Source organism: Strix aluco, chromosome 36, assembly GCF_031877795.1.
Source record: "Strix aluco isolate bStrAlu1 chromosome 36, bStrAlu1.hap1, whole genome shotgun sequence".
Classification (NCBI taxonomy): Eukaryota; Metazoa; Chordata; class Aves; order Strigiformes; family Strigidae; genus Strix; species Strix aluco.
This window is the reverse complement of record NC_133966.1, coordinates 842,109-913,222: the sequence shown is the minus strand read 5'-3', so window position 1 is coordinate 913,222 and position 71,114 is coordinate 842,109. Positions and strand designations below refer to the sequence as shown.

Sequence of the window (71,114 nt, the reverse complement as noted above, 5' to 3'; positions counted from 1 at the left end):
TTGCCAACTCCTGCGGATGGTGTTTTCCACTTCCTCTGGACCTCAGCTGTCTAGAATTGGAAGTGTTAGCAGAACACTTTGTAAATAATTGGTAAAATTGCTGATGTCTGAATTGTTTTCCCTTGGCTCCTTCCAGCCAAGGGAATCACAATTAATACAGCTGTAGGCTTAATGACAAGTCTTCAGTCAGACACGGCAAATTCCCCCCAAAATCCCAATGTGTGCTCACAAACATGAAAGAAAACATTTTTAGAAAACCCTCCACTGAGCATTCCTGCTGGGGTCCCTAAGTGGGAGATGCGTCCCGAAACCTGGGAGCGGCTGCGGGCAGTGCCCGTGCTGGGAAAAGGCCAAAGGGGAGAGCAAGGCTCCAGTGTCTCTTGAGAAGGCCTGACTCTGTCCCCTCGGGGGTGGGAGCTGGCCCGGGGGCAGGGAGAGTTGGGGGTGGGTGGCTCTGCCCACTGCAGGGATGGTTTTTGTCCGTGTCCCTTGAAGCAGCGACTGGCCAGGCAGCTGCGCTCCCCCCCGTGCTCTCCTCCTGGCCGCCGGAGTTTTGTTTGGAGGGACAACCTGTCCCAAAGGGTGGGAGGGTGCTGCAAGCTTACTGGTGGTGCGCCGGAGGAACTAACATCCCGAATTGCTCCACAGATGATGATGTCAGTGAGAATACACAGAGCGTTCCCCCTGTCCAGAGCAGCGGAAGTTTTTTATGCCCCCAGGACGTGCGGCAGCACTGCATGATCGCCACAGTGGCAGTGGTGGTTTCCGTGCCAATTGCGCTGCTGCTGTGCTGTATCGGGGTGAAGTGGTGGTGCAGGAGGGAACAGTGAGTTGATGATTCCCCTCCCTCCCCCCCCACTGCTCCTTGGATGGCTGCTCATGGGCCGCGCTGGGGAGGAGAGTCCCCTGTGCCACCCGCAGCCAAGGGCCTCAGCGACCTCCTCTCTCCACAGTCACGCCCCGGCAGTCTCCGGACAGCGGCTGGACACGGGCGGCCGCCCCTCGCACCTGCACAGCCAGACCACCTGCCCCGGCAGCCCCGAGAGCCGGGCCCAACGCCCGCAACGGCTGGAGATACCTGGACGCCCACCGCGCCCGCCCCCCCCGCAGTTCCCATCGCCCTCACGCCCCCCCCCCCCCTCCCCCACCTGCCATGACACGGAACAACCCCTGCACCACCCCTCTGACCCCTCCACCCCCACCGCCCCCTCCTCCCCCACCGCCCCCCCTGCCATAACGGTGCACACCCCTCCCAGCAGCCCCCGGCCCCTGCGCCCGCCGTCCCCGCTGGCCCGGCCCCCTGACAGGGACTGAAGGCGGCCCCGCCAGGTCAGGGCTTGGGCTGCGGTGACAGTGTTACGGAGGCTTCCAAATGAGCAACCGACCACCAATTTAGAAAAATAAATAAATTTAGTTTTTAATAAAACAACCAACCAGCTCTCCGTAAGTTACAGATTCGAATGTCCGCAAGAGGAGAACAGAACAACTTTCTGGGGTTTAACAGCAACCCAAAACACTTTACAAAGCCCCACTCCCTCGGGGTTTAACGGCATGTTTTGCTGATTAAGGATATCAATTAAACTCGGACACCAGAGTGAAAGAGCAGGCGCATTTTACTGGTGATAACCAAGTAATGTAACAGCGTAATACAGAGAACATGCAGTAAGAAGAAGCAGAATAGTGCACTTAAAGCAACAAACAGGAAAATACAGGGTAATGCATCAAATCATTACTGCACGAGAGAGAGAAGAGTGATTAAGAGAAATACATCACCACTTGCATATATAATCATCATCATCCAGATCCGCAGGCGCTGGGCAGCCCTGGTTACAGCGAGGATTTGCAGAGCCAGTCCCGGCAAGTGGGAAATCCTACGCGGTGTGCCCACCCATAGGTGAGGCATCCAAAGTCACTGTGAACGGGCCCAGCCTTATATACCAGAGATCGGCAAGCCAGAATGGCTGGCACCTCTGTTTTGAGCGGAAAATTTCTGGTTTCATTCTCCTGTTGGATTCCACACAAAGCCTGGCCAGGGCTCGGGGGGGGAACCAAGGGAGTTTCTAACAAGGCCAAACACTTGGGTTCTCAGCCTTGAACAAGGCTGCGAAAGGAAAGTGGGATACATTCTCTCCTCACTACTGATTATATTTTGTCTTTCACTAGCGAGTTTACATATTTTACTAATGACTACATGCTAAGTTAGCAGCTTCAGCTTGGGGCCTGTTGTTCAGGCTGCAGTATTTCAATGCTTTCGCACTTTTTACACCAGCATAAGTGGGTTGTTATAACTTAGTACAATACCTACTAGCACAATGATTATCAGTTATAAAATATACAGGATTCATCTATAGGTCAACTCTGGCTTGGGACTGTTGTCCAAGCCTTAGCACTTCACGGCAACCCCAAACGCAAAACAAAACTTCACTCCCTAGGGTTTAATGACAACGCAAAACGCTCTATCACTCACCTGATAAGTGAGGGCTCTCAACCTCGAGGACCTGCTCAGGGCAGCGTCCCGACCCAAGGCACCTCGAGGAGTTTCCTTGGGCAGCGTCCTGACCCAAGGGGAGAGTCCTCGACCGCAGCGTGTGGCTCCAGGGGACGAGCTCAGAATGGCTCCCCCAGGGGACTCCATTTATACCCAGGCCGAGTCTGACCTGTAGTCAACAGCGGCCACCATTGGCCAAAGGTCTCAACTACCGCAAGACCTTGAAAACAAAGACAGACAGAAGCTGCCACACCTCAGCAGCCATGAAGCTCTGCTTTCACTGGGCATATGCACCTGCCACAGACAGCTCAGCAGGATCCAAGAAGCTTCACACTCTTGTTCACATTACCTTGTTGGATTCTCTGAACAAGGGTTTAGGTTTTGGTGAATAAAATATTCCACCTGGCAGAAGAACTGATGCTCCGTTTCTTCGGGAGGCTGAAGTCCCATTGACTGTCATCACTGTCTGGCCAGCATAAGACCTGGAAAACCATTTAATAGAGACATTTAGTACTGAAAGTGGCCCGATACATGTATGAAAAGATCGTTTAAATGGCGGAGCCAATGAGAGCATCAAATTAGTCAACAGCAAATCTTCCTCCCTCCTCTCCGTGACTCACCAGTAGCATGTTTGACATAGTTCTTTTCATTGTGGAAAAAAAAGCAAATGTGTTGCATGTTATCATCAGAATGAGCTGCTTAATAAAAATATGTTAACAACTCTGACTGTGGAGTTATTTCTTCAGACTGCAACACTACCTAAAGGATTTCTGTAAGCAGTTATTAAACAGGCTACATCATCCCTTGAAAGAGTGCAAGCGCTGTCATCTTTAACCGCAGTTTGATGCCACACTACAGCCTGCAGACGTAACTCTGGAGGCAACCACAGCAATGTGAAAGCCTTAGTGACGAGGCCTAAGCCAATATCCGTGTCTGTCTCGCACCCGGCATAGGCTGCACCAAACCGTTTCATACCTGAGCGGAAAAGCAGCGTGTGGAGAAGCGCAGGCTGAGGCGGGGCTCTCACTGCAGACAGCCCCTCGTGCTCAGCACTGAGGCAATCATCCTGCACGAGCACTGTGCTTGGATGGAGACCCCAAATGGCATCTAGCAACATGAAAACAAGGCAACAGAGCTCCCCAGAGTCCCCCGCAGGCTGAGCGAGGAGGTGCCTCCCTGTGCGCAAACGGGTCGGGACCAGCCAGAACAGAGTCCACCTGGAGGGGCTGCCCAGACTGGAGCTCCCGCGAGCCCCCTGCGCTCAGAGCTGCTGTGGGCTGGAGCAAATCCGGAGCTCAAGCTTTCTTCTGAAACTGCAGCGGCCAACACAATAAAATAAAGCAAATACTGTTCAACTGCCGGAACACATCAATCCGAGCTAGCTTGTAGCCTTGCTGCTCTGGTCACTGTCCGGCTTAATCCCAGCTGCACCCTGCTGTGCTCTAAATTCAGAGTAAACTGCTCTTATTTTCTGCCAGATGTGTGAGGGTCACAGCACGGAAACCCTCACAAAGTGAATTAGTGTGAGCAGACAGCGGTAGCTCTGTGTTGCTCCACGGAACAAACACCGAGCCCTGTGCCTGGAAGACAGCCTTCAGATATGTTGAGAGTACAGACCTGCAGCCCTGAGCGGGGAAATAAAAGTCCATGGACACACTGTCTCTCATTTTATCAAAATACTTCAGATGGGGATGAGGAAGCCACATTCTTTATAGCTAAAGCTTCTCTGCCCTGCGAGGACAGGAGCTTTCTCTTTGTTCTTCGGACATTTGCTTTACGCTGGAAAAGACAAGAGGGATCAAATTCATCAGGTATCTTCAGTACCCGAGCTATGACCCAGCTACTACACCTCTAATTAACAGCAGTTTTCAGAAAACTCACCTTGGCTGTTTTCCTGCATCGCAGAGTATCAACGGTTGACAGCGTGTCCCCAGCCCCAGCCCAACACTTCACCCGGCCGCCATCCAGAATGAGAAACAACAAACACGTTACGGATACAAACGTGCAATTTCTGCTCTCGGGTCAAGAACACAGAACAAGGCTTGGACTCTGTGTGGGGCTGAAAATGAAGATGTGTAGTGCAAACATAAGAGACACACTGCCACTCAGGTTTTTGAAGGTCGCAGGGGTATGTTTAGTTACAGATTGCCCTCCACATATTTTTACACATGATCCTGGGTCTTTTCATTCTTACTAGTTCCTTTGATTTATTCTTCTCTTCCAAAAAGACAGAGCAATACAGGTTGAAGCCCTGGGATCACACTTGCAGAAGTTGTCGGGGGTACAGACAAATCTGTGTTACCTTCTCACCACCAACTCGCACGCACAGCTCCAGGTTAGCTTACCTGACCAAAAGAGGCTGGGTGCTTTAGGAAACTACGTTATTGCCAATAAATAGAGCTTTTTCTTTGTTTCTTAATAGGCTTTTAGCACTGCTAAAAGGGGAATTAATATTTTAAAAGTTAAAACCTTCCCTGATTGTCCCAGAGACTGGAAAACCTCCCCCTACGTGTACAAAACCAAAAGCGGAGAACTGCAAGTATCAAAAAACAACTGAAATGCCAAGATGGCAAGTATTTTCTGCAGAAAATACTACCCCTTCCTTGTTTACTCAAAGCTTAATGATTTCCTAACACCCACCAAATCAAAACACAGCCCCCCCCCCCCCGAACCTTCTCTTAGAGAAGTGTGGCCTGTTGCGTTCAGAGACCCTTCAGAGCATCCCCCAGCCTACGACCTCTCCCCGCTTTGCAGAGACTCCGACCCCTGACAGACTCGGGGTTCCTGCGCGAGTCACAAAAACCAAGAAAAAGTGCAACACTCCCTGGCATGAAAATGCCAGTGGCGTAGCGATAATTACTGAAGACGCTGGTCTAGGTGTCTGTGTGCTCTCAGCCTTACAGCCACTGCGCCCTTGGCTTCTCCTTCACGGCATCCTCGCTTTCTGAAAGCAGCCCAAGTCCTGCACTCAGCTCAGGTGTGTCAGAGAAGGAAATACAGCGAATGCCAGGTGGTGTGAACCGGGAAACGGAGGTCAGGTTTTTGGTACGGCATACCTCTGTCTTAAAATTCTTAGGTATTATTTTTGCTTAAAAACCCTTCGAAGTTTACATATTTTTCCACTTGGGTGTGAAAGAAGAAAACTCCATGTGATTCCTTTGATGGGAAAGGGAAAAGCCCCAACGTGACCGTGTTGTCCCTACAAAGAACTCAGTACGTGAAGTACCACAAGGTTTAGATTTCCTGACAGAGTCTCATATCATCTATCCAGATGAAGTCAAATTATTTCTTTAATAAAAATCACACCCAGGAACTCTGATAAAAACCCGGTTTTAGTTGTGACGAAGGTAAATGTAGACGTGGAACAGAAAACGGTGTTGGAGTTGGACTCGGCTTTACGGCCAAATCACCTGAAAGCAAATCCCCTGCAGTTATTGTGGGTCCTTAAAAACGTGTTTGTTAACTTTGAAAGGAATAATGAAAAATGTCTCTTTTCCTAAAAAGACAGGTCTATCGTTGTGTAATGAAGAACAGATGTCAAAAAGTATTTCAAACACTTGAAAAAAAGACTTAGAAAAATCGCACAAAGGCTACTCTCACTGGCTGTGCCTGAGCAGCTCCAGTCTCCCTCACAAACAGGGATGCTCCACGTGCGGTCACTTTGCTTTACGTTGGGAGCAGGTCCCTGGGAGCTCGGGCACCTGCCGGCTGCGCTCCTCCACCCCTCCTGCTGCACAGGCACGGCACCAGCGGGGAATCTCTCCCCAGCAGCAGGAAACTTCCCTTGGTGAACTGGCACGAAGACATGACCACTGCTGGCTCCATGAATGGAACGTTCAGCTGGGCCCAGGGATTTAGTCCGTACAGAGACAAGGCTTAATTTCTTGTCCCTAAATGCTTGTGATTTAGGTCAGGCCCAAGACAAAAGACTATGTAAATCTAAAGGCTCCACATCAGAACTGCCAGGCTTTGCTAACAGGAACTCAGTTGCTTTAATACAACCCAATACCTACTTTGTAATTCCAGCAACCCATCCACAGCAAATATTGGCCTCAATAACCGCTCTCCAGTTAAAGGGACAAGCCCTGAACCTGACATGATAGATGTATGTGCTTAACTTTACACACTGCAAGTAGTTCTGCTGAAGTGCAGCAGGACTCAAACAGCCCATGAGACCTTTTCAGAACCAGAGGCATCGAGGTCAGAGACAGAACATCTATTACATCCTGTAGTCCAGGTCCCCTCTCTGCTCTTCCCCGCCCCCACTTTTTTTATTTTTTTGCTGCACTTTGGTGATTTCTGAGCTGGCACAGACTGTCTTTGTCCTTTACCTTTGCCCAACACCTCGGCCCAGTGCCAGGACCCCAGCGCCAGATGGGGTCTGCTCATTGCTCTCTGCAGGGCAGCTGCTGCATACACCCCTGCAAAACACTGTAAGGAGCAACAGCACATGCAAGCTGCCAAAAAAAAAAAAAATTTGCACTTACCATTAACAAAATGTATAAAAATCTGATACTTATACAAGCTCTACATATTTAAAGGAACCTATATTTAAATGTACATACGCTCTATAGTTCAAATTCATCCTCTGAAAAATTCCACGGCTGTATCTGAAAGGCAAGAGACATTTATTTTCAAGATCTGTGATGAATGAGATGCAGACACAGGACTGCTTCACAAAGTATCATCCATGCCAGAACCTTCATCCACAGAAAAATTCCAAGAACAATTATGAGGATCTAAATATCAAAGACCTAGTTCTGCCGTATTCCAAGCAGAAGAGAAATTAATAAATGCACAGATAAATCACTTAAAAAGTTCATGTCAGAAGACATTAAAAGGCAGGCACCTAAAATAATTTCTAGAATATTACTAAATGAGTACTTTTTGGATTATCCTGTCAGTGTCTAATAGAACATCACTGTGATTTACTGCTGAAGGATCCCAAAGTGTTTACTCGTTTTAACATGGAATTTAATCATCAGAATTTAATTCCTCTAGACAATCTGACTCTGCAAAAGGGTGAAATTCAAAGGAGACATGCAAACCACAGCAAACACTGCAGAATGACACTGAAAAACTTTTTAAAACTCATCTAGGCTCTGTTCTCTCTCTATCCCCACCTACTTTGAACTACTCCAATACTCCCAACCAGACAGGACAAAAACTCTTGGCATCAGAGGTTATGTCACTGATAAAATTTGGCTCTAGGTATGAAGTTGTCCAGAACAACTTTTCTGACAGCTCTTGCCAAGAGACACCGTTCACAAGTCCTCTTCCTGGTCTGTCCACCTTCAAGTCTGAGCATTTCCAACAGGCAGTCCTACCACTGCTGGTCTCCAAAGGAACGGGACCTGAGAGCCGGGGGAAAGCTGAGCTCCACCAGACAATGTCTGAAAACACCAACAACAGCTGAACTGCTGAAATTTTAGGAACTTGGGCGACCTTCTGCCATCAATGGCATCTCCTCCACAGCAGGGCAAATGGAGCAGTGATGAACCCTGTTTACAGCCACTAATGAGAGAAGACTTTGGGCTTTTTGAACCCAAGACAAAACCTGACCATGCAGGGGGTGAACGAGCACGTGCGGTGTATCTGCTGCTTTCCAAGGCACAGAGCTGCTGCCGTGGGGTTTTCTGCCAGACACCTCGACCCCAACGCTGATCAGCCATCCCTCACCACAGCAAGGCAAGAGAAACACCCAGTGGAAAAGTCAGATAGCCCAGAGCCCTGGAGACCCTCCTCAATCTGGCTCTTGTACACAGGGGTCCCCGGAGGTACTGAGGGATAACTGAAACAACTCTCATCGGCGTCCTGAGCAGAATGGCCCAGCTCGTGGGTATTTCTGTGCTAAAAACCCACAACTGAACTTTGACATACCTATAACCATTTTTGTTAACAGTGATGAGAACAGATCTTGATTAGAAGACAGCAAAAATTACAGTGCTGAGGCCATCAGCCAGTGGCTCCACGATGGTGTCTGCTTCAAGGACAGAAACATATGGTAAGACCGAGGTGAACCACAGCACTCCTCTATCTACTCATTAAAGTGCTTTACAACAGGACTGTGCTTGAAGCACCATTCTACAGCTTCAGGAGTGAATGCATTTATAAAAAACACTGCTTGGAAACAACAAGATTATCGAGTTGCTGTGTCAGTTTTTGTCACACGTGGCACAGGGGGTTTCATTCCCGTGCTGCACCCACCCAGTCTGTTTGCCAGCAGCAGGGCATCCCCCGGGAAATGCAGGAGATGTAGGCCAGGACCATGGCCAAGAGAATTAATTACACATTGCCTTGACTCAAAGAGGGACCAAAACCACATTGGTTACTGTATCGGGTCTGGCTGAGCCAGAATTGGTTTTCCCCTGTAGCAGCCCCCATGGTGCTGTGTTTTATGTTGGGAGCTGGCAGGGTGTTGATAGCACATGGGTGTTGTGGCTACTGCTGAGTAGTGCTTACACAACACCAAGGCGCCTTCTGACATTTCCCCCCCCACAGTGGGACGGGGTGGGCAAGATCTTGGGAGGGGACACAACCAGGACAGCTGACCCGAACTGACCAAAGGGATATTCCATACCATATGACGTCTGCTCAGTATAAAGCTGGGAGAAAGGAGGAAGGGGTGGGGTCACCCTTGGTCCTCCGAGGCAACCACTACACGTATTGGAGCCCTGCTTCCTGAGAAGGCCCGACATCGCCTGTTAATGGGAAGTAGAGAATAAATCTGTTTTCTTTTTTTTTTGCTTCTGCGCGCGGACCTTTGCTTTGCTTTGCTTATATTAAAACTGCTGTTGTTTTACCCACAAGGGTTGTTTTGTTTTCCTATCTTATTTTCTTTCCCTTCTTTGCCCTATTGAGAAAAAAAAGGGGAAAGGGGGGGAAGTGATAGAGCGACTTGGTGGGTACCTGGCATTTAGCCAAGGTCAAACCACCACAGTCTATTTTGGCACCCAACGCGGGGTGGGACAACGGCAGTTTTATATTAATTGTGCTATAGCTATAGCAGTTAGTAAGCGACAAGATCTTGTGCTGGTCACGGGTTTGTTTATTGCTCTGCTTATCTTTATTTTGCTAAGCTCGGGAACATGCTGGAAGAAATTGGGAACATCATGAGTGGTTTTATTCTGCAAACTCCCGAAGTACTTATTAATCCTTATGTTAGCTCTTTGATACTGTTCATTAATGCTATTCGCCTATTGTGGGCTGTGTGGAGCTCGTTAGGTTTTTGGTGTAAGAGAAAGCAAATTTTGGGTGAGAGAATACCAAAATGTGCCCTGAGGCGGCCTGTCCCTGGGTGGCAGGGGGAGTGGAAGGATTTGGGCAGATTCCTATGACGGTTATCACCTCCTGTAGCCTGGGATCTTACCCCTGAACAGGAAGCAACCCCGCAAAATTGACACAACACCTGATAGAAGGGTGCCTTGTCTATCCCGATGAAAATCAGCAACTCCTAGCGCTGTACTGGGGCCTGGCCTATGCTTATCGAGCTGCAGTTCAGTGCTCTCAAAGGACTGTGGTGGAAACGGGAACTCAAACAAAAACAATAACAGCAGAGATTGCCCCAGTAGTAAAAAAGAAACAGTGGACAAGGAGAACAACAGGTCCATACCCTCGATTAATAAGGGACAAAAAAGAGGAGGAAGAAGCGGGTCCTTCAGCAAAGGGGTCAGAAGAGGGAATAACAGAACTCAAACAGGAGGCAGAAACTACCCGGTCCCTGACATCATCAGAACTGTGAGATCTGCGGAAAGACTATAGCCGCCAGCCGGGTGAGCAGATTGCTGCCTGGCTGCTTCGATGATGGGATAATGGGGCTGATGCTCAGCAGCTGGAAGGTAAGGAAGCCCAACAGCTGGGTTCCCTTGCTAGAGATCGAGGAATTGAAAGGGGAATTGGAAAAGAAACAGGAATTTGCAGTCTGTGGAGACAGCTCCTTTCAAGTGTTAAAGCAAGATATCCTTTCAAGGAAGATCTTACAGACAACTCCCCAGGGAAGTGGGCTACTGCGGATGAAGGTGTCCAGTACCTGAGAGAACTAGCAGTGCTGGAAGTCATCTATAGTGATCCAGATAATGATGAAGCCCCTAAAAATCCAGAGGATGTCTTGTGCACACGGGCCATGTGGAGGAAGGTGATTAAAGGTGCACCATCCTCATATTCTGCCAGCTTGGCTGCGATGTACTATCCAGAAATGGATGTGGGAGAAGGACTAAGATGTACACCAACTGTGGAGGCAGTCTCTTCCTGGCTTCAGAACTTTGAAGAGAGTCTTGGTACCTCCTCATCTCTATGGGCGAGTGCCTTAGATGTCAGGAGCACCCCAAGAAATCGGTTCTCTTCCACCCCAGTCAGAGGGAAAGGGAAACCTAGGCACATGACACGTGGCGAACTTTGGTTCTTCCTGTGTGACCAGGGGGAGGACATGAGGAAGTGGGATGGTCAACCCACCTTCAAATTGGAAGCTCGTGTACATGAATTGCGAGGAAAGACACCTGCCAAGAAGAAGACATCCAAGAAGGTTGTTAATGTAGCTGACGTGAAACCGCAAGAAAGTAATCAGCGATCTCCCAGATACAGGAAGACTGAGATCACCTCCCTTGGCCCTGATGAAGGAGTTTCCGGCCTGGCACAGCAAGGGTCAGACAGTGAATACTCAGACCAAGGACAGGAATAGAGGGCCCCTGCCTCCATTCAGGAGGAGGAAAGGGATGATCGGGTGTATCGGACAGCGTGGATTCGATGGCCTGGCACATCAAATCCACAGAAGTACCAGGCTTTAATCAATACCGGGGCACAGTGTACATTAATGCCATCAAGTTATAGAGGGGCAGAACCTATCTGGATCTCAGGAGTGACAGGCGGATGTCAAGAACTGTCAGTACTGGAGGCCGAGGTTAGCTTGACCGGGGATAAGTGGGAAAAACATCCCATTGTAACTGGCCCAGAAGCCCCTTGTATCTTGGGCATTGACTACCTCAAGAGGGGGTATTTCAAAGACCCAAAAGGATACCGATGGGCTTTTGGTGTGGCCAGTGTGAACACAGAGAAGGTCAAACAGTTGTCTAATCTGCCTGGCCTCTCGGAAGATCCTTTTGTTGTAGGACTGTTGCGAGTTAAAGAACAACAGGTGCCAATTGCTATGAGGACCGTGCACCAACGGCAGTATCGCACGAACCGAGACTCTCTGGCTCCCATCCAAGAACTGATCCGTCAACTGGAGACCCAAGGTGTCATCAGTAAGACACATTCGCCTTTTAATAGCCCAATATGGCCAGTGCGAAAGTCTGGTGGAGGGTGGAGGTTGACAGTAGACTATCGTGGCCTGAACGAAGTGACGCCACCACTGAGTGCTGCTGTACCAGATATGTTAGAGCTCCAGTATGAACTGGAGTCAAAGGCAGCCAAGTGGTACGCCACAATCGACATCACCAATGCATTCTTTTCAATTCCTTTGGCAGAAGAGTGCAGGCCACAGTTTGCTTTCACGTGGAAGGGTGTCCAATATACCTGGAATCGACTACCCCAGGGGTGGAAGCACAGCCCCACTATTTGTCATGGACTAATTCAAACTGCACTGGAAAAGGGTGATGCCCCTGAACATCTACAGTACATCGATGACATCATTGTGTGGGGCAACAAGGCAGAAGAAGTGTTCAAGAAAGGACAAAAAGTAATTGAGATTCTTCTGAGAGCTGGGTTTGCCATAAAGAAAAGCAAGGTCAAGGGACCAGCACAGGAGATTCAGTTCTTGGGAATAAAATGGCAAGATGGACGCCGCCATGTGCCTATGGAGGTTGTCAACAAGATAGCAGCTATGTCTCCACCGACCAACAAGAAGGAAACACAAGCTTTCTTAGGACTTGTGGGATTTTGGAGGATGCACATTCCAGGTTACAGTCAGCTGGTGAGCCCTCTCTATCAAGTAACCCAAAAGAAGAACAATTTTGAGTGGGGTCTTGAGCAACAACAAGCCTTTGAGCACATCAAACAGGAGATAGCTCGGGCAGTAGCTCTTGGGCCTTTTCGGACAGGACCAGATGTGCAAAATGTACTTTACACATCAACTGGGGAGCATGGCCTCACATGGAGCCTCTGGCAGAAGATACCAGGTGAAACTCGGGGTCGACCATTAGGATTTTGGAGCCAGGGATATCGAGGATCAGAAGCCCACTACACTCCGACTGAAAAGGAGATATTGGCAGCATATGAGGGGATTCGAGCCGCTTCCGAAGTTGTTGGTACAGAAGCACAGCTCCTCTTGGCACCGCGATTGCCCGTACTACATTGGATGTTCAAAGGAAACATCCCTTCTACACACCATGCAACCAGTGCTACCTGGAGTAAATGGGTAGCGTTAATCATGCAACGAGCTCGACTGGGAAAACCCAACCATCCAGGAATCCTGGAAGAGATCATGGACTGGCCAGAAGGTAGAGATTTTGGAGCACTGCCTGAGGAGGTGGCTCATGCCCAAGAGGCACCGCCATATAACGAGTTACCAGAAGATGAAAGGCGGTATGCTCTGTTTACTGATGGATCCTGTCTTGTGGTAGGAAACCATCGAAAGTGGAAAGCTGTGTGGAGTCCCACAAGACAAGTCGTTGAGGCCACTGAAGGAGAGGGCGAGTCAAGTCAGTTTGCAGAAGCAAAAGCGATCCAACTAGCCCTAAAGATTGCTGAATGAGAGAAGTGGCCAGTACTGTATCTCTACACTGACTCCTGGATGGTGGCTAACGCCCTGTGGGGGTGGCTACAGGAGTAGAAGAAGACCAATTGGCAGCACAGAGGTAAACCCATCTGGGCTGCTGCACTGTGGCAGGACATCGCTGCCCGAGTGGAAAACATGACTCTAAAGGTACGTCATGTAGATGCTCATGTGCCCAAAAAGCCGTGCCACCGAAGAACATCAAAATAATGAGCAAGTAGACAAGGCTGCCAAAATTGAAGTAGCTCAGCTGGACCTGGACTGGGAGCGCAAGGGTGAGCTACTTGTAACTCTATGGGCCCATGAAACATCTGGGCATCTCAGGAGAGATGCAACATAAAGATGGGCTCGTGCTCGAGGGGTGGACCTGACCATGGAGGCCATCTCACAGGTCACTCATGAATGTGAAACATGTGCTGCAATCAAGCGAGCCACACGAGTAAAGTCTCCCTGGAACAGAGGGCGATGGCGGAGTTTTCGATATGGTGAGGCCTGGCAAATTGACTATATTGGACCATTGCCACGAACACGCCAAGGCAAGCGCTACATACTCACCATGGTGGAAGCAACTACTGGTTGGCTTGAGACGTACCCTGTAAATCATGCCACTGCCCGAAATACCATCTTAGGTCTTGAAAGGCAAATTTTATGGTGACATGGTACTCCTGAAAGAATCAAATCAGACAATGGGACCCATTTTCGTAATAATCTTATAAACTCCTGGGCAAAGAAACAAGGCATTGAGGGGTGTATCACATCCCTTATTACCCACAAGCATCTGGAAAGGCTGAAAGATACAGTGGACTGTTGAAGGCTATGTTGAGAGCATTGGACAATGGGGGATGGAAGCACTGGGATATAAATTTAGCAGAAGCCACTTGGCTAATTAACACCAGAGGATCTGTTAACTGTCCTGGTCCTGCCCAAACCAAACCCCTTCATACTGTGGGAGGAGATAAGGTCCCTGTAGTACACACAGGGCAATGGCTGGGGAAGGCAGTGTGGATTGCTCCTCCCTTGGGAAAAGGCAAGCCCACTCGTGGGACTGTTTTTGCTCAGGGACCTGGATGTACTTGGTGGGTAATGTGGGAGAATGGGGCTACTCAGTGTGTGCCTCAAGGAGATTTAACCTTGGGGGGAAAATAATCTGTGGTGTGAGTTGTATGTTGCAGGAAGTGATGGAGGAAGTAGGAACGACGAAGAGTGACCCAGATACGCGCGATGATGACCCAAACCTAGCCGGTGCTGGAGTCCAACAGTCAAACATACTGCTCCTGTCCTGAACATCCATCTTGACAGATGGGACCCAAGTCACTGAACATCTGGAGGAGTGAAGAAAGCTTACGGAAGAGCACGGTGCCAGGCTTGGCTGCAGGTGGTCGCCCCGCAGCGGGGCCGCCAACCCCACGCTTGCAGGTGGGGGGGCACAAATGTTGAGTACAGAGATCTACATACTCAGTTTTCCAGATAGAACACTGTGCCAGCGTTAATACCATTTTTATAAGTGCCAGCCAATCCCATGGGACCAATTGACATCCATGAGCGATTGCCTCCAGTACACCTGTTGTAAATGAGTTTTGAAGCCCGTCCTCATTAATGCTTTTCTGTAGTTAGTTCTTTAATAACAGAAGAATGCAGTCCTGCCCAACATGGCTGACGTCCCGGCTCATAGATTACAGGAGCAACAATCTTTCTCGCCATGTCCATATACCCTTGCGCCAAGGCTTCTTGCCTCACTTTTACCCACGGATCATCCCCAGCTAAGGGAGGACACAGGCCAGGGTCTCTTTTAGGATTTACAGTGTCAGGGTCTAAAAGATTATCACAGCCTAGAGACCCAGCATATAAATCTTGCTGCCGGGGTTCAGAACATGCGTCCTCGCCCTCTGTGTCCTCATCCTCTGTGTTAACAGCCTGGCCACGTTCATTATCTTGTTTTTTTATTGTCTCAAAAATAGTTCTCCATGTCGGTAAGAGTTCTGCCACAACCTGATTCCCTCATGTTGCACAGTCCCATAATCTTACTCCTGCTTCATCCCATATCAGAACAGTGAATATAGTAACCGCGGCTGCTACCCAGTTTAAAATTCTCTTCAAGGCATGTGAGTTAATATGCACCTTATGTTTAGCTAACAGTCCTTCCATCAGTGCAAGCATTGACTTTTCTTCTGAGGGTATTGACCTACCCATCGCTTCCCCACAGCTCACCTTGATCACCCTGCAGCGGTGATTGATGCTGGCTCCTGCTTCCTTTCAGCAGCTCTTAAGTTCTGAGGGGTTTCCCACCGCAGTGATCCAAGCTGGTCACACTTATCACCGCTTCACACAGGGCATCATTTGTGGCAACGGAGGCACGGAGTCTCCACTGAAGTGCAGAAGGAAAGATCCTTTATTATTACAATAGTACATACTTATGCTCTCGCCAAAGCTCTTACTTCATCATTAGCAAATCAGCAATTAGACAGCTATCAACCTTTTCTCCTATCACCATCAGACCCCTCTAACACGCGCTGTGCAGACCAATCACCCTCTCGTTCACGCGCTGTTCACGCAGCGGTAACTTCTCACAGCTCAGCACTTTCCCACAGCTCAGTGTTGCAGCTGTCCGTTGTTTTTCCCTGACACCTTGGCACAACTCGGCAGTTTCTGATCTTTTTTCCAAGGTCTGTTTCTCATCAAACCTTGCTGCTTCTCAGGGGCTGTGCAGGGCTGACAGGTCGATGTCTCCCACACCTTGTTATATCACAACAGGCCCTGTTAAAACGTCTCTCCCCATCTTGCTTTTAAGCCCCCTCTAAATACTGAAAGGCAGCAATAATGTCTCCCCAGAGCCTTCTCTTCTCCAGGCTGAACAATCCCTCTGATCATTTCTGTGGCCTCCTCTGGTCCTGCTCCAACTAGTCCATGTCTCTACTGTGCTGAGGACCCCAGAGCTGGACGCAGTACTCCAGGGGGGTCTAAGCAGAGCAGAGTAGAGGGGCACCATCACTCTGACCTCCTGGCCACGCTTCTTTTGATGCAGCCCAGGATACGTTTGGCTTTGTGGGCTGTGAGCAAACATTGTCAGTTCATGTTCAACTTAGCGTCTACCAGTACCCCCAAGTCCTTCTCTGCAGGGCTGCTCTCAATCCCTTCATCCTCCAGCCTGTACTGTTACCTGAAGGTGCCATGACCCAGGTGCAGGACCTTGCACTTGGCCTTGCTGAACTTCATGAGGTTCACATGGATCTGCTTTTTGAGCTTGTCCAGATCCCTCTGGATGGCACCCTGTCCTTGGGAGTGTCAACTGCACCACTCAGCTTGGTGTCATCTGCAAACGTGCTGAGGGTGCACTCAATCACACTATGTCATTGATGAGGATATTAAGTAGTACTGGTCCCAGTATGGACCCCAAATAGTCCATGAAATCCAGATGTCTCCAATTTTGAGGGAAGGATGTTGTGGGGGACCATGTCAGAGGCCTTACAGAAGCCCAGCTAGATGACATCTGTAGCTCTTCCCTAGTCCACTGATGTCATCACTCCATCCTGAAGGCTATGAGGTTGGTCAGACAAGACTTGCCCTTGGTGAAGCCATGCTGGCTGTCTCAAATCACCTCCCTGTCCTCCATGTGCCTCGGCACAGCTTTGAGGAGGATCTGTTCCATGATCTTCCCCGGCACAGGGGTGAGGTTGACAGGTCGGTAGTTCCCAGGGTCCTCCTTTCTGTCCTTTTTAAAAATGGGTGCAATGGTTCCCTTTTTCAAGGCACCAGGGACTTCCCCTGACTGCCATGATTTTTCAAATATCCTGGAGAGTGGCTTGGCAACTACACCAGCCAATTCCCTCAGGACCCTGGGATGCATCTTGTCAGGTCCCACAGACCTATGTACGTTCAGTTCCTCAGGTGGTCCTGAACCTGATCTTCTCTTACAGTGGGAGGGACTTTTCTCCCCCAGTCCCTGCCTTACAATCCATCCACTCGAGAGGTGTGGGAAGAGAGGTTCCAGTGAAGACTGAAGCAAAAATATTGTTGAGTACCTCAGCCTTCTCCTTGTCCGTTGCTACTAGCTGCCAGTCTTGCTCTTCAAGCGGGATACACATTCTTTGTCCTTCTTTTTCAGGCTGATGTATGTGTAGAGGCTGATGTATGTGTAGAAGCACTGCTTCTTTTTCTTCGCATCCTTTGACAAGTTCAGCTCAAGCCACGTCTTGGTATTCCTGACCCCATCCCTACACAACTCGGCAGCGTCCTTCTGCTCGTCCCAGGGTACCTGTCCCTGCTGCCACTGCCTGTGCATTTCCTTCTTGCCCTTTACTTTGACCAGCAGGTCTCCACTCAGACTTGCCTGTCTCTTGCCTTCCTTGCCTGATTTCTTACATCTGGGGAATGATAGAGGTTATTTTGATCCCCAGTGCAGGACTGACCACTTCTCCTTGTAAATCTTGAGAAGTTTCTGTTGGCCACATCCCAGAGGTTCTTCTCAAAGGTCCCCTACGCTGAAGCTCCATTTTGCAAGCTGTTAATGTTTGTGTGCAGGTGGCTCACCCTGATTGTGTTGAGCCATCAACACAAGATCACAGGTTAAGAAACTGCAGGACACCACAGCTAATAAAAGGAGCTGCTGGTTTTGTACTGACCAAGGGAATAATCAACACAATAACCCTCTCAGAAACACTCTAGGAGGGCACGAAGCAAGCAAAGCCAGGGGCAGTGGGGAAAGGGCAGAGTTGGGCTGTTTGTAGAGGAGTGTCTGAGGATGATGAAAGAGAAGAACTTGGGAGGGAAAAGAAGGAAAAAGAAATCCAAGGTTAAGCTCAGAGATGATGAAACCTGTATCAGAGGTTTTCTGCCAAGCAGCCCTGTGTCAGTGACTTCAGGGGGAGAAAAAACCACACATGATCACTCCAAACTTATGTCTGCTCCCTTCAATGGTCATGGGGAATGTGAGTGCTCTCCCTGTCATCATCAAGGGAAGAGCTGTGGTGGAAGAAAATGCACCGTCACCCATCCTGGAAGGCACCTTGGGAGGTCTGTAGGCCAAGCACAACCACTGTCAGTGGTGAAAGGAGAAACGAGGTTTGGGCTGTTTGTATGCTGGGCTGTGGCAGTGGAAAACATTGGCCTCTATATATACGCATCCAATAGTGATCTCTCCAGGAGCTGATCTTAGACTCTCCACCTGTCCAGGAGCTGGCCCTGGGATCCCCTCATCCCTCCAGTACCCTAAAAATCCCTCACACACACACACACACACACACACACACACACACACACACAGACACACGTCTCACTCCAGCACAGTCACAGAACCACTGAGGCTGGAAGGCAGCCAGCTTCCACCTTCTCTGTGCTGCCTCTTCATGCTTGATTTTTGTCAGGAGCTTCTTCCTCATTGTCACGTCCCGCTCAGACGAGGGGGACAAGTGACTCAGATTCGCAAATCCCCAATGGAGCGGACAACAAGTCTCCAAGTCTAAACATTTATTAACTACTCACAATGTACTAATTGAACACACGATAGTTGGCTAAGTATATAGCAAGTTGTGGCAAACAATATAATATGCCTTGCATTGCTTAATAGGAAAGGGAAAAGAGGGAGATAGAGGGAATGGGGAAATACAGATCACCGGTCTGGGTTTCTGCGCAGCTCCTGCCGACGAGGGTTCCGGGAGGCACGGGAGACATCCGTCTTTTTCGCTGGCATCCGTCTTCTTCGCTTCACTGCACTTTCTCTCCTCGGGGCCGCGCCACCCCCCCCACCCCCCCTTCTTGATTTATACCCGCTTTCCTTGGGTCCATCCCCTAGGTCGACCCACATACCTACGTATCCCATGTACGGGGAGGGGTGAGGTGTTTCGTGGGATGATGTAATTAACATGATCATGTTAGCCCTTGTTAGCATATTGAGGGGTGTTAACTTTAATATGCATTTCGTGGATAATGAAGCAAAGGTCATTCACCGGACAGATGGCTCTTGAAGTTTTGGCCAGGTGCACCAGAGCAGAGCCGTCCTGTCTTCACAGGGCTCCCTCCTCCAGTCCCATCTTGTGTTATTCGGGCAGCCTTATCAGCTTCGACCTCCACAGAATGCACCCTGTGACTCATAGTTTTGTCTTGCGAGTGTTTGAGGCATTTCTTTGATCAGCCTCAACTTTTGCTTTCTCAGGCTGTTTTTCTTAGTTTCTCACAGGCCTGGTTTCTCGTCTCTCACACTCATCCACACCAGCCTCCTGCCATGTTGCTTCCCTTCCTGCATGTATGGGTGGACTGTTCTGGAAGTTGAAGAAGAGATCCTATACCATCAAACAGCTCTCCCCTCTTCCTTCAGTGTCATATCCTATGGGATTCTTCTGGGCAGGTTCCTCAACAGGCCAGACCCTGCTCTACTGAAGTCCTACTCTTGGCCTTGCTCCCTTCTCTCAGGAACCTCAACTCTGCTCTCCCACCTCTGACTGTTACATCCCTGACCAGCTCTTCCTTGTTTCTAAGTATGATTTCCTGCAGGACACCTCCCCTCACTGCCTCCTCAGTCACCCTTGTCAGGATGATGGTTTCAATTAACTCCAAAACCTCCCAGATGACTTTCACTTTGCTATGTTGCCCCTTCAGCAAATATTGGGATAGTTCAGGTCTGCCATGAGGACCAGGGCTTCTTCTAGTTGAATGAAGAAGGCTTCATCTACTTCCTCTTCCTCATCAGGGGGTCCATTCCAGACATCCACCCACCACAGTGTTGCCCGTGACCCTTCAGCTCAGCTGACTCATCACCCATCCCCAGGCAGAGCTCCACACATGCCTGCTGCTCTCTCCCATAAAGGGCAACTTCCCCTCTGGGTCCAGCCTCATGGCCTTATCAGTACCAGACCATCAAGACCCAGAGTTTCTCTAGCAGGGGGTATTTGTAGTACCCTTCAATTCCTCATATTGTTCTCTTCTGAGAGACACCCTAATTAAGATGAGCCAGATAAACACAAACATGAAAAGCTGACCAAATGGATCTTCAGTCCAAGGAGACCTTGAGAAAACTTGGGATTCTGCAAATGGAAGTAATTTGAAATTTTGCAAGGAATAGTGGTCAGTCTTGTATAGGTGGGGGGCAGTGGGCCAATAGCCCCATACATCAGGACAGGACCTGACCAGCTGAGCAGCGACTCTGAGGAGAAGGGCCTGGGCACTACGAGGGATGCCCTAAGAGCCAGGAGAGGATGGACACAATGAACAAGGGCAGCTGCCTACGGGGCTGCATTCGGAGGAGCGTGGGCCACCAAGACACCATGAGTTACCATCCCCGTCCACTCAGCACTGGTGTGGCTCCACACACATGGGTGTGTCCCAGGGTGTGGCTCCCCATTTTGGAGAAGTAGGGAGGACCTGGAGAGTGTTGAGTGACTGTCTGCCAAGGTGGGGTTTGGGACCTAGTGCCCATGACCTGTGTGGTGTGGCTGAGGGACCTGCAGTTCTTTGGCCCAGTGGTGTAGAGGCTCCAGGCACTGTAGGCATAGTCTGAGAGTGGCTGAGGGATGGTTTCAGAGATGATGGAGCTGTTCTTTGTAGCGAGATGCAGCATGAGAAAAGACTAATGCCTTAGTGCAGCTGGGGAGGCCCCAACTTGACACAGAGAAGTGTCACTTGAAGGGCAGTGTTGTGGTGTAACAAGTCACCAAGAGGGAGACTGGAGCAGCTCCAGGCATTGTGTTTCAAGGAGCAGCCAGGGAGGATGGAGAGATATCAATAAAGGAAGGGAGATGATCAGGAGAGAACAAGGGGTGGGAGTTGGGTGGACATCTCCAGCCTGCAGAGGAAGAGGTGCAGGTGTGGGACAGCCTGTGGTGGAGATGATAGAGGGATGAGGAAAGTCTCAAAATCCCCCAGCAGAGATGAGCTCTTTCTGCCCTTGGCTGTGGCTGTTGTCTCTGCCACTGATGCCAATGAGGAAGCACCTTCCCCTTACAGCACTGGGTCTCATGGCCTCCCCTTCCCCACCCGAGAGCCTGGGAGGTGTTGGACCATAGTCCTGCCCTTGCTGTTGCCCATCCCCACATCACACTGCCCCAGGAAGAGCCCTGAGCAATGTGTGAGGGACAAGATCTCTCTTTCCAGGGGCTGGGGGTCAGGTTTTGGCCCTTTTGCTTAACGTAACACATCCAGGTTTACTGAGAATTTGTTCCACCTTAACATGCTCTTTGTTTCCCTGTCATCTCTGCCTGGAATTTTCTGCTCTAAGCAGCCCCTGGGGAGGCTTTGTCAGTAATGGTCCTCACTGGGACCCATTAACACTCCAAGAAACTTTGTAGTTTGCATCTCAGTTTCATTTCTTGACAGGCATCTTCATCATCCTATCACTGTCTGAGGTTCATGGACTCGGCACCAAACCCACCTGAGGGGTCATTAAAATGCCTTGGGCTGGTCCTCTGCTGCAGAGCTGGCCGGGCTCCTGGGATGGAGGGACCTCAGGGCAAGTGGGCAGTGCTGCTGAGAAACAGCTCTGCCCAGGAGCAGCTCCTCTGCAAAGCACAGCAGGGCCGGGCACAGAGAGGGGAAAGGCAGACAGGAAGGGGATGATGCTGAGAGCTCACTGGAGGAGAAATCTTCACAGGGATTGACACAGTAAGTCTCTGGGTGCAGGGCAATGCAGCTGCGGGTCATGGAGGGATCTGGTGAAGCCGGCACAGCCACCAGGAATCTCCCTCGTGTCTAGAGGAGGAGGACATGCTCCAGAGCAGGGCTTCCCTGCTGCACTGTCAGAGGGACAGGCCATGGCGGCTGCCTTCTCCCGGGGATGGCTGCAGGGGTGTGCAGCCGTGGGTGCAGCCAGGGGTGCCCAGGGCTGTCCCTCAGAGCAGGGTCCCTGCAGCCCAGGGGCTGTGTGCTGGGGCAGGGACTCTGCCGCCTGCCAGGGTCAGCACTCAGCCTGCCCGGGGAGCTGCCCATGGTGCTGTGGGGAGAAGCTGTGGTGGGAAGGAGAGACCCCCGGCAGAGCAGGGTCCTTCTGCTGTGGAGAGGGTGTGTGTGGGTCCGGGCTGCTGACAGCTCCAGATCACTCCTAGGACATATAGTGAGAGCCTTTGGCAGCCATTAACTGAAAAGGAAAGAGTCTGTGCTTTGAGTTTCCCCCTGTTCGTGGGTTTGGTGGACAGAGGTAGATGGGAATTCATTTCTCCATTCTGGAGAAGGCACCGAGACCCCAGTTCTCCTTAGGAGTTGTCTGAACTGCTCCTATGACCCTGCACACATATAGAGATACCCCTGGGCAGGGCCCTGCTGCCAGGAGAGATCTGCAGGGCAGAGCTGAGCACACAGCGGGTGGGATGGGGGCTGTGAGCACTGACAGGGAGGAGACTTAGGGACAGAGAAACAGCTCCCAGGGCTGACAGGTCCAAGCAGCAGAAACATGGGCAGGGATTGTGAGGGAGTTTCTACCAGTAATGCCGTGGGAGGATGGTGACTCTTTGCCATCCCCTGCAGTGCAGACACCTTCAGGGAACAAATCCCTGGTCTCCTCTCCCACCCAGTAGAGCCCCTCACCATTAATGTCCCAGGGACACGGTCATGAGTTGCCCTCCCAGAACCCTGACAACAGAGGAGGAGAAATACTTGAGTGTCCAGCGTTGTCTCCCTGTGCTGCCTTCTTTGGCATGAGTATTTTGGCCTCTTCCCCTCTTCTCCCTGCTGCCTTTCTTCTTACTGCTGCACTCCCTGGTGTGGAGGTGGAGGCCTCAAGCGCAGCTCAGACACTGACGCTGCAGGTTCTGTCATGCCATTGGATCCGAGGAAAAGCATCCCAGTCCCCTGCTTTACTCTGGGGCTCTGGCCACTGCAGTGGGTGGGGTGGGCAATGAACTGACCCTCCCTTCATGACATGACAATTTTGGCTCATCAGGTCCTTCCCTGGGGTGTCCTGCTTGGCTGCAGGCTGCCCTCCAGAAGGGCACAGCTGCCCCATGGCATTCTGAATTCTCTAGGAACCCCCTGGAGAAGACATCTCAGTGCTAAGGACATGGAAATGCTGCTGGGTGGCCATATGTGGGCAGCTGTAAAGACACCTCTGTGTCCCTGGCTGGGAGGGGAGAGCTGAGGTCCTCTGCTCTCAGCAGGGTCCAGTCTCTTTTGGAGGGAACACCTGAGTGCGATTGTCCTCCAGCTCAAAGAGGTGCCACACAAGGCATCTGTGAATAGGACTGATGGACACAGCAGCTGTCCTCACTCTGCATGAAGGGACAGGCCCTTTTTCTCTAAGGACCCACAAGACTCCACCATGGAGCGCAGCAGAAATGCCAAGGATCTCTGACTTAAAAACACTCCTCAGGTGTGGTGGGCCACTAGAAGAGACTAAACAAACAAAAAATCCCTTCAGGTCTGCTCTGCAGTCACATGAATTAGGGGATAATGAGGAAAAGGTCTTCGATATCAAAAGTGGATTTGATATGATATCACCCTATGTTCCTATTTGCCTGCTGTTGTAGGGTAGGACTGATTCCTCCAGAGCCCCCAGCAGAGACCCCTGATGCCTGCTGTACCCTCGGCCAACACCAGACAGAGCTAATAAGGGGACATGTCAAAGGTTTCCTGGAAGAGGTGAAGCAGTTTGGGGGGGTTCTGTGAGAAGTGGAGGATATTTTGCTCAGAGAAGTCTACCTTAACTTCTCACTGCTTATTCCTCCTTTGACAGTCCCCCATGTCCAGAGGCAGCAGATGTCCAACAGCAGCTCCATCATTGAGTTCCTCCTCCTGGCATTTGCAGACAGACAGGAGCTGCAGCTCTTGCACTTCTGGCTCTTCCTGGGCATCTACGTGGCTGCCCTCCTGGGCAACGGCCTCATCATCACCGCCATTGCCTGTGACCACCACCTGCACACCCCCATGTACTTCTTCCTCCTCAACCTCTCCCTCCTTGACCTGGGCTCCATCTCCACCACTCTCCCCAAAGCCATGGCCAATTCCCTCTGGGACAACAGGGACATCTCCTACTTGGGATGTGCTGCCCAAGTTTTTTTCTTTCTCTTCTTCATTGGAGCAGAGTTTTCTCTCCTCACTGTCATGTCCTACGACCGCTACATTGCCATCTGCAAACCCCTGCACTGTGGGGCCCTCCTGGGCAGCAGAGCTTGTGTCCACATGGCAGCAGCTGCCTGGGACACTGGGTTTCTCAATTCTCTCCTGCACACTGCCAACACATTTTCACTACCACTCTGCCAGGGCAATGTCCTGGATCAGTTCTTCTGTGAAATCCCCCAGATCCTCAAGCTCTCCTGCTCACACTCCTACCTCAGGGAAGTTGGGCTTATCATGGTTACTGTCTGTTTAGGTTTTGGATGTTTTGTTTTCATTGTGGTGTCCTATGTGCAGATCTTCCGGGTGGTGCTGAGGATCCCCTCTGAGCAGGGACGGCACAAAGCCTTTTCCACATGCCTCCCTCACCTGGCTGTGGTCTCCCTCTTTATCAGCACTATAATGTTTGTCCACCTGAAGCCCCCCTCCATCTCCTCCCCAACCCTGGACCTGGTGGTGTCATTTCTGTACTCGGTGGTGCCTCCAGCATTGAACCCCCTCATCTACAGCATGAGGAACCAGGAGACCAAGGATGCCCTGAGGAAACTGATTTCATGACTGTTTCACTATAATGATAAGCTTCCCATCACTCTCTGCAAATAACTATCAGAGCATTCCATTTCAAGCCTATAGTAGTAGTAATAGTTGCTGTTGTTGTTGTTATTATGTCATCATGAGTGTTTTCTTTATCATTGTTATTATTGTCACTGTCATTATAATTTTGGGTTAATCTGTGGTTATTATATTTCTACCCAAACAGAATCACAGAATTATCTAGGTCGGGAAAGACCTTGAAGATCATCCAGTCTAACCATCAACCCAACATTAACAGTTCCCAACTACACCATATCCCTCAGCGCTAAGTCGACCCTACTCTTAAACACCGGCAGGGATGGGGACTCCACCACCTCCCTGGGCAGCCCATTCCAATGCCCAACAACCTGTTCTGTAAAGAAATGCTTCCTAATATCCAGTCTAAACCTTCCCTGGTGCAATTTGAGGTAATTACCTCTTGTTCTATGGCTTGTTCCTTGGGTAAAGAGACTCATCCCCAGTTCTCTGCAACCTCCTTTCAGGGAGTTGTAGAGGGCAATGAGGTCTCCCCTCAGCCTCCTTTTCTTCAGACTAAACAACCCCAGGTCCCTCAGCTGCTCCTTGTACAACATATGCTCTAGACCCTTCACCAGCTCCATTGCCCTTCTCTGGACACGCTCGAGTAATTCAATGGCCTTTTTGGAGTGAGGGGCCCAAAACTGAATCCAGTCATTGAGGGGCGGCCTCACCAGTGCCAAGTATAGGGGTAAGATCCCTTCTCTGTCCCTGCTGGCCACGCTATTGCTGATACAAGCCGGGATGCCATTGGCCGCCTTGGCCACCTGGGCACACTGCTGGCTCATGTTCAGCCGGCTGTCAATCAACACCCCCAGGTCCCTCTCTGACTGGCAGCTCTCCAGCCACTCCTCCCCAAGCCTGTAGCGCTGCTGGGGGTTGTTGTGGCCCAAGTGCAGAACCTGGCATTTGGCCTTAGTGAAGCTCATCCAGTTGGCCTTAGCCCATCGCTCCAGCCTGTCCAGGTCTCTCTGCAGAGCCTCCCTACCCTCGAGCAGATCAACACTCCCACCCAACTTGGTGTCATCTGCAAACTTACTGAGGGTGCACTCAATCCCCTCGTCTAGATCATCAATAAAGATGTTAAACAGGAGTGGCCCCAAAACTGAGCCCTGGGGGACACCACTCGTGACCAGCCGCCAACTGGATTTAACTCCGTTCACCACAACTCTTTGGGCCCGGCCATTCAGCCAGTTTTTTATCCAGCAAAGCGTGTGCCCATCCAAGCCACGAGCAGCCAGTTTTGCCAGGAGAATGCTGTGGGAAACGGTGTCAAAGGCCTTACTGAAGTCAAGGTAAACAACATCCACAGCCTTTCCCTCATCCAATAAGCAGGTCACCCTGTCGTAGAAGGAGATCAGGTTTGTCAGGCAGGACCTGCCTTTCATAAACCCATGCTGACTGGGCCTGATCATCTGGTTGTCCCGCATACTCTGGGGGGAGAGTGCACCTTTGTACTATCTGCCTGAGGGGGATATTGTCAGCTTATCGGGTAGCGTTTTAAGGTAAAGTAGACAAGATGGGAAGCGGCCAGAGTGGGGGAATAATCAAAGATTTCCCTAGGCTGTATTTTAAAATGCTGGAATAAGATAGGGGGATCTCCAGGCGCAAGTGTGAATAAAAAGACACTAATAAAATATTGCAATGAGTGGCGGCCCCTATATAAATTGGATGAGGGGCAAAATGTTCCCTTAATGGGTCCTTGAATTATAACACCCTGCTACAAGTGGTGCTGTTTTAAGGAGGGATGAAGTCTCCTATGCAGACAAGTTTTTCACCCTCTGACACCATCCTGAATATCAAACAGGCTGTGGCCTGGCACCTCCACGAGATCCACTAGTGCTGGCACTGGAAAAAGAAAATAAGAAGGAAGGGAAAGAGAAAGGGGCCTAAATAAAGGGTTTACCAGAGTACTATAAACCACTGGTAGGAAGCCGGCAGGAGGAGAGTGAAAGTTTGGAAGAGCCAGAGTCAGGCTCCTGCCTCATAGCCCCGTATCTGGGGAGAAGCGAGCGGTGGTGCCGCTGCTCTGAGAGAGGCCACAGGGCCAGATGGGGGGGTGGGGGTGGGGGGGGAGGCTGTCAGAATAAAAGTCCCGTTCACTTCCTTTGATCTTGCAACTTGGAAAAGTACAGCAAAGGGGTATCGAAGTGACTCTGTTGGGGTGACCAAGCATTTTCAGTTTCTAATAAAACACCCACGCTGGGACCCCAACCGAGGAGCCCATATGAGATTGCTAAATGCACATAGAGATTGGATTGTAAGGGGCATGGAGCGGGCTATACCAAAACCAATTAACTGTGCGGCCCTATACGCCGTTTGGCAGGGACCTAAAGATACTTCATCAGAATTCTTGGATAGGCTGCGGGATACCATGAGGCGACACAGCCTTAGATCCAGGATCAAAGGTGGGAATACAACAGTTAGTGTCATTATTAGCACATGACATTTGAAATAAGCTGCAGAAGCTGAAACTGTCAGAGAGTAAGAATTTGGAGTCCTTGTTGGACAGAGCATGGAGAGTATATAGCAATAAGAGAGGAGGAAATTGGCATCCTGTTGTAGCGAACCCATATACAGTATTAATTAGATTAGTACCAGAATTGGCTTGGTTTACCGTGCTGGACCTAAAAGATGCATTCTTTTGCTTGTCTTTTAGCTCCGAAAGTCAGTTATTGTTTGCATTTGAATAGGGAAAGGAAATTACCCAGGACAACAATGGCAGATTGATTTTTCTGAACTCCCAAGAAAAGGGGAGTTTCAGTACCTTTTGGTTCTGACAGATACCTTCTCCGGGTGGCCAAAAGCATTCCCTTGCTGAACTAATAAAGCCAGAGAAGTAACTAAGGTGTTGTTATGAGAAATAATACTAAGGTTTAAAGTTCCAGCAACAATGTCATCAGATCGGGAATCACATTTTGTGGCAAAAATTATCCAGCAGTAAACTTTTAGGAATAAATTAGCAATTACACACCCCATATAATCCACAAACAAGTGGTCAAGTAGAAAAAATGAATCATTTAATTAAATTATAAATAGTAAAACTAGGCCAGGAAACTGGATTGTCCTGGCCCCAAGCATTGCCCTTAGCCCTTCTAAGGATCAGATCCAAACCCAGAACTAAGGAGGGATTAAGTTCTTTTGAAATAGTATATGGGAGACCATATGTGATACAAGCAGGAACATCAACGCAGGTTGGAGATGAAACCTGGTGATTATGTATATATCAGATCTTTTTCAGATTCACCTCTGGAACCAAAATGGGAAGGTCCATTTCAGGTGCTACTAATTTCACATATATCTGTCGGGGTCACCATTAGCCGGGGTCCTTATTTCTCCATGTGGGAACAGGAACGACACAACACCAATGTGATGATCAGATCGTCCATCTTTATTTTTCCAATCCTGGTTACATTTATATTCTACTAAGTTCCGTACACGCACTCATCTATCTTCTAATAGGCTACAGGTTATCTGCACGCACTGTTCATGCGCCTCTACAAGCATTTGCATTGGTTAATTGCAATTAGCACGTAAAGCCCAAAACTTGCCAAAACTCCCTTATCTCATACCCTGTTTTGCTCAGACTTGTGTGCTTTTGCTGACCACAGGTGTTTCTCACTTACGTTACTCACTTATCTTGTGTGTTTTTGCCAACCTTATTTTGCTGGCCTTGTCTTCGTCCTTGCACTCTTGTGCCTGCACTAACTTCCCCCCCAGCATGGCCCAGACTCCTACATATATCCATCAAGATTAAAGAACGATCATCGTGGATGCATCACACTCAAGTTAAAGGAGCCCCGAAACAGCAATGGGAATCAAAATTGACTGGACCCCTGAGGCTCCGAATCCAACAAAAGGATGGAGATTAATTATCTGCATGATCAAACTATGGGGAGGGACTGTAAGTACATGGGACTCTAACACACATTATACATTAACAGAATATCTCCCTAATTCTAGGTAAGATCGATTGTACTCAAATACCTGCTTTGATATAACAAAAGAATTTGCTTAGGAAAAATTTTTCTGCTCACACATTAAGTGACATCAGCAAACTCCAATTGATGCTGATCCTGAGCATCTCCTGATAGAGGCTGAACATGTCGGGAAGCCCAGACCCTCTATGTCAGATACTCTGTGGACAATCTTTGTTCCTACCTCCAACTCCACATTTCTCTCATCAGCCCCCTGGGACTTCCAGCACCTTTGTTCAAAGCTGAGCTTTCTCCAGGACAGGCTGTAGCTGCATCTTTCAGCCCATTGACACCAACTCCCACCTGCTGTGTTTGGAAAACAACTTGCACATGGACACAGAATGATGTTTAATTGCCAAAAAGTGAAATCAACGCAAGGCATGGTTCAATAAACAATAAAATACACTCCTCTGCTGTATATTAAGTCCACCTTACCTCCTCTGAAGGCCACTTTCCACAGTGGAGATGGCCTTAGACCAGAGGAAAACACATTTTTTGTGAAGCAGAGACGCAAAGAACCCCGAAAGCACCCCCTGCCCAGACTCTGTCCATATTCACTCACACCCTGACGTCACAAGCCGCCTTGATTCACAGAGGGAATCAACAAGACAAAATAAATTAAACGCTCTTCTATAAAGAACAAATTCTGCACTAATCCCAGTGTTTCTGGGTTATAGGAGTATCTCCAAGTAGGCTCTGCAGCATCTGGACCCACTCATTCCTCATCCTCCTCCAGTGCTGGACAGTTTGGGTGCAATTCTCCAGACTTTTCTACTCAAGGGAGAGAAACGAGTTGTCTCGACCGGGATGCTTTGGCCCACCCTGCCTGTCCACCAGCTCCTGCTCCACAAATTCTCCCACCAGCCCAGGGTCACATTTCCCAGTCCCATATCGGGACTTCAGGTCCCCCTGTGCAGGGACCACCTTTTTGTGGGCATCTGCATCAAGCCCTTGTGCTGGGTTTGTGTGTGTGGTGGGATTTTTGGTCGTGGTGGAGGGGGATACAGTGTTGGCCCCCTGAGAGAAGTTTCTCAAAGCTCCCCCAGCTCCAAGTTGGACGAGCCAATTAGCGATGGTGGTAGTGCCTCTGTAGGTTGCACAACTGTTTCTCATCACACACTATACGCCACACAACTGTTTCCTTCACACATTGAAGGACGCAAAACAGTTCCTCATCGCATGTTGTAAGACACACAACTGTTTCCCTCACACATTGTAGGATGCACAACTGTTTCTCATCACACCCAAGGGCACGTAGTACGTATTATTTTCCATACAAGTGTTTCTCATCAAACCCAAGGACAGATTAGACACATCAGCTCACTCAGTCTGTTCTTCAAACCATCAATGATAATTAGAAAGAAACTTCTAATCAGGAGCTACTGTCCTTGAAGAAGAGAAACATCCTGGTACACGGAAGCTCGTTAAAATAGTTTAATTGGAGATTGGAGTGTCCTTTGGACCCACCTGGTGCTTTAAAGACCCCTGTCCAAATAAAACCCTCAACCTTGGAGCGTGCACAGAAAATAAAAAACTCACTGTAACTTTAAATCGAAGCGAGCGTGTTCCTGACCAATGAGGGGTAGAAGTGATAAGTAACTAATCAATAGTCACTGTAGTAATTACATAATCATGTGGTTTGGGGTGTATAAATATTTTGAAGTTCTTTCTTGTGGGGAAGAAGGGAGGGGAGGTGTTTTTAAGATACAATAATGCTTCATGTTGATGTTAAACATTGTTATCATTAGTATTTTTAATTAAAGTGACTTTTTTCTTCCCCTAATGTTCCCGTCTTTTTCCCCGTGACCATAATGGGTGAGTGACCCCTCCTTCTCCTTATCTCCATTCCTGAGCCTTTTTTGATTCATTTTTATCCTTCCCAGTGCTGGCGGGGGAGGGGGGAGTGAGCGGCTGTGTGAGGCTCAATTGTTCCCTGGGCTCAAACCACGAAAAACCTGAATAAACATTTTGGCCAAAAGTTGAAATATTTGCAGAAAAGCAGATGTGTGATCAGTGTGTAAGAAAGTTTCATTTTCAGTTTGACTCTTGTCTGTAAAATGTAAACTTTTTCGCAGACCATGGACAGGGACAAAGAAGCCAATGACACTTTTTCACCCCCCACCCCCCACCCCCCCCGGATATACAAATTTATAAATCTCATTTGTTTTGAGCAGTAACATTTGATTTTGCTCAAGTAGCCCCTGATTTGAGTCCTTTGGCTGTTTTTCCTGCCTTGAGGCAAGATTAAGGAGAATTGGTAAAATATAAGGGAAAAAGGATGTGAAATATCTCAGATTTATCTACAACTCCTTTACTAAACCCAGCTGGGACCACCCATTATCTTGATTTTCTATTTATTCCCCAAATAGTAAAATCTTATGATACTGCCCTTGAATTCCCTTTCAGCTGGGTTTCCAAGATGGCCGTGCTGGGAGCCCAGGGCTACAGGGACGGACTCCAGTTTGTACTGGGAGGCACTGGGGGATCCAGTTTGTAAGGGGAGAGGGCCCAGTCTGTACTGGAAGGGACCAGGAGATCTGGTTGGTACTGGGAAGAGGCCTGGTCTGTACTGGGGAGGGGGACATATGATCCAGTTTGTACTGGGAGTGGCCAAGTCTGGACTGGGATGAGATCCAGGGATTCTGTGTGGACTGAGAAGGGTCCCAGTCTGTACTGGGAGGCTATCAGGGTGGACTGGGACCACCATATTCTGGACTGGGAGGACATGTGGGCATCCAGTTTGGACTGGGAAGGGGCCCGGTGTGTCCTGGCAGGGGTGAAAGGGACCAGTGTGTACTGGGACAGATCCCAGGTGCTACTGGGGATGGTGCCAGGGGTTTCAGTTTGTACTGGGATGGGGCCCAGTCTTAACGTGGAGAGGATAAAGGGAACAAGTTTGGTCTGGGACTGTGCCCAGTCTATACTGGGAGGGGGTCAGGGCATCCAGTTTGGACTGGAACTCACCACATTCTGGACTTAGAGGGGATGAGAGTTCCACTTTGTACTGGGAATGGGCTCAGTCTCTACTGGGAGGGGGCAGGGGAACCAGTTTGTACTAAAATAAGGTCCCAGTCTATACTGGGACAATGCCCATTCTGCACTGGGAGACAATCAAGGGTCCAATTTGTACTGGGAGAGGGCCAGGGGATCCAGTTCTGACTGTGAAGTGGCCCAGTTTGTAGTGGGACTGGTCCAAGAAAAGCAGTTTCTACCAGGACAGGGCCCAGTCTGTACTGGGAGGGGACAGGGGACCCAGTCTATGATGACAGAGGGCCAAGTCTGAATTGTGAGGGGATCAGGGGATCAAGTTTCTACTGGGACAGGGCCCAGTCTGTACTGGGAGAGGGCCCGGTGACCCAGTTTTGACTGAGAAATGGCCTAGTCTGTAGTGGGACTGGTCCAAGGAAAGTAGTTTGTACTGGGACAGGGCCCAGTGTGTACTGGGAGGGGTTCAGGGGATAGAATTGGTACTGGAAAGGGGCCATTCTGTACTGGAAGGGGAACAAGGAAACCAGGTTTTAGAGGGGCAGGGCCCAGTCTGTACTAAGAGGGTGTAAAATGATCCAATTTATTCTGGGATGGGATCCAGTTCCTACTGGGACGGGGCCCAGTGTGTACCTGTTGGTGTTAAAGGGATCCAGTTTGTCCTGGGTCAGGGCCCAGTCTGTACTGGGAGGGGTTAAAGGTATCCAGTTTGTACTGGAACCTGGCCCAGTCTGTACTGAGGCAGGATAAGAGGTTCCACTTTGTACTGGGGTGGTGCCCAGTCTGTACTGGGAGGGTATCAGCATGGACTGGGACCCACCACATTCTGGACTGGGAGGAGATGTGGGCATCTAATTTGGATTGGGAAGGGGCCCACTCTGTACTGGCAGGGGTCAAAGGGACCCAGTTTGTACTGGGACAGATCCCAGGCACTACTGGGATCAAGTTCTGACTGGGGAGTGCCCCAGCCTGTACTGCGACAAGATCAGAGGTTCCACTTTATACTGGGAAGGGGCCCAGTCTAGACTGGGAGGGGTTAAACGAATCACAGAACCATCTCAGTTGGAAAAGACCTTGAAGATCATCCAGTCCAACCATGAACCTCACACTGACCATTCCCAACTCCACCAGATCCCTCAGCGCTGGGTCAACCCGACTCCTCAACCCCTCCAGGGATGGGGACTCCCCCCCTGCCCTGGGCAGCCCATTCCAACGCCCAACAACCCCTTCTGCAAAGAAATCCTTCCTAAGAGCCAGTCTGACCCTGCCCTGGAGCAGCTTGAGGCCATTCCCTCTTGGCCTGGTGCTGGTTCCTTGGCTCAAGAGACTCATCCCCCCTCTCTGCACCCTCCTTTCAGGGAGTTGTAGAGGGCGATGAGGTCTCCCCTCAACCTCCTCTTCTCCAGACTAAACCCCCCCAGTTCCCTCAGCCGCTCCCCATCAGACCTGTGCTCCAGACCCTGCACCAGCTCCGTTGCCCTTCTCTGGACACGCTCGAGTCATTCAATGGCCTTTTTGGAGTGAGGGGCCCAAAACTGAACACAGTCATCAAGGGGTGGCCTCACCAGGGCCGAGTACAGGAGCAAGATCACTTCCCTGTCCCTGCTGGACACACTATTTCTGATACTTTGATGGGGGAAGGATTTAGCAGTAGAGGAGATGATGTCATCTCCTCCCATAGTGGTCTCTAGCACTTCAGGAGAACTGTACTTAGCATGGGCTTGGCAGCTCCACTTTTCAATATGTAATTCCAGGAGCACTGAACCACATGCTGGGACACGTGTGGTAATTTGCACAAGTGAGGGACTCTTGCTCAGCAGGGACCATCCCTTGGAGCCGTGAGGATGACGACTGTACATTAAGGTTGTCTCCACAAAGAAACATAAAAATCTTCTCTTCTCTCATCCCTGTCACAGTGTTGCCATTTTGGAATTTCCCAGGATTACTTTTCACTCATGATTCACAAGAAAAATGTGCTCATTTGGAAAGAGATATGCTCATTTAAATGGTCCTTCAATGTGAGAGATTTTTTGAATTTGAACTTGAGAGAATTTTCTTGCATTGTTGAAATAACTTCTCTCTCAAGACATGGAAGCACTGAAATAAGTAAATGACTACATCAAGCTGTGACACAAGTTACTAAGAGGGAAAAATAAGATGGATGAGTGTAAACATAAATGCCTGTGACAGTGGTGGGGTGAGTCCTATCCCATGCAAGCTGTCAAATGCTTCTTCAGCAAAGTGATTTTGGAATCACAGATGGTGATACCACTTAATTGTTTTAGGGACGTTATTGTGATAAATCCTACCCAAACGAAACAATGCTAGTGCACATGGGAATCAGGAGGTGATTGGTGACAGCCAACATGGCTTCACTAAGGGCAAATCATACCTGAAAAATCTGCTGGCCTTGTACGATGGGGTTACAGTGCTGGTGGATATGGGAAGAGCAACTGATGTAATTTACCCGGATTTGTGCAAAACATATGACACTGTCCTGCACAACATCCTTGTCTCTAAACTGGAGAGACACAGGTTTGATGGATGGAGCACTCACTGGGTAAGGAATTGGGAGGATGGTCACACTCAAATCATTGCGGTCAGCAGCTCAGTGTGGAAGTGGAGAGCAGTGACGAGTGGCGTTTCTCAGGGGTCGGTGTTGGGACAGGTGCTGTTTAATATCTTTGTTGGCAACATGGACATTGGGATTGAGTGCAGCTTCAGCAAGGCTGAGAAAGGGACTGTGAGGTCACAGCTGGTAGGTCAGCCCTTAACTCGGGGCTGGGAGACGTGCTTTTAAACTCCCCTCCGCCAGTGCCTCTGACAGGCCAGCAGAAGGCACCCAGCTGGCACATCGACTGTGAGATCCCCTCTGCTGAAGGGCCCAGGCTCACTCCAGGGGCCTTAGATCTGCTGGGTTGTCGTGTCTCTTCTGCCTGAGAACATGATGGGAAAGCAGCAGGTACAAGGCTTGGTCATGTCTGACCGAGAAGCTGAAAGACCAGCAGCCCTGGGAGATAAGGTCCTAAGGCCCTTGGGGGAACTCCTTGCCCCCTTGCACACCTCCCATAAAGCTGGGGAACTGTCATACCATTGTCCTTCACTCGGCATCACCCACCTCACATCCCACTGTCCCCGGCAGAACCCTGAGCAATGTGTGAAGGACATGATTTGCCTTCCCAGGGGCTGGGGGTCAGGGCTTGGCCTTTCTGCTTCATCAAACAAAACCCTGGGTTTTCTCAGCATACGAGTTGCCTGCACTTACCGTTGCCTACCTGTTCTCCAATTATCTGTCCTAATAAGTCCCTTCAGAGGCTTTGCTGGTCATGGCCCTCCATGGGACTCATTAATGCTTTGGGTTTTGCTTTTTACGTTGAGTCTTTGAGACGTTTGTGTAATCTTCTCTCAGTACCTGAGGTTCAAGGACTCAGTGTCAAATACACCATGGTCTCATTAAAATAAAGCAAGCCCTAAGGAGCCATGTCTCTTCCTGTACTATTCTTCATGTCTTTAAGACCTGTACAGACAATTTGAACAGTTTCCTAGAGTAGTTATGGATCAAGATGTCAAAGACCTTCAAATTAAAATCAGTTTGGTTTTTTTTTCAAGGGTGTATTTTATTAATTTTCAGTGTAGAGAAGAGGTGATGGCAGCATTCTCCAATAGATACTGATCCAGGGTCTCTCCTAAGGACGTCTGGACAGGTGGAAAAGCAGTTCCTTGAGGTCTGACACAGAATGGACAACCTTCCCCGCACCTACCCAACCCCACTATTTCTCTCATTGGCCTCCTGGGACTTTTCCTTACATCAGACTTCTCCACCACAGTCTGCAGGTTGAGGTTACAGCTCCTTTGCACCAGCTCCTACCTGCTTTCCTTAGAGAACTGGCTGCACACAGGCACAGATTCTTTTTCCTAATTACAAACTAAGAAAAGTAAAGCAAGCAAGTTTCATCAGCAGTAAAACAAACTCCGCAAGCATATGCTAAGTACAAGCTGCCTCTAATGATGTTGCCTAAAGACAGAGATAAACACAATGAAAGAGTTGGCTAAGGAGACAAATAGGCTATTGAAAGACAGGAAAACTCTTAACTCTGTGGTGTCAAAGCAAAAAGTGGATATGTTAGATGTATCTGAATGAACAAAGAGTATGGGGAGAAGAAAACTGGAGAATAATGGAAAGGGCCTTTGCCTAGACAGTCTGCATCTGAAAAGGTGACTGTAGAAATGGTCATTGAATCCTGTACAGGTGCAAATATCTGAATGATTTGATAAATTAAATGTGTGTTATAACAGGCAGAAGAATGGGAATGAAGTTACAGGGGAAGATCGATATTTCTTTGGAATATCCCTTTTGAAATGTCACGGGATTGGTAGAGGTCTCTTGTGAGTGAGGACAAGCCAGTGTTGCACCCATCTTTGAAAGAGGCCAAAACTGCCACCCAGGGAGCCACTGGCTGCACATGGTCACTTTGGTGAGGAGTGCGCCATCAGTTAAAGTCCTCTTGGGTGACATTTCTGGGCACCTAAAAGAGAGGAAAGTCTCCAAATGCATTCAGCAGGGACTTCCCAAGGGTAAATCATGCCTCACCAACCTGATTGCCTTCTTGATGAAGTAACTGCTTTTGTGCATGAGGGAAGAATAGAGGGTGTCATGTATCTCCAGGAAGACTTTGGACATGGTCTCCCTCAATATTCTTGTACCCATTAGGCCATTGCAGTCTGGATGTGTTGACAATGAGATAGGCAAATTACAAGTTGGATCATGAGGCTGAGAGTGCAGTTGTGGAGGAGTGATACCCTACCTGGAGGCCAACTGGACTTATTGGGGGATGGTGGGGCAGCACAGGGGACTCTCCTGGGACCTGGGGAGTTTAACACTATTAAATGAGAGAGATATTTGTAGAATCCTAGTTTCATAGACCAGCCCAGGTTGGAAAGGACCTCGACAGGTCATCTGGTACAACACTTTGTGTGAAACAGAGACTACATGAGATTATCTAGTACCTTGGGCAATTCTTCTTGAAAACCTTCAGTGATGGGGACTCCACCACATCCCTTAGGGAGTTTCTTCCAGTGAGTGACTGTTCTCACTCCTTTGGACGAGCTCCAGTCTCTCTACGTCTTTCATTAATTGTGGGAACCAGAATTGGACTCAGTCTTCCAGGTGTAGCCTGAGAAGTGCTGAGCAGAGTGGGATGATCCAGTCCCTGTGCCTGCTAGTAACGCCCCTGCAGATGCAGCCCGGGAGCCTGAGTCAAGGGCCCTGAAGATTTCATCTCCTCTAAGCTCTCAGTATCCTCCCACTCCCATCTGCCTTTCCCCTCTCTGTGCCCAGCTCCTCTGCCCTCGGTGCCTGCAGGCAGTGCCCTCAGCCCTGCTGCGCTTTGCAGAGGAGCTGCTCCTGGGCAGAGCTGTCTCTCTGCAGCGCTGCCCACTTGCCCTGAGCTCCCTCTGTCACAGAAGCCCGGCCCAGCTCCACAGCAGAGGACCAGCCCAACGTATTTCAATGACCCCTCAGGTGGGTTTGGTGTCAAGTGCATGAACTTCAAACACTGAGAAGCTGCTGAAAAAACCTCCAAAGAAGTCAAAGTTTGATGCAAACTGCAAAGTTTCTTGTGGCTTTAATGGGTCCCACTGAGGGACACTGTTGACAAAGCCTCCCCAGGCTCCACTTAGAGCAGAAATGTGGAGGCAGAGATGGCAGGTAGGGAAAAGCAAAGGAAAGGTGGCTCTGATGCTGAGGAAACCTGCATGTGTTTCATGAAGGCAAAGGCCCAAGCCCTGACCCCATGAAGCAAAGGGCCAAGCCGTGACCCCCACCCCCTGGGAAGGGAGATCCTGTCCCTCACACATTGCTCAGGGCTCTTCCTGGGGCAGTGGGCGATGGAGATGTGCACCTGCCAGGCTCCTGAGTAGGGACAAGGGGGCAATGAGGTCCCAGTGCTGCAGGGGACTGTGCCTCCTCATAGGCATCAGTGGCAAAAACACCAGCCATGGCCAAAGTCTGGAAGAGGTTGACTTGGTTGTGGGTTTTTCAGCATTTCCACAACCCTCTGTCATCTCCACCACTGGCTGTCCTATGGTGTTGCATCACCTGTGGTTCTTTCCCTACAGGCTGTAGTCACCCACCCAGCTGTCTCATCTTCCTCTGACGTGAGCATCTTCCTTCCTTTACTGATATCTCACTGTCCTCCTTGGTTCTTCCTTGAAGGAAAAATCCTTGCACTGATCCAGACTCCTTCTGGGTGATATGCTGCACTGCAGCACTGCACCTTGAGTGAATTTTTTTTTCTCTTTGTGTCCAGTCTGGACTTACACATGTCCACTTTGAGGCATTATTTCTTTCTCATGCTGTTTTCCACTATGAAGAAAAGCTCCACTATCTCTGAAACCTCTCTACAAGCACTCTTGGGCTACTCCTATTCTGTCCTGAGGCTCCACCTCGCTGAGCACAGGGTATTCAGCCTCTCTATATTGGTCATGTTCTTGAGGCCTCCAAATGCCATCTTGGGAGATGTCTGGGCACTCTCCAAGGTGTTTGCAGATGAAAACATAGTAGTCACCTGCCAAGGAAGATGGAGTGAGATTTTTTACCAGGGTCTGTAGTTACAGGACAAGGGGTAAGAGTTTTAAACTGAAAAAGGGTAGATTTAGATATGATATAAGGAAAAATTATTTTACTATGATGGTGTTGAGACACTGGAACATTATGCCTCTAGAATGAGGAGGCATTCACAACTGCTCTGGGTAACATGTTCCAGTGTCTTACCACACTGGAAGAATTTCTTCCTTATATCAAATATAAATCTACCTTCTTTCAATTTAGAAACACTACCCCTCATCCTATCCCTACAATGACTGATAAAGAGTCCCTCCCCAGCTTTCCTGTAGCCCCCTTTAAGTACTGGAAGGCCACTAGAAGGCCTCCCTGGAGCCTTCTCTTCTTTGGGATGAGCAGCCCCAACACTGTCAGCTGTCCTCATAAGGGAGGTGCTCCAGGCCCCTGATCATCTTCGTGGCCTCCTCTGGACCCGCTTGAGCAGGTCCATGTCCTTCTGAGTTGGGGGCCCCAGAGCTGGACACAGCACTGTGGTGGGGTCTCACAAGAGTGGAATAGAGGGGGAGAATCCCCTCCCTTGACCTGCTGCCCACACTTCTCTTGATGCAGCCCAGGACACAGTTGGCTTTCTGGGTTGTGAGCCCACATTACGGGCTCACAGTCAGTTTTCCATCCACTAATACCCCAAAGTCCTTCTCTGCACAGCTGCTCTCAATCCTCTCATTGACCAGCCTGTATTTGTGCTTGGGATTGCCCAAACTCCTGTGCAGGACCTTGCACTTGGCCTTGTTGAACTCCATGAGGTTTGCACAGGCCCACCTCTGCAGCCTGTCCAGGTCCCTCTGGATGGCACATCCCTTCCTTCCAGTGTGTCGACCGCACTACACAGCTAGGTGTCATCGCTGAGCTTGCTGAGGGTGCACTCAATCCCACTGTCCATGTCACCAACTGTATAGAACTGTGTTAAACTTTGTTTGTCTCAACATTGCTGTTGCACCACCACCATTTCCTGGCCTCGGCACCCTGTTGCCATGGAGGAGTACATTCTAAAGGAGACAAAGGGTCCCAGACAAAACCACGACATCTGCCCGAAGCTAAATCGGGGTGCGGGAGACACGCGGGCCGACATGACCAGCGCCTGGACATCTGCGCATGGAGGACCACGGGACCAGGAGCCCCATGATCGGGATGAGACGTGCAGGCCGGCACGAAATGGGCGGATGCTTTTGGAAAAGGTCAAGGGGACTAGGACAATAAAAGGACTGCGTACTCCTCCCTCGAGGCACCTTCTTCGACACCTGTTACTTGGAGCCAGGACCTTGGAGTTGGAGCTTGGAGTCACCATCTGTCCTATCGGTATTACTAATTGTTATAGTAAATAAAGTAAACAAGGTTGTATGGCATCTGACCTCGTTTGTGTCTTAATTTCACTCCTGGGATCGTTTAAGAACCCTTCCCGATATCGGATCGGGACATTTTAAATTAGTGTCACAGACAGGATCCCTTGAAGTGAAAGCGCCACACAGCCTTGCTGAAATTGAGAACCTCTTAGTGTTGCAGAAAGACGAGCCTTGATGTGTTGTGTCCCTAAGACGACTACTCCGATCTATTAGTGAATGTAAACGTTCTCAGGGAAGTAAGGAGTGGAACCCTGCGTTGTGTAACTTTATGTGCTGCCTCCCTGAGATGACCACTCCGATCTTTTTGTCTGAGTAACATTTAGTGTGTACCTCTTAGGGACGTAAGGAGTAGAACACTGTGTAACTGAAGAATTGTTTTGCTTTGAAGAAAAAATGAGTATTGCTTTAAAAAAACCCTCGAAAGAGGAAGTACCCAAAATCGGGAAGGAAATATTGTTTAAACTGTTAGAGAAACATAAATCAAGACCTTCGGTGCCTGGAATGGATTGGGCCCGCGGGAATTGGTACAACTTACAGGCTGTCACTGATAGGATTGTTGCTGTGCAGAAAGATGCAAAAGTCAGGTCTGGCAAGGGCAAAGGTTTTATATGTGCAGTCCTGGGTGCCAGTCTGGTAGCCGCAGTAGATGAAAAGGAAAACCACTGCACCTCTGAACTGCAAATGATAGAGTCCCTCCAGAATCTGGTTCAGTCTCTCCAGAGACAAGTAGAGGATTTAAAAGGGAGACTGAAGGAAGAAAAAGAACATAGGGAAACAGCAAATAGAGTTTTGAAAGAGTGTCTTTTGTCAGATAAAAATGAGGAAGAACGAGGAGAAATATGTACACTTTACCCCACCAATGAGTTGCAAAACCTCAAAATGCGCTTAGACAAATTAGAAGTCCCTCTCCGTCCCTTGATTAAAAGAGACTATCAGTACGAAGGGGACGATGATGATGCCAGTCCGCAGATAACCAGCAAAGAAGTTCCTTTTACCTCTACAGAGCTGGCCAAGTTAAGAAAAGAATATGCTCGGACTCAAGGGGAGTCTGAAACTGAATATGTGTGGAGAGTGTCATTAAATGGAGGAGACCAGATTATGTTATCAGAAAAAGAAGCTGGGGGCTATTGGGGTCCCAATGTTTTCTTAACAACTGGAGACAGAAGGGCTCCATGGTCCCTAACCCAAAGAGCTGCCTACTGGGCAGGGGGAATAGATCCCCAAGAGAGAGGAGAACCGGTAATCATACAGGGAACAGTAGACTAACTCATGGAGAGTGTGCAAAAGGCTGCATGTTTGCAGATGATGTAGGACCGAGAATTAAAGCCTTATTATGAATCACCTATGACACTGCAAGTAGATCCTGTTCGAATGACCCCTCTGGTAAGGGGACTCCCCAATTCGTTAAAGACTATGGGGATTCAATTGCAAAAGGAGATAGCTGAAACTCCTTCAAGTCAGAGAGCATTGGCATCATTGCAAGGAACATTAACCCCTGGACGCAGCCGAGAGCAGCACAAAGTATGGACATGGGAAGAAGTAGCTAGGGAATTAATTAATTATGCCCAACAATATGGACCTACTCCAATCCCAAGTGCCAAAGTAGATTCCCGGGGCATGAGATGAGCAGAATTAGAAGTGGTCCCATGGGCTGCAAGTAACAAGAAGTCCCCTCCACCAAGAACTATGGGAGGGAGAGAGATCCCAAATAAGCGTAACACCCTGTGGAGTGAAGGCTGTCAGAAAGGAATCTCGCATGACTTAATGGACGGGTTGTCAACTGATAAGTTGGAGAAGTTAGTTTCAACTTGGCCCGACCAGCCAGGAGGCAAGACCACAAGCCACAAAGAAACCTCCCCTAGTGCACCTCCTCTGATTGATCTAGGAGAGGAAGGGGAGAAACCACAAATTGAGGGGGGAAGCTAGATCCTTCGTTCCCCGAAGGTGGGCGGGGGAACGAAGGGCGGATGTATATTAGACAGCTCACCGAAACCAAACAAGGTGATTTAGTGATTACAGGAATAGTAGGACCCAGACAAACTCCAGTGACCTTTTTAGTTGACACTGGAGCCCAGATTTCTGCACTTACTACCACAGATGCCATCTCATGTGGCATCAAACCTTCAAAACAAAAATTGTTAGTGGTCAATGCACTTGGCAGTGTTCAACCACAGGCAGTTGCAACTGTAACCTTGCAATTACCAGGGGAGGATGATGCCATCAGAGTTACCATGGCAGTGGGAGATTTCCCACTCGATCTTCTAGGAATTGATGTTTTGAAGGGAAAGACTTGGCTGGATGATAAAGGGAGACAATGGGCTTTCGGTTTCCCATCTCTGGATGTGCGGTTGTTAAGACCTGCACCAGCCCTACCTCCCTCCAAATTGACGAATGTTAAGCCCTACCCATTGCCTCTGGGAGCAAGGGAGGGAATTACACCAGTTCTGGAAGATTTGAAACAACAAGGGGTTGTAGTTTCCACTCACTCCCCCTTCAACTCCCCAGCATGGCCGGTCCAAAAACCAAACGGCAAATGGAGATTGACAATAGATTACAGGAGGCTCAATGCCAATACAGGTCCACTCACATCTGCCGTACCAAACATTGCTGAATTGATAGCCACCATTCAGGAACAATCCCACCCTGTCATGGCAACAATTGATGTTAAAGATATGTTTTTTATGGTCCCTTTACAACCTGAGGACCAAGATCGCTTTGCCTTCACTTGGGAAGGACAACAGTACACTTTTACATGACTCCCTCAAGGATACAAGCATCCCCCCACGGTAGCTCACCATGCCCTAGCGCAAGAATTAGAAACAATTCCCAGAAAAGCAGAGGTAAAGATTTATCAATATATAGATGATGTACTCATAGGAGGGAGTCAGGTAGAAGAAGTTGAAGAAACTCAAAAGGATATCATTACCCATCTAGAAAATATAGGGTTGACAATTCCCCTGAGAAAATACAGACCCCTTCAAGTGAGGTAAAGTTTTTAGGGATCTGGTGGAAGGGGGATATGACGTGTATCCCACCGGATACTCTCTCCTCTCTCGATCAGATCAAGATGCCAGAGTCAAAGAAAGACTTACAGCATGCATTGGGGTTGCTTGTGTTTTGGAGGAAACACATTCCTGACTTTTCAATTATTGCCAGACCCTTGTATGATGTATTGAGAAAGAGAGCTCAGTGGGAGTGGACTCAGGTCCACGATGAGGCTTTACAGCTGTTGGTGTTTGAAGCGACTGCCTACCAAGCCCTGGGTCCAATTCACCTAACCGTACCGGTTCAAATTGAATGGGGGTTCGCCAAGACTGGACTGTCCATCCATTTGTGGCAAAAGGGTCCAGAGGGTCTGGTTAGGCCCAGTGGTTTCTATTCTCGTAACTTCTAAGATGCTGAAAAAAGGTATACAACTTGGGAAAAAGGCCTGTCTCTAGTTAGCCTAGCTCTGAGAGAAGCCGAACGCACCATCCGGCAGCAACCTTTAGTTCTCAGAGGCCCATTTAAAGTGATCAAAGCAGTTTTGGCAGGAACTCCACCCCTTGACGGGGTGGCCCAGAGACCCTCTGTGCGAAAATGCTATGCACAAATAGAACACTATTGTGAAATCTTTTCTGTAACTGAAGGAGCCACGAAAGTGCTAAATATACAAGATGAAGTAAACCCAGATAGGGAAACACCCGAGCTTTTGTCTGTAATACAAGTATCTCCTCCATTTCCTGGACAATTGCAAAATGTCTGGTTTACGGATGCCTCGTCAAAGCGGGAGGGGAAAATTTGGAAATACCGAGCTGTGGCACTTCAGGTAGACACCAAGGAACACATCATTACCGAAGGAGAAGGTAGCGCACCAGTGGGAGAACTAGTTGCTGTGTGGAGTGTTTTCCAACATGAGGCTCAATCTGCTTCTTCTGTCTATATCTATACTGACCCTTATGCTGTGTTTAAAGGTTGCACTGAATGGCTTCCATTCTGGGAACAAAATGGATGGGAGGTCAATAGAATACCTGTATGGCAAAAGGAAAAATGGCAGGATATCCTTACCATTGCCAGGCAAGGGAAATCTGCAGTAGCAGGGGTAGCATCTCATCAACAGGATGATACCCCAGCGAGCTGATGGAATGCTGAGGTGGGTGAACTAGCCTGGCTGGCTCCCCTACAAAGCACTCAGAGAGCAGAAAATTGGGAATGTCTGTTAGAATGGCTACATGTAAAACAGAAACATTCAGGAGTTAAGGACCTCTATTGTGAGGCACAAGCCCGAGGGTGGCCAGTTACCAGGGAGGAATGTAAAACTTGTATATCTTCCTGTGAAGAATGCCGTGTCCATCTGGACAGACACCCTCTGGAGAGTGACCCTCTGCACTTAAGAGAGGGAAAAGGCCTATGGGAGGCCTGGCAGATTGATTACATCGGTCCCTTTCGAAAATCAGAAGGAAAGCACTATATACTGGTGGGTGTGGAGATAGTATCTGGACTAGTGCAAGCTAAAGCATGTGCCAAGGCGACAGGAGAAAACACAGTAAAGGCCCTGAACGAATGGTTTGGAATTTTCCCCAAACCACAGTCAATCCAATCAGGCAATGGCTCACATTTCACAGACAAAGTGGTCCAAGAGTGGGCAGCCCAGGAGGGAATTTCGTGGGTGTTTTATACCCCGTATTATCCACAAGCAAATGGAATTGTGGAAAGAACAAATGGTCTATTAAAACGCTTCCTCAAACCACATAAACCAGGATGGGCTGAGTGAGTGTGGGATGCGGTGACCAGCGTCAACAGTCGCTGGGGAGTAAATGGATGCCCAAAGATCACAGCATTCTGTCCAAAACCTCCAACAATTATGCCAGCCCCACGTGGCCCTGATCACCCTAACAATCCATCTCATTTTCCAGGACAACCTGTCTTGGTTGAACTTCCCACAGTGGGCAAGGTACCACTTGTGTTGGACGCACCCCTTAATAAATACACCTGGAAGGCAAAAGATGCTCATAGAAAGGAGCACAAAATTAATACAAGATGGATTATTCCATCTTTCTGATTACAACTCACTGCCGGTTTTCAAAACGAACCGAGAAGATTTTTCTTTTCTTTTCTCTTGCAGGTAAAACCTCCTCCGGAGAAAGGTATCCTGAGTTACGATGGGGGATCCTTATGTGGATTTTGATTCTTTGTATAGTATTGATGTCTCTTGCCTTATTAATATTTGTAGAATGTGTTGTGTATCGTCGTTGGAACTGTTTTGGTCGACCATTCTCCTCTCCCTTGGTTCTGGAGGAAGCTCCGGCTCCCTAAGTGCCAAGGTATTTGTTGCTTTAACTGGACAAAAGAGAGAGGAGTATGAGTCGGGGAGAGTGTTTGTGAATAGGCTTTATCCCCAGGCTTTGATTATTATGACCCCTATTGCAGACCACCACTCCAGTCATGGGATGATATAACAACCCATTTCCTCATTGGTGATAAGCATAGCAGGGAGCTACCCATGAAGGCGAAATGGAAATACCAAGGCCTAAACAGCACATGCGCTCTGGACTGGGGACGTCCATTTTGGCAGATCCCCGGCTCAGGCGAGTCAGACCACCATTTATTATCGGCGCTGCTGCTCGCGATAACAATTAGAATGTATACCCTTTTAATATTGAATTTTGTGGCTGTTACTTTGTTAGCTCTTGCTATATTTTCTCTTGCGGCATGTATGTGTTCGTCTGGTAAGTGTCCGTGTAAACCGTCTTGTAGTTGTACCTGTTCATGTAAACAACCACCTCCTTCCTGTCCCCAAGGACCGAGAACACATTCCTCGGCCCGGTCTGAGATGGAACTGAGAGCGCATTCCTCGGCCTGGTCTGAGACACATGTTTAACTTTGTTTAGTTAAAAACGTGTTAATTAATAGTGTTACTGTTATCTTTTTATATGCTTATTTAGAATATTGTTAACATTGTTATGAATAGTGTTGTTTATTTACCTTTGTTTAAATTTGGAAAAGAAGTTTCTAGGCCCAGATGACACATGCGCATTAGGAAAAGGGGAGTGGAAAGCGATTTTCCTGCTGCGCATGCTGACCCCAACTCCTTCAGACCGGAGCCACAGACTACGTGAACTGCCAGGGCCTCAGACACTTTGTGGTATTTTGTTAAAACCACGGGAAAAATGGAAAATACATTAGAATTAATCTTAATTCACTTTGCAGTCTTTGTCTTGTTAACCATTATCTTAATTGTCATGGTAATACTTCTTTTTTGTCCCTGTAAATGTCAATCATGTAAACTGTCGTTATGTTTTTCTGCTGATTCGTCGGAGCCTCAAAATTAAGATGTTTTGGTTTTATAAAATTAGTTGGTTTTAAGCATGATATATCTGTTAAAGAATGTTATTGGTTATATGTTTGTTAGTTAAAAAATCCTTATATTTGTTAAAGATATTGTTAAAGACATGTTTATTGAAAGAAAATTTGCCGGAAATCTTGTTTGTTATTGTATTTTGCGCTTTTTCTGGTGTTTCTCTCTCTCTCTCTCTCTCTCTCTGTACTGTTATGTTTCACGCCACCACAAAGACAGCAATGTTGAGCCACGGGGTGGTGTAAGGATCTGTGTTAAACTTTGTCTCAACATTGCTGTTGCACCACCACCATTTCCTGGCCTCGGCCCCCTGTTGCCATGAAGGAGTACATTGTAAAGGAGACAAAGGGTCCCAGACAAAACCACGACATCTGCCCGAAGCTAAATCGGGGTGCGGGAGACACGCGGGCCGACATGACCAGCGCCTGGACATCTGCGCATGGAGGACCACGGGACCAGGAGCTCCATGATCGGGATGAGACGTGCAGGCTGGCACGAAATGGGCGGACGCTTTTGGAAAAGGTCAAGGGGACTGGGACAATAAAAGGACTGTGTACTCCTCCCTCGAGGCACCTTCTTCGACACCTGTTACTTGGAGCCGGGACCTCGGTGGAGCTTGGAGCTTGGAGTCACCATCACCTGCACCGAACCAACAGAACATTGCTGGATCCCTGGTGGTGGTGGTAATTAGCTGCATATCTACCGTTTTCTTGCTTAGGGTTTCTGACTTTCCCCTTCTTTTCCTCTCTGTCTTATCGGTATTACTAATTGTTATAGTAAATAAAGTAAACAAGGTTGTATGGCATCTGACCTCGTTTGTGTCTTAATTTCACTCCTGGGATTGTTTAAGAGCCATTCCCAATATCGGATCGGGACACCAACAAAGATGTTAAACAGCGCCGGTCCCAACCCCGACCCCTGAGGATGCCATTCATGACTGATCACCACTTGGACATCAGGCCACAGACCACAACTCTTGGAGTGTCATCATCCAGCCGAATACTTATCACTGAGTGGCCCACCCGTCAAACCCATGTCTCTCCAATTTAGAGTCATGTGGTCAGTGTCTACTGCTTTGTACAAGTCCAGATAGATGACGTGAGTTGTTCTTCAAACTGTTCTTTGGGGAACCAGCATATAGTGAGATCAGTGTGTGTGCATGTCACGTTGGTGTGTATGTCGGTGGGTGTAACCAGTAGTGAAACCAGAGCAACCAGTAAGTAGAATAGGCCTGGGAGCCTGGTATTTTTGAGACCCTAAGTCTGGACCAGACAATAGAGAGACCAGAGGGTGTGCAAGTAACCACTGAAAGAGTAAGCTGGACCAAACGACCTCCTGGAGGAACTGTCTCATATTAGGCATCTGGTACTGACAAGGCCATAGGTCTTGACCCAGAGAGGAAATTGTCCTTTATGGAAGAGAGCATAAGAAAAGCATGAGATGTGTCTGGGGATGAACGAGGAGTCAGCTAAGAGCTGAGGGGTCAACATGAGAGTGAAGAGCAACATGGGCAATGCTGTGGTGGGTGGATGTCTGCTCCACACCTCCTGGTCAGGAAGAGGATGTAGATGAGGCCTTCTTCAGACAGCTGGAAGAAGCCTCATGTTGGCAGGCCCTGGCACTCATGGAGGACTCACACTATCCCCGTATCTGCTGAAGGGGCAACAGAACAAGGTGCAAGCCACACAGGCTGCTTTTGGAGTTTGTTGACTTGTCCTGAGAAGGGTGACTGAGGAGGCAGTGAGATGAGGTGCCCTGTGGGACTTCATACTTACAAACAAGGAAGGGATGAGGGGTGAGAAGGTAGAGCTGAGGCTCCTGAGAGAAGGGAATAAGGCTTCATGAGAGCAGGCTTTGGCCTGCTGAGGGACTTGATTGGAAGAATCCCATGGGATACCACCGTGCAGAGAGCTGTTTGATGGTCAAGGATCTATTCCATCTGCAAAACAGTCCACCCTGACATGCAGGAAGTCATGCAAAGGTGGCAGGAAGCTGGCGCGGATGAGAAAGGAGCTCCTGACTGAAATGAAGCATGAGGAGGCAGCACAGAGAAGGTGGAAGCTGGCTGCCTTCCAGCCCCAGGGGCTCTGTGACTGTGCTAGAGAGAGATATTGCGATGTGCTTGTCTGTGTGTGGGGGAACAGGGGGACAAGGGGATCCTGGGGCCAGGTTCTGGATAGACAGGTGGTGTAAGAGCAGCTCTTGGAGGGATCCGTTTTGTCTCTGTATCTATGTAGGTACATATCTTGCAGTAACACAGTACTGCATACCAAGAGTCCACCCTTGTTTCCCTTTCTTTACTCACCATGGTTTTGATTGGCCTAGAAACCTTTCCCTGCACCACGGATCTTCCCTTGACGATATTGCCTGTGTGGGGCAGGGAGGCTGGGTCAGTGCAGGGACAGGGCTGGCTCTGACAGGGGCCAGGAAGCAGCTGCCAGGAGGTGACAGCAAGGACAGTTTACAGGGGAGAAATTTATAGGGATTGACTTCATTGTTTTTAGGAAGGCAAAGCTTGCCTGGAGCCGGTGGTGGCAAGGAAAGTCAAGAGCAAAGCAACGAGCTTCAGTGGCTCATTAGAGGCCAAGAATGAACAAGGGGAATGCAGGTCTGCTGTTGAATGGAGAGGGTGATTTCACAACAGCAAACAAGGGTGGGGCTGGGGGACTCAATGCCATCCTTGCCTGAGTCTTTATTGAAAAGGACTCCAGGCCTCAGTGCTCAGGGAAAGGGCTAAAGGAGCAGGAGAGCACGTACTGGCAGGAAGCTCAGGAAATGCAGCGAGGACAAGTGGCAGTGTGTGACCCTGCAGGACATCCCCCTGGCAATGGCACAGGCTGGGGGCTGCCTGGCTGGGAGAAGCCCCGTGGGAAAGGTCTTGGTGGGTTGGACAGGAGGCAGCCATGTGCCCTGGCAGCAAGGGAGGCCAGCTGCCCCCAGGGCTTGATGGCCAGGAGTGCAGCCAGGAGATCAAGAGAGGGCACTGTCCAGGTTACTGCGTCTGGATTTCAGACCCCCAGGACAGGAATGATGTTGGCAAGCTGGAGGGGTTTGGTGAAAGCCCACAAGATAGGCTGGGCCTGGAACACTTTGCCTGTGAGGAGAGGCTGAGGGAGCTCGGCTTGTTCAGCCTGGAGAAGGGAGGGCTGAGGGGGACCTCAGTGCAGCCTGGCAGCACCTATGAGGAGACCATAAAGAATAGAGAACTAGGCTCTGCACCATGGTGCATGTTCAGAGGATGGAAGATGAATGTTGGGTGAAACAGGGGATATTCAACCTGAGGATAAGGAAATGATTTTTCACCCATCTCAGGACTAGTCCTGAGCAGGGTATCCATGACCCTGCCTGCCCTTCTGTCTGTCATGATTGGTCAGGTCAAAATAACAGATGTGCCCCCAGAATCAGAAGCAAGATGGGTCTCTTCCATCTGCTTCATCCCCTCCCCTCCCTGAGAATGCAATTTGTGTTGGGTGAGTTCTCTGATGCGGTGGATGAGCTCACAATACCTGCTGTCCAGCATGTCTCCTGAGGGCCAGGCAGGCTGCTGCACTGGAAGAGACCTCATAACCATCCCCATTCCATGAGCTCCCCTTGGCCTGCCACACCCCTTCCTCTCTGTTCCTGTCTTGTCTCTGCTGGGATGAGCAGTTTTGTGATGAACGTCTTGTCCCCAAATTGCTGGGGCCAGCTGCTGGCCAATCAGGCTTCTGTAACAGGAGTGGCCTCACAATCAACATCACAATTTGTGGTGCCTTTGCCCGTCTCTCCCCATCCACTCCCTTGACTCCTCATCGCTGCTGGACCCTACATTCAACAGCCAAACCCAGCCCCTTCACTGGCCTTTCCCTCTCCCCTGCCCCATGGGTTGGCAGAGCCAGGGTGGGACGTGTCGCGTTCAGGCTTTGCAGTGCTCATGCGGAATTATTGTGACAAAGTCGGTGCTGAGATCAGACTCAGTGCTGTGGAGCAGACCCCAGCAAGAAGTAACAGCGTTCAACAGTAGATCTGCAGTGGTGGCCACCATGTTGGTTTTGCAAGGGGGGCTTCTGTCCATTTACTCAAAGGATCTGCTACTACGAAGATGCACTTGGTGTTTCAAGCTGTCACTGGCAGAGGTCCCACGACATCAATCTGCCGTTCTGACCATGGGCCTCCACTCTGTTGGTGCTGGGCTGGGGCTTTTACTCCAGTTTAATCTGCACTGGTCACAGCACAAGACAGACAGCTCCTACCCCAGAGATCTACATCCTTCTTTGTGTTAGGCCACCACTCACTGTCCTTCACTCTGCTCAGAGTGTTTGCCTCAGCTCATGGAGGAGCTTGATGAGATTCTCCTTGAATATTCTGAGGCACAATCCAATGCTTATTGCCTTCTGCATTGTCCTGGTTTAGCTAGGATAGGGTTTAGTTTCCCCAGCAGTTGAGGGGAAGCTCTAGCTGGGTTATTCATATACCATGCTGACGTCACGTCCGGGCGCCCATGCGCGGGAGAATCGGTGACCACGTGTGCTTGTGCAGCCGTTCCTCTCACTGCTGTATCGGTAGATATTTTGCTCTGTTCATTGTTATTACTGTTATTGTTATTGTTGTTGTTCGTTTTGTTGCTGTTGCACTGTTGTATTAAACCTCTCCTTATCTCAGCCCCAGGGTTTTGTATTTCACTCCCTTTGTGGGGGAGGGGCAGTGGCTGCGTCATCTCAGACCCCGGCAGGGACTAAACCACCACATGCATCTACAGCATAAGAAATATTCCTTTCCCTTACTATGGGGATTGACTGGATGGCTCTTTTCACATGACTCCCTTGAATTTCCCTGACTAGAATGTGACATTTTCCCTAAGTGGGTCAAGATTATGGACTCTGTCAGAACCACTTGATGTTGTTTTTTCTGCATTGGTTCAGCTTGAGTTTACCCCAGATGACCCAAGATTGTTCATGGATGCTCCTGTGGCTGCTAAAAACTGGGCCAAGATTCTTGGGTTCCCAATGGCCACTTCAGCTGTGGGTCATCCCCACAAATCTGCTGCCAAGGGTACCAGAATCCATGGTGCCAGCCCACAGGAACCTGGGCCTTCCCAGTAGAACCTATGGATATTGACCAAGACTTACTGTTGAGTTCCCACACTGCAGGGAATGCATTGCATTTATTGTCATTTGTGTTAATGACTATATGCTGCTCTGCTAGAAACTGAGCTGCTCTTCCTGCTTTCTTGAGGTCATTTTCTAAAACCTTTACTTCCGATCTTGTCTGGCATCTAGCTCCAGCTTTTTAACTTTTAATCAGATGCTATGTCTGTGGACCCTACTATCATCTTGTCTTTTTATAAAACAGTAATCTGAATTTGGGAAATTCTTCAGCATCGTATCCCATGGGATTCTTCTGAGCAGGTTCCTCATCAGGCCCAAGCCTGCTGTCCTGAAGTCTTACTCTTGACCTTCTTCCCTTCTCTCAGGAACCTCAACTCTAATTTCCCACCCCTGACTGTTACATCCCTGACCAGCTCTTCCTTGTTTCTAAGTATAATTTCCTCCCTTACAACACCTCCCCTCACTGCCTCCTCAGTCACCCTTGTTGGGATGATGTTGTCAATTAACTCCAAAAACCTCCTGGATGGTTTTCACTTTCCTGTGTTGCCCTTTCAGCAAATATTGGGATAGTTCATGTCTGCCATGAGGACCAGGGCTTCTTACAGTTAAATGAAGAAGGCTTCATCTACTTCCTCTTCTTCATTCGGGGGTACGTAACAGACATTCACCCACCACAGTGTTGTCCATGACCTTTCAGCTCTCACCTGACTCATCATCCATCCACAGGTAGAGCTTCACACATTCCTGCTACCCTCTCCCATAAGGGACAACTTCTCCTCTGGGTCCAGCCCCATGGTCTTATCAGTACCAGACCCCCGGACCCCACAGTTTCTCCAGGGGAGGGGATTTGTAGGGCCCTGCAACTCCTCATGCTGTTCTCTTGTAAGAGAAAACCCAAGAGGGTGAGCCAGCTGCATGCAAACATGAAAGGCTGAGCAAATGGGCTTCAGTCCAGGGGGACTGTGAGAAACTCTGGAATGAAGCAAAAGGAAGTCACTTGAAGTTTTATAGGGAGAAGTGTCCAGTCCTACATTGATGGGGGATGGGGGTCGAATAGCCCCATACATCAGGACAGGCTGGGACCTGACCAGCTGAGCAGCGACTCTGAGGAGAAGGGCCTGGGCACTACGAGGGATGCCCTACGAGCCAGGACAGGATGGACACGATGAACAAGGGCAGCTGCCTATGAGGCTGCATTTGGAGGAGTGTGGACCACCTAGACAAACAGTTACCATCCCCCTCCACTCAGCACTGGTGTGGCACCACAAATATGGGTGTGTCCCAGGGTGTGGCTCCCCCTTTTGGAGAAGTGGGGGGGACCTGGGGAATGTTGAGTGAAGGTCTGCCAAGGTGGGGGTTGGGACCTGTGTGGGGTGGCTGAGGGACCTGCAGTTCTTTGGCCCAGCAGTGTGGAGGCTCCAGGCACTATAGGAGTAGCCTGAGAGTGGCTGAGGGGTGATTTCAGAGATGATGGAGCTTTTCTTTGCAGTAAGATACAGCATGAGAAAGAACTACAGCTACAAAGTGCAAATGCGGGAGGCCTCGGCTGGGCACAGAGTAATGTCACTCGAAGGGCAGTGCTCTGGTATAACAAGTCACCAAGAGGGAGACTGGAGCAGCCCCAGGATTTGTGTTTCAAGGAGCAGCCAGGGAGGACGTAGAGATATCAGTAAAGGAAGGGAGATGATCAGGTGAGAGCAAGGGGTGGTAGCTGGGCATACATCTCCAGCCTGCAGAGAAAGAGGTGCAGGTGTGGGACACGGTGAGACAGTCTCTGGTGGAGACGATAGAGGGATGAAGAAAGTCTGGAGATCCCCCAGCAGAGATGAGCTCTTTCTGCCCTTGGCTATGACTGTTGTCTCTGCCACTGATGCCGATAAGGAAGCACCTTCCCCTTACAGCACTGGGTCTCATGGCCTCCCCTTCCCCACCCGAGAGCCTGGGACGTGTTGGACCATAGTCCTGCCCTTGGCATTGCCCATCCCCACATCACACTACCCCAGGAAGAGCCCTGAGCAATGTGTGAGGGACAGGATCTCCATTCCCAGAGGCTGGGATTCAGGCCATGGCCCTTTGTCTTAATGTAAAATAATCAGGTTTACTCAGAATCTGTTGCACCTTGACATGGCCTTTGTTTACCTGCCATCTCTGCCTGGAGTTTTCTTCTCTAAGCAGCCCCTGGGGAGGCTTTGTCAGTAATGGTCCTCACTGGGACCCATTAACACTCCAAGAAACTTTGTAGTTTGCATCTCAGTTTCACTTCTTGACAGGCATCTTCATCATCCTATCACTGTCTGAGGTTCATGGACTCAGCACCAAACCCATCTGAGGGGTCATTAAAATGCCTTGGGCTGGTCTTCTGCTGTGGAGCTGGGCTGGGCTCCTGGGACGGAGGGAGCTCAGGGTGAGTAGGCAGCGTTGCAGAGAGACAGCTCTGCCCAGGAGCAGCTCCTCTGCAAAGCACAGCAGGGCTGAGGGCACTGCCTGCAGGCACCGAGGGCAGAGGAGCCGGACACAGAGAGGGGAAAGGCAGATGGGAGTGGGAGGATGCTGAGAGCTCACTGGAGGAGAAATCTTCACAGTGATTGACACAGTAAGTCTGTGGGTGCAGGGCAATGCAGCTGCAGGTGGTGGAGGGATCTGGTGAAGCCGGCACAGCCGCCAGGAATCTCCCTCATGTCTAGAGGAGGAGGACGTGCTCCAGAGCAGGGCTTCCCTGCTGCACTGTCAGAGGGACAGGCCATGGCGGCTGCCTTCTCCCGGGGACGGCTGCAGGGGTGTGCAGCCAGGTGTGCAGCCAGGGGTGCCCAGGGCTGTCCTTCAGAGCAGGGTCCCTGCAGCCCAGGGGCTGTGTGCTGGGGCAGGGACTCTGTCACCTGCCAGGGTCAGCACTCAGCCTGCCCAGGGAGCTGCCCATGGCGCTGTGGGGAGAAGCTGTGGTGGGAAGGAGAGACCCCGGGCAGGGCAGGGTCCTTCTGCTGTGGAGAGGGTGCTGTGTGGGTCAGGGCTGCACAGAGCTCCAGATCACTCCTAGGACATTTCCAAGGGCACTTTATAGGGAGAATGTCAAGGCAGGGGTTACTCATAATATAAGGAGTTTTCTTGATTCTGTGATTTTAGTTTCCTACTTTTAAGGAATTTGGGGAAAGAAATGGAAAAAGAGTTTTCGTGCTTGAACAGGGCAGCTCAGAACAAGTTGGAGGGACAGAGCATCTCCCCTCACTCTGCACTAAGCTACAGGCCATCCTCTTGCCTTGCAGGACTTGCTCTGTTCTCCCTGAGTACAGCAGAAATGCTGAGGGATTCTGACATCCAAGAACACTCACCGGGTGATATGGGGCAAGCTACAAAACACCCAAAGCTCTCTAACTGCCTTCTGCCGTCGTCGATCCTTAGCACTGGGAGTACAGACGCTGACAGGCCCTTTTGCGTCACAAACGGTCACATATGACAAAGTTAAACACCAGCTCTGGCTCCTGCCCCCAGTGTTTACATGAACCCACTGCTGCAGAGCAGGGTGACTCGTGGGCAGCCTGCAGGCAGAGGCCTTGCTCTTCACAGTACATTCATCCAGCACCAAACGGAGTTCCAGGCATGGAACTGAAGGAAATTTTCCTAGAAAATAAAAATTTGGAGCATGGGTGCAGTAGGTATAGGGGTGTTGGGAAATGACATTGATTTTCCTCAGAAAAGTTTCCCATGAACTGTCACTGTTATTTCCTCCTCTGACAGTCCCCCATGTCCAGAGGCAGCAGATGTCCAACAGCAGCTCCATCATTGAGTTCCTCCTCCTGGCATTCGCAGACAGACGGGAGCTGCAGCTCTTGCACTTCTGGCTCTTCCTGGGCATCTACCTGGCTTCCTTTCTGGGCAACAGCCTCATCATCACCGCCATTGCCTGTGACCACCACCTGCACACCCCCATGTACTTCTTCCTCCTCAACCTCTCCCTCCTTGACCTGGGCTCCATCTCCACCACTCTCCCCAAAGCCATGGACAATTCCCTCTGGGGCAACAGGCACATCTCCTACTCAGGTTGTGTCACACAGCTCTTTTTCTTTGCCTTCTTGATCTCAGCAGAGTTTTATCTCCTCACCATCATGGCCTACGACCGCTACGTTGCCATCTGCAAACCCCTGCACTATGGGGCCCTCCTGGGATGCAGAGCTTGTGTCCACATGGCAACAGCTGCCTGGGGCACTGGGTTTCTCACTGCTGTGCTGCACACTGCCAGTACATTTTCAATGCCACTGTGCCAAAGAAATGCTCTGGACCAGTCCTTTTGTGAAGTTCCCCAGATTCTCAAGGTCTCCTGTTCAGACTCAGACTACCTCAGGGAAGTTGGGCTTATCATTGTTAGTGTCTGTTTTGATCTTGGGTGTTTTGTTTTCATTGTGGTGTCCTATGTGCAGATCTTCAGGGCCGTGCTGAGGATCCCCTCTGAGCAGGGACGGCACAAAGCCTTTTCCACATGCCTCCCTCACCTGGCTGTGGTCTCCCTCTTTATCAGCACTGTCATGTTTGCCTACCTGAAGCCACCCTCCATCTCCTCCCCATCTCTGAACCTGGTGGTTGCATTTGTGTACTCAGTGGTGCCTCCAGCAGTGAATCCCCTCATCTACAGCATGAGGAACCAGGAGCTCAAGGATGCCCTGAGGAAGCTGATTGGACGTGTTTCAGCAGACAGAGTCTGTCAAACTTTATCTGCAAATGACTCCTAGTGTATGTCATGAGAGCCCAAGAATGTCTTTACTTCTTTATATATTATTTATTTCTTTTTACATTTATGATGATCTGGTCTACAAAGAAATTCCATTATTCTTCCCCTCCTACATCGTTGTCTAAAGCAGGAGACAGGCACTCTGTGTACTTAAGAAAAATAAAAGAACCCATGACTTCTTTGTCTTACATCCATCCTTACCAGGGCAGGAATAAACAGGGAATGAAAACACCTTTCTGGTTGCACCAGATCAGGTCTCTTGTGCTGCTCTGGATAGAGGGGATGGCCCAGAGGGGCTGCAGACCTCTCAGGATCTGCTGGAGAGGAGAGCAGGGGTCACAGGGTGTCCCTGACCTCCTCCTTGTACCATGGGTGCCTCCCATCTCTGGGGCTGACCCCTTCCTGCCCCCGAGGAGCTGCTGTGCCCTTCAGAGGGGCTGAGGCTGTGGAATGAATGCCCAGAGCACCGTGCAGCGGGCACTGCCTTGGGACCAACCCAGACTGGGCCTTGCTAAGGATAGAGGAGGAGAGAGGGCAGGAGAGGTGGGAGAGCTTGGAGGGAGCTGGTTTGGGCTAATGAGAGAAATGCTGAGGCTGGGGAGGTGAGGACAAAGGTTGTCCATACTGTCTTGTACCCCAAGCGACTGTCTAGGGAACCTCCTGAGGAGATTCTCTGCATCGATATCAAACAGAGAATGCTGCTGTCACCTCTTGTCTAAATTGTAATTTTTAATAGGTGCACTTTGAAATCTTCATTCTCAACTACTTATGAAATTAATTCAATTAGCTGTACAAGTCTTGAAGACTTGAAGAAAATTACAGCAAGAGAAATGACTCATTAGGACATTCTGTATTTTAATGAGCCCCATGGTGTGTTTGGCCCCATGTCCATGATCCTCAGATACTGAGAGGAGACTGAGCAAACTACTCAAGAAGTCAAAGTCAGAATCAATCCCAAAGTACCTTGAAGCACTGATTGGCCCCACTGAGGGCCACTACTGACAAAGCCTCTCCAGGGACTCGTTAGAGCAGATAATTGGAGGCTGTGATTGCAGGTAGCCAAAGGCACTGTGCAGGTGGCTGTAGTGCTGCAAAAACACTTGGTTTGTTTTATGAAGCAGAAGGTCCAAGCCCTGACCCTCAGGCCCTGGGAAGGCAGATCCTGTCCCTCGTGCGTGGCTCAGGGCTCTTCCTGGGGACAGGGGGTGTGAGGGTGAGAAATGCCAAGTGTAGGAAAACTGTACAACACATCCTGGCCTCTCAAAGAAGGGGTGAGGAGAAAAACATAGTCCAGAGCCTCAAAATAAGGTTTTTCCTGTTAGGCCTCCACGGCAGAGGCAACTGCCATGATGAAGGGGACAAAGAGCTTCACCTTGTGTGGCCTTTCAGCCCTTCCAGAGCCCTCAGCCGTCTCTGCTGCAGGTTTACTTCTACTGTCCCCTTCATGCACCTTCTCCCCTTCAGGCTGTTGACATCCATCTTTCTTTCCTACCTAGCTCTCATCACGGCATTTCCACAGCTTCACTGATGTCTCTCTACACTCACTGGTTGTTCCTTGAAACACAAAGCCACAGGCTGATCCAGACTCCCTCCGGGTGACCTCTTACACCACAACGCCACCCTTTGATTGAGATTTCTTTTTCCTCAACTCCAATCTGAACCTTCCAAACTGCACTTTGTTGAGGTTTCCTTCTCTTCCCACTACCAAGAAAAGCTCCCTTACCTTGAAAACTCTCCTTCAAGCAGGTGCAGGTGACTGCTGTAATGCCCTGAGCCTCCACTTCACCAGGCTAAAGAGGCCCAGGTCCTTCAGCCTCTCCACAAAGGCCCCAAAGCCCATCCTGACAGATCTCCTTTGGAGCTTCTCCCTTTCCTCTCCATTCCTCCAGAACAGGGAACCTCTCCACCTAGAGGTGGCCTCACCAGTGCTGAGTCAAGGGGGAAGATAACGCCCTGGTTTGGTTTGCCACACTCCTCCTAATGCAGCCCCATAGGCAGTTGTCCTTGTTCATGGTTACCATGCACCACTGACTCATATGGAATCCCTCTTAATGCCCTGGCCCTTCCTCTCATGAGGGTCAGTCCCGGGCTGTTCAGGTCCCAGCCTGCCCTCATAGATGGGGTTATTCTGCCCCCAGGAAAGGGCTGGCATCTTCTCCTTGTTACACTTCATGAGGCTTTTATTGCCAAATCCCAGAGTTTCTCAAGGTCCCCTGGGAGTGAAGCTCTCTTTTGCCAGTGGTTAATGTGTGTGTACAGATGACTCACCAGATCTGTGGTGCCTCTGACAAGATAATAGTATCAGGAATTAGAGTACACTGCAGATAACAGAAGGAGGTTCTGGTTTAATGGAACTGCTGACCAAGGTGGGAATCCCCATGGAGAAAACCTCAGAAACACCAAATGTGGGTACAAAGGAAGCCAAACTAGGGCCAGGGAGGATTTCTTGCTGATATCCAAGAAGGTATGGGAAGGCTGATGTTATGTCTCCCCAAAGCCTTATCCTCTCCTGCCTTCACACCCTTGAAGCAAAGGTGGACAACGGCAACCTGGGCTGCATTAGGAGGAGTGTAGCCCACCAGACAAGGGAGTTCTCATCCCCCTTGACTCAGCACTGTCCGCAGGTTGGTGAAGGTCATCCTCCCTCTCTGCTCAGCACTGCTACAATTTGCCTTGCTCACTTCCCCCAGGGTTCTCTACCCTAGCACCACACTCGCACTGCTGCCAAAGCTGCCCTCCTCATCTTCCACCAGTCCTGCCTTGTCTTCTTGTGAAAAACTTACCCAGGAGAGCATTCCCACCATGTTGGGCCAGGGATTATCTTCTACCTTCCCTTCAACTAAGGCCTTCTAGCAGAGGTCTATGGTCTTCAAAGTCCCCAGGGATTACCAGGGCCTAAAACTGCGGTGTCTCCTCTAGCTATCTAAAGCTGATCTCATCCTTTTCCTAACCTTCATCACACAGTTCAGTGATCCTGACCAGAAGACCATTGTACATCAAGGAGTTAGAGATCCACATAAGAGGAAACCTGAGCAGACCCAGGGCTGTGCTTGGCTGTGCTCCATGCACAGCTTGGCCTTCAGGCTGTCTTGTGCTGAGCACATCCCTGGGTTGCAGAATAAAATGGATGGCAATAGAGAAGTCTACAGGAAGCTCCCACGGGCATCAGAGCCAACTACAGGTCCTTACCTTTATCTAAAACTGCAACAAGAAATTCCTCTGTGAACAGCCTCTGCTGGGGGCAGCAGAAATGATGATTTGAATTTCTTTCTTTGTAAGAAAATACTGAAAGTGATCACAGGAGCAAAGTGGAATAACCCTTCTACAGACGGGATCTGCAAGACCCACGGCACCAGCTGACCAGACAAAAGTAACCCCACCGTGATCTTCCAAGCCATGTGCCTGCTGCCGGCCTTTCAGCTTCTCGGATAGACACGACCACACCGTGTGCTGCTGCTGCCCCTCAGGTACTCAGGTGGAGGTGACATGACAACCATATCCAAGCCCCCTTCCTGGATGGGCCGACCAGGTGCTCAGGCAAAGGGATCCCACAATCACCTTGCCAGGCACGTGCCTTCTGCTGGCCTGTCAGAGACCCTGGCAGATGTGAGCCTAAAACCACATATCCCAGCCGTGACTCAAGGGGCTGACCTGTCAGCTACTTCACAGAGAGGTGACCTCACAGGCCCTTTCCAGCCATGTTCCTGCTGTTGGCCTGTCAGCTCCAGAGACAGCAGTGACCTCACGGCCACTGTCACAGCCTTGTACCTCTGGCTGCCCCATGAGATCCTGAGGCACAGCTGACACCAGCAGAGCATCCCCATCCATGGGGGTGCTGTCGCCTGTCAGCTGATTATCTGCATGTAACCTCCCACTCCTCTTCCAACACCACGGGGTGGGTCTGGCACCTCATGATCCCTGCTCCGCCCCCAATGGCCAAACAGCCTAAGTTGGGGTCAGAAAAAATGCTGAAGGTGAGGGGATTAAAACATGGCAAAGAAGAGCTTTGGGGGTTAGACCTTCAGGTTAAAGTTTAGGAAATAAAGCTCACCTTTCAGGGTTAAGTATTAGGCAAAGACTTATGGGGAGGGTTTGATGCTCTGCCGAGGGTGGCTGTTTAGTGTTTAGGTATGGGCTGGCTTTTTGGGTTAGGGATTTGTTGAGGGCTGGGCTAAGGGTTAAGGCTAGCATTTTGATAGTAGGGCTATGGCCTAAGAATTAGAGTGAGCGATAAGGTAGGAGTAAGGAGGTGTGAGTTTGCACTTTAGTTTAGAGTAAAGATTCAGGTTAGGGCCTAGAGTTGTGGCTTCTTGTCAGGGTGAAGGGTGTCATTTAGGGGTAGGGTTACGGTTTAAGGTTACTGGTTAGGAAAAGGGTAAGGTCCTAACATGGAAGTTTTCACAGTAAGGGTTGCAGTGGCATCAAAATTACCTGAACACGTCTTTCCTCTTCAAAATATTTTATCTCTGTTGGACAAACCCTTCTCCCTTCCCCCAAGTCTCCCATCTTTCTTGTCCCATATTTCCCTGTCCTCCCCAAATCTTTCACCTTATGGAGAGCAGCTTTGTAATGGTTTTCAAGCCCTCCAAGTGCCTGTCTCCCCATCGCTGGCCAGGCAGAAGTGACCTTGCAGCCAGCATCCAATGGGACACAATGTGCTGCTGTGCTGGAGAGGCCCCTGCTCAGCCACCCCAGAAATGCTGGAGGCAGATGATCCCCTCCACCACCCCTCAGGTACTCTGCTCAAGTTGGCCCAAGTGCTGTTCACTGAGGGATGTTGCTAGTGACTGGTTACCAGGAAGACTCTTTACCACCTCAACATCTGGGCCTGATCACCCAGCCAAACTCCCACCCACCTCATTGTCCACTTCTTCAGTCCAGGTATCACCAATATGGGTATAAGGAGACCATGGGAGGCCATGTCTACAGCCTTGTTAAAGTCCATGTACACAACATTGCGTACTTCCCCCTCCCATACACATTCAGCAATCTTCCTTCAAGTGCCTGGAGATGGCTGCAGGAGGACTTTCCCCATCACCTTCCCAGGGACTGAGGTGAAGGTGGCCAGCCTGTAATTCTCACAAAATTTTTTCTTGTCCTTCTTAGGTGAGGTTTGGTATTTGCCTTTTCTGAGTACCATGGAACTTCCCTGATTGCTCTGGCTTTTCTGAGATGTTTGAGAGAGGAAGTCTCACAATAATGCCAGTCAGCTCCACCACCACCTCTCTGCCCTTTCCCACACCCAAAGCCTTCTAAATATCACACACTTCCAGAGGAATGCCCACAAAACAGCACACACTTGCCCTGGTCCTCTGGGCATCATCACAAGAGAACCAGAAAGGATTTCTTCCACAAGCCCACAACTCTGATGGGGTCTCTGTGCAGCTCATAGCTTTCCTGTGAATTTTTCTCAGTGCCCTCCTTGTCCCCCACAAAATTTCTGGTCTACAGACTGTAGATGAGGGTATTAAGCAGTGGCCTGAGGATGGTGTAGAAAAAGGGGTTTGTCAGACTATGTCAGGAAGGGTGTTCTGGGCATCACACAGACAAGGATGAGGGTGTCATAGAAACAGTGACACTAGTGAGGTGAGAGGAGCAGCTGGACAAGACCTTCTGTCTCCCAACGCTGGATGGCCGAGCTGCCCCAGGCTGGCAGCTCTGACGCACAGACAAGATGCCCATGTGAACAGGAAGGGCAGACTGGATCTAAGAAGATGGTTATGGAAGCAAACACCATGAATGTCACAGTGTCACTGCAGGAGAGCTCCACTGAAATCACAGAAGAGGTGGCCCACTCCACTGGGGCCACAGAACTCTATCTGTGACAAGAATGCAGTGATTGCTGTAGATGACATAAATACTCCTAGCTAAGGTACAGCTGCCTTCTCAGGACAGACCTTCCAGTTTGGGAATATTGCAGAGAGAAGTGGGTGGCACACAGCCCAGTACCGATCTTTGCATGTGGGCTCCAGTGGGAAACACTCAGCACATGCAAAAGGTGCCCAAAATACCACTAATGCTGCTATGAGCAGAGATGATTCCAGTGAGGAAGAACATTTGTTTCTTTGTTAGTTGCTTAAATAAACTGGAAAGGAAGTTCAGAGAGGTGAAAGATGAAGGTATGTGTGTCTCTGAGTTCATTCATTCCCCCTAGATGTGCTCTGCCCCTTCTGAAATCTGAGATGACTTCTTCTAAAGGGCAATGTCGATCACACTTGCAGGATTACTTCTGACTGCCCAGGCGAGATGCTCCACAGGTGAGCTTCTTTCATACTCTGCATTTGAAGGACCAGGCCGGACAGCCAAGGAAGGGTGATGGAGAACACAGAGGCTTTTGCAATGGCCCTGTCCAAGGCAGGTGAGGTAAATCTCATAGGGATGGTGGGGGTTGTTCCTGGAGTCACACACAGAAGTCTCAGGGCTCTGTCAGGTGCCCACTACTCAAGTGGCCTCGTGCACTCATCATACACACAGGGACATTCAGGGACAGGAGTCCTTCCCTTGCACATGCAGAGGCAGTGCAGTGCAGGAGTCATAGTGCCTCTCTGAACTCCTGCTGCCACCCCCAGAGGCTGGGAGGCACCTCAGCCCTGCAGTGATCTCCCTGCTCTGTACCCGTCTGAAATGCCCCAAGGCATGAAGAATGGACACAGGGACCTCGGTTCAAGGAAACACATCCCAGTGCTGCGTTCAGGTGGTCTCCCAGGGGACATTACTCTCAACTTGAATTGACCTCAAGACACTGTTGGTCCCACAGGCCTTCATGGCACCCCCAGGAATAGCTGATGGCATTTGTGCTCACTTGAGTTCATCTATCCTCATCTACATGATGTGCATGTTTACATCTTCTTCCTACAATGCAAACATGGGCTTCTGACCTAGTCCTTCAGTGTCCCTCTGTGGAGGCACAAAGAACCTCTCCAAGTGGGGGTGAGAGGCCAGTGGTGGTTGTGAGGGGCTAGTCCGTTATGATTGCCCTGAGGCTGCTTCCCCAGGGTGTCCAGCCAACACGGGCACAGCCCACTCCTGCTCTGCTGGTCCTTCAGGTCTCTCGCAGGAGGCCTGGCTGTGCAAGGGCACTGCTGCGTGCCCCCACCCTGCACACTCACACTGTTCAGCTGCTCACTGGTGTTTTCATCTGCAGGCCACTTTCCTGGGCACACTCTTGAGAGCAGCTTTGGAACAAGACCTACATCTTCAGGCAGTACCCTGAGAAGATCACCTTGCTTTAGGGAAATGCTGTTATGGAGGCTGGCTCTGTCACAGAAGTGCCCATTGCCTGTCCCTGCCTGTGGTAAGAGAACTCCCATGCAGCAGGACTGTGACCAAGATGCCAGAGCTCTCAGGCCTTACACCAGTACAAGGGCTGAGAAGAAGAGAGTGGAAATGGAAAGCAAGCAGCTCAGGAAAGACCAAGCACTGGTTCTCCCTGGCAGTGCTGCTGTGCCAGGATACATTTCCCCTCCACCTCTGCACACAGACACTGCTCCTGTAGCTCCAGAGAAGGTCTCAAAGGAAGGATCTCAGGCAAGTCACTGCAACATTCTCTGTTTTGTTTAAACACACAAAGGGCACAGCTCCTTATTTACACAGACTCTGGGTAACATAAAATCTGGATAGACACATAATTAAAAATTGCACAAATAAAGAAATTTCATTACGGACAACATTATGCAAAGTAAAATAAAACAAATAAACCCCAAGCCCACAATCAATACCAGCAAAAACAGCAAAAAATATATGGGCTTGGGCTGTAAGGAGTTACATTATGAGTAATTCCCAGAAGATGCCAAGCAGTTTATAGCTTTTGAAAATAACCCAGACATCAGTTTCCTCAAGGCATACTTGAGCTGCTGGTTCCTCATGCTGTAGATGAGGGGGTTCACTGCTGGAGGCACCACTGAGTACACAACTGCAAAGACCAGGTTCAGAGATGGGGAGGAGATGGAGGGTGGCTTCAGGTAGGCAAACATGACAGTGCTGATAAAGAGGGAGACCACAGCCAGGTGAGGGAGACACGTGGAAAAGGCTTTGTGCCGTCCCTGCTCAGAGGGGATCCTCAGCACGGCCCTGAAGATCTGCACATAGGACACCACAATGAAAACAAAACAAATAAAAGAAAAAAAGAGAGCAACAACAAGAAGCCCAGCTTCCCTGAAGTAGTCTAAATCTGAGCAGGAGAGCTTGAGGATCTGGGAAACTTCACAGAAGAACTTGTCCACAGCATTGTGTTGGCAGAGTGGTAGTGAAAATGTGTTGGCCGTGTGCAGCACAGCATTGAGAAACCCAGTGCCCCAGGCAGCTGCTGCCATGTGGACACAAGCTCTGCTGTCCAGGAGGGTCCCGTAGTGCAGGGGTTTGCAGATGGAAACATAGCGGTCGTAGGCCATAACGGTGAGGAGAAAATATTCTGCTGAGATCAAAAAGACAAACATAAAGACCTGGGCAGCACATCCTGAGTAGGATATGTCCCTGATATCCCAGAGGGAATTGTCCATGGCTTTGGGGAGAGTGGTGGAGATGGAGCCCAGGTCGAGGATGGAGAGGTTGAGGAGGAAGAAGTACATGGGGGTGTGCAGGTGGTGGTCACAGGCAATGGTGGTGATGATGAGGCCGTTGCCCAGGAGGGCAGCCAGGTAGATGCCCAGGAAGAGCCAGAAGTGCAAGAGCTGCAGCTCCCATCTGTCTGCGAATGCCAGGAGGAGGAACTCAGTGATGGAGCTGCTGTTGGACATTTGCTGCCTCTGCAAATTTGGGTCTGGCCAAAGAGGAAAAGTTTGTGAAGGGTTAGGACTGACTTTATTGTGCAAACTTGCTCCATTTCTGACAGAACCCCCACCCCTCCCAGCCTCTGTCTCTCCAGAAAAACCTTCAATACAGATCGTGGGCTGGAGCTCTGGTGTTTGCTGAGTGAGGGTGTAGTGGGGAGCAAGGGATTCTGCTGTGGGCTCTGCAGGAGTCAGTCCTGCTGTGCCCCATCAGGCAGAGAGGAACCCGCAGTGATCACTGCTTAACTCCACTCCTGAAATCAAAGAGATTTCAGCGTCATCCCTCTCAGTTCCCCCGGCTGCAGAGCAGAGCTGTGGGGCTTTGCTCTTCTTGTTTTTCTCCTGTTGCCCTGTCCTACCTGAGGAGTGCGTTCTGAAGGCAGACAGCCTGGACATTTCTGCTGCGCTAGAAGTGCTCCATGGAGAGTGCGGGAGTGCAAACGGGCAGAGCCTTAGTGCAGAGTGAGGAGAGCCAGGCTGTCCATCAGACTTTCTCTCAGCTGCCCTGAGCCTGCACCTCTTAAATCTGGAGGAGGGTCACACCCAGCTCTTCCCTTGACAGGAAAGTTGATGCTGCAGAGAGCAGAGGAATCCAGTTGAAAACTCCCCTCTTTGAGGTTTTCGATTACTTGAAGATGGGGTGCCTGGCAAAAGGACCCAGCTTTATCCCCAGCCCATGGGCAGCATTGCCCAGAGACCCGCAGGCTAGCAGGGTGCTTGGGCACCTTGCTGCCATGGACACATCTGCATGGCAGGACCTGCAGGGCCAGTTGCTGAGCTGCAGCTGAAAACCCCATCCCCAGAGAGTCTGGAAACAGGAGCAGCAGCAGCAGGGGCAGGTGGAGAACCAAGGAGCAATGCCCCAATGCTTCTGCCAAGGGAGGCAAGGCCAGGGAGGGACTGATGGGCACTTTGGAGAGTCTCCTCTGCTGCAGCTCTGGCTGCAGAGGAGGCAGCTCCTGCCCTGGACCCTGGGTCCTGGAGGTCAGAGGGTCTGCTGGATGGGGGAGAAGACCAGGGGGGTTGTTATCTAAAAAGCACCTTCAATGAAGGGCTAATATAGCAGTGCTAAAACACTACCAGCTGCCTGTAAGAGTTGGTCAGAAGATCAGCATTGTCTCAACATTGTCATCAGGGACATGGAGAGTGAGGTACCCGACAACGGCCTGTTTGGAGCGCAGTTGCCAATCCCTGGAGTGGAATGTAGTGCAAAGGCTCCTGAATGCAGAACTGTGTGGCACAGCCAGTGCAGTGCTGTTCTCCTGAGTACTGACCCATGTGGTGCAGGCAGTGCAGTGCTGTTCTCCTGAGCACTGACTCGTGTGGTGCAGGCAGTGCAGTGCTGTTCTCCTGAGTACTGACCCGTGTGGTGCAGGCAGTGCAGTGCTGTTCTCCTGAGCACTGACCTGTGTGGTGCAGGCAATGCAGTGCTGTTCTCCTGAGCACTGACCTGTGTGGTGCAGGCAGTGCAGTGCTGTTCTTCAGTGCCTGAGCTGTGCAGTACAAAGAGTGTTGTGCTATTGTTCGGTACCTGGGCCTAACTGGAGCTGTCAGAGATAATTGCATAGCCACTGTCAAAAAGATGGATCGCAACTGTTGCCATAACATCGATGAAGAAATCATGAACCTTAGATGAACTTTGCTTCGTTATAATACCAAAACACACCTCCTGGTTGAAGGTTACCCGCCTCCAAGACTGACCACACCTCGGACACTCCTCCCTGCGCACGCGCAATGGCCTCGCTCGAGAAGGGCGGAGATATGGTAATTGAATTCTGAGAAGGGCGGAGACCCTTGAGGCAGAGGTGGAGCAAGGTGTGTTACTGAGCATAAAAGATGACTTCTGGACAACGAAAATTGGAAGCTTCCACACCAAGGACCACGACGATTGACGACGCAGCGTCAGCTGGACCCGGGACCATTAGGACGTCGTGAGATCAGCGGTGGTAGCTATAACCTCTCTCCCTCTTCTCTCTAAACTTAACTTTACTTTTCTCCTTTCTTTCACCCATCTCTAAGTATCGCGTGCCGCTCCACAGGCAACACAATAAAGTTTCACTGTTTGATTACTGCTATCCCTTTTGGTGTTGGTCACCTTAATTTTGCACTTTCGAGATCGTAGCAAACGAACCATCACGAGTCCACCGAGTGGACCGTGACACTGCCCCATCCATTGCTGTCAGCCTGTTTCATTCCCTGCCAATGCCTCTGGTGCCTGGAGTAGTCCCTGCCTGGAGCTGTTTCTCTTTCCCCTTTTCTCCTTCCTGTCAGTGCTCACAGCCCCCATCCCATCCTTTCCTGGTAGCAGGGCCCTGCACAGAGCCATCTCTGTTTCTGCAAGTCCGAGGAGCAGGTCAGGAAAAGACGGATAATAACACTGAGCTTTCAGTATGCAAATAAATTGTTATCACATTCCTGAAATACCTACTGCTCTGTCAGGGTAATGCTGCATGACTGTCCTTGTATTGTCCAACCTGACAGCTGCATTACGATACCCCACAACCACAGCAGGAAACTGAAAGCACAGATTTCAGAAAGCACCTTTGCGTCCAGGTAGTCCCTGCCTTCATGTGCTTCTTGAAAACTGGCCTCTGCAAAAGTCCTAGGAGTGATTGGGAGCTGTGAGCAGCCCTGACCCACGCAGCACCATCTCTACAGCAGAAGGACCCTGTCTTCCCTGACAGGGGTCTCTCCTTCCCACCACAGCTTCTCCCCACAGCTCCGTGGGCAGCTCCCCGGGCAGGCTGAGTGCTGACCCTGGCAGGCAGCAGAGTCCCTGCCCCAGCACACAGCCACTGCACTGCAGGGACCCTGCTCTGAAGGACAGCCCTGGGCACCCCTGGCTGCACCCGCTGTTGCACCCCTCTGCAGCCTTCCCTGGGAGAAGGCAGCCGCCATGACCTGTCCTCTGACAGTGCAGCAGGGAAGCCCTGCTCTGGAGCACGTCCTCCTCCTCTAGACATGAGGGAGATTCCTGGCGGCTGTGCCGGCTTCACCAGATCCCTCCATGACCTGCAGCTGCATTGCCCTGCACCCACAGACTTACTGTGTCAAGGGCTGTGGAGATTTCTCCTCCAATGAGCTCTCAGCATCTTCTCAGTTCCACCTGCCTTTCCCCTCTCTGTGCCCGGCTCCTCTGCCCTCGGTGCCTGCAGGCAGTGCCCTCAGCCCTGCTGCGCTTTGCAGAGGAGCTGCTCCTGGGCAGAGCTGTCTCTCTGCAGCGCTGCCCACTCACCCTGAGCTCCCTCCGTCCCAGGAGCCCATCCCAGCTCCGCAGCAGAGGACCAGCCCAAGGCATTTTAATGACCCCTCGGGTGGGTTTGGTGCCAAGTCCATGAACCTCAAACACTGAGAAGCTGATGAAGAAACCTCCGAAGAAGTCAAAGTTTGATGCAAACTGCAATGTTTCTTGTGGCTTTAATGGGTCCCACTGAGGGACACTGTTGACAAAGCCTCCCCAGGCTCCACTTAGAGCAGAAATGTGGAGGCAGAGATGGCAGGTAGGGAAAAGCAAAGGAAAGGTGGCTCTGATGCTGAGGAAACCTGCATGTGTTTCATGAAGGCAAAGGCCCAAGCCCTGACCCCATGAAGCAAAGGGCCAAGCCGTGACCCCCACCCCCTGGGAAGGGAGATCCTGTCCCTCACACATTGCTCAGGGCTCTTCCTGGGGCAGTGGGCGATGGAGATGTGCACCTGCCAGGCTCCAGAGTAGGGACAAGGGGGCAATGAGGCCCCAGTGCTGCAGAGGACTGTGCCTCCTCATAGACATCAGTGGCAGAAACACCAGCCATGGCCAAAGTCAGGAAGAGGTTGACTTGGTTGTGGGCTTTTCAGCATTTCCACAACCCTCTGTCATCTCCACCTCTGGCTGTCCTATGGTGTTGCATCACCTGTGGTTCTTTCCCTGCAGGCTGTAGTCACCCACCCAGCTGTCTCATCTTCCTCTGACGTGAACATCTTCCTTCCTTTACTGACATCTCACCATCCTCCTTGGCTCTTTCTTGAAATGTTGGGGTTTGGTTTTTGAAATCTTCCAAAAGCCTTGCACTGATCCAGACTCCTTCTGGGTGATCTGTTACACCACACCACTGGCCTTGGAATGAATAGTGTTCCTCCCTGTGTACAGCCTGGACGTCCCCATTGACCAGTGAGCCCAGGCAGTTTAACTCTCTATACTGGTCATGTGCTTGAGACCTCTAAACACCATCTTGGGAGATGCCTGGGAAACCTTCAATGTGCTTGCAGATGAAAATGTAATGATCATAGTCCAAGGAAGACAAAGTGAGACTTTTTACCATCGCCTGTAATGGCAGGACAAGGGGCAACAGTTTTATACAGCAAGCAGGTAGATTTAAATCTGTTGTAAGAAAGAGATGTTTTAAAATGAGGGTGCTGAGAGACTGGAACAGGTTTCCTGGAGAACTTCCAGGGAGGGGGCATCCACAACTTCACTGGGCAACGTGTTCCGGTGTCTCACCACCCTCACAGTAAAGAATTTCTTCCTTATATCTAATCTAAATCTCTCCTCTTTCCATTTAAAGCCATTACCCCTCATCCCATCCCTACAATCCCTGATAAAGAGTCCCTCCCCAGCTTTCCTGTAGGCCCCCTTTAAGTACTGGAAGGCCACCAGAAGGTCTCCCTTGATCCTTCTCTTCTCTGGGATGAACAGCCCCAACTCTCTAAGCCTGTCCTCATAGGAGAGGTGTTCCAGACCCCTGATCATTGTCATGGCCTCCTCTGGACTTGCTTGGGCAGGTCCATGTCCTTGTTATGCTGGGAGCCCCAGAGCTGGACACAGCACTGCAGGTGGGGTCTCATGATAGTGGAGCAGAGGGACGGAATCACCTCCCTCGACCTGCTAGCCACACTTCTCTTGATGCAGCCCAGGACACAGTTGGCTTTCTGGGCTGTGAGCACACGTTGCTGGCTAATAGTCAGCTTTCCATCAACCAACACCTCCAAGTCCTTCCCCACAGAGCTCTCAATCCACTCATTGACCAGTTTGTAGTTGTGTTTAAGATTATCTTGACCCATGTGCAGGACCTTGCACTTGGCCTTGTTGAACTCCATGAGGTTTGCACAGGCCTCTCAAGGGCCTCTCAAGCCTGTCCAGGTCCCCCTGGATGGCATATCCCTTCCCTCCAGCGTGTTGACCACACCGCACAACTTGGTTTCGTTGGCAAACTTGCTGAGGGTGCACTCAATCCCACTGTCCATGTCACCAACAAAGATTTTAAACAGCGCCAGTCCCAACCCCGACACTGAGGGTGCCACTCATGACTGATCACCACTTGGACATCAGGCCACAGACCGCAACCCTTGGAGTGTCATCATCCAGCCAAATCCTTATCCACCGAGTGCTCCTGACTTGCGGAATCAAAACTCCAAAGCCTGAAAGGTTTTAGAGTAGGTATGTTTATTCAGCACTGGGCAGCATGGGGGATCATTCCTCCAATCATGCGCGCCACAGGGTGGAATTTCCAAAGTTTTATACAGTAAAGTGTTACGTATTCATAACTTTTCCAAGAAAAGGTAGGTTCTGTTATAATAAGTTCTAAGAAATCATTTCCATTCACTCCTCCTGTAACTCCTCCTATTCGAGTCTGCGCAGTGCTGTCTGGTGGTCGCAGATGGGGTCTTGGGGATGAAGCACCTCTTCTTCCTCGCTTCTGAACTTTTTACCTTTGTTTTCTGTGCAGTCTCAGTAGGCCTCAGGCTGTGGCCCAAACTGCAAAGCTAGTTTTAACCAGCTTTTTAACCAGTTTTTCTAATTATTCCCTTATTAGGAGGTACATCATTTCTTGCTTACAACTAACAGATAAGCATAATGACAAATTGCACAACTGTATGCTTGCTCATTAAGCCCCTTATCTCACTCCATCCATCAAACCCATGTGTCTCTAATTTAGAGACAAGAATGTCATCTGGGGCAGTTCCTACTGCTTTGCACAAGTCTGAGTAGATGACATCCATTGCTCTTCCAACTGTTCTTTGGGGAGCCAGCAAATGCTGAGACCAGTGTGTGTGCATGTCAAGTTGGTGTGTATGTCGGTGGGTGTAACCAGTGATGAGTATCAATGCAGAGAAACCAGCAAGTAGAAGAGGCCAAAGAGCGCAGTATTTTTGAGAGCCTAATTCTGTATTGGATAAGAGAGAAGCCAGAGGGTCTGGAACAGTAAGATGGCCCAAACAACCTCCTGGAAAAACTGTGGGGTCTTCAGCATCTGGCACCGATAAGGCCATAGGTTTGACCCAGAAGAGAAATTGTCCTTTCTGAAAGAGAGCATCAGCAATGCATGGAGCTGTGTCTGGGGGTGGATGAGGAGTCAGCTGAGAGATGAGAGGTCAATATGAGACAGAAAAACAACATGGGCAATGCTGCGGTGAGTGGATGTCTGCTCCAGACCTCCTGGTCAGGAAGAGGAAGTAGATGAGGCCT

General features: G+C 49.9%; 3 protein-coding genes and 1 pseudogene across 3 annotated transcripts; 3 read left to right on the top strand and 1 right to left on the bottom strand.

The window, feature by feature from the left end:
* The first annotated feature begins 23,804 nt into the window (after window positions 1-23,804).
* On the top strand, window positions 23,805-24,785 carry LOC141917287 (olfactory receptor 14J1-like). The gene has a single exon (XM_074810392.1). It carries the CDS (start codon window positions 23,871-23,873, stop codon window positions 24,783-24,785), a length of 915 nt encoding a protein of 304 aa, XP_074666493.1. The 5' UTR covers window positions 23,805-23,870.
* Window positions 24,786-39,391: 14,606 nt separating this feature from the next.
* On the top strand, window positions 39,392-41,686 carry LOC141917290 (uncharacterized; annotated as a pseudogene).
* A 13,253-nt stretch (window positions 41,687-54,939) lies between these two features.
* On the top strand, window positions 54,940-55,905 carry LOC141917289 (olfactory receptor 14A16-like). The gene has a single exon (XM_074810394.1). The coding sequence runs from the start codon at window positions 54,940-54,942 to the stop codon at window positions 55,903-55,905; it is 966 nt and encodes a 321-aa protein (XP_074666495.1).
* A 7,765-nt stretch (window positions 55,906-63,670) lies between these two features.
* Window positions 63,671-64,639, bottom strand: LOC141917283 (olfactory receptor 14C36-like). Its single transcript, XM_074810387.1, has one exon. It carries the CDS (start codon window positions 64,637-64,639, stop codon window positions 63,671-63,673), a length of 969 nt encoding a protein of 322 aa, XP_074666488.1.
* Between the last annotated feature and the right edge of the window lie 6,475 nt (window positions 64,640-71,114).

Bases quoted from the DNA above. Each gene is read 5' to 3' on its own strand.
- LOC141917289 (XM_074810394.1), top strand. From the start codon at position 54,940: ATGTCCAACAGCAGCTCCATCATTGAGTTCCTCCTCCTGGCATTCGCA.
- LOC141917283 (XM_074810387.1), bottom strand. From the start codon at position 64,639: ATGTCCAACAGCAGCTCCATCACTGAGTTCCTCCTCCTGGCATTCGCA.
- LOC141917287 (XM_074810392.1), top strand. From the start codon at position 23,871: ATGTCCAACAGCAGCTCCATCATTGAGTTCCTCCTCCTGGCATTTGCA.